Source organism: Setaria italica, chromosome II (assembly GCF_000263155.2).
Source record: "Setaria italica strain Yugu1 chromosome II, Setaria_italica_v2.0, whole genome shotgun sequence".
Classification (NCBI taxonomy): domain Eukaryota; kingdom Viridiplantae; phylum Streptophyta; class Magnoliopsida; order Poales; family Poaceae; genus Setaria; species Setaria italica.
Window position 1 is genome coordinate 16,877,145 of NC_028451.1, and position 72,089 is coordinate 16,949,233.

At 43.9% G+C, this 72,089-nt stretch overlaps 2 protein-coding genes, 1 long non-coding RNA gene and 1 pseudogene across 4 annotated transcripts; 2 read left to right on the top strand and 2 right to left on the bottom strand.

Annotated features, from left to right (window-relative positions):
- Window positions 1–2,104: 2,104 nt before the first annotated feature.
- Window positions 2,105–5,310, top strand: LOC101757497 (probable LRR receptor-like serine/threonine-protein kinase At4g37250). The gene is made up of 2 exons (XM_012843440.2): window positions 2,105–4,274; window positions 4,379–5,310. Exons 1-2 carry the CDS (start codon window positions 2,516–2,518, stop codon window positions 5,104–5,106), a joined length of 2,487 nt encoding a protein of 828 aa, XP_012698894.1. The 5' UTR covers window positions 2,105–2,515; the 3' UTR covers window positions 5,107–5,310.
- Window positions 5,311–37,324: 32,014 nt separating this feature from the next.
- LOC111256323 lies at window positions 37,325–39,367 on the bottom strand (annotated as a pseudogene).
- Window positions 39,368–40,733: 1,366 nt separating this feature from the next.
- LOC111256291 lies at window positions 40,734–45,297 on the bottom strand. Of its 2 annotated transcripts, XR_002676325.1 has the most exons (4): window positions 45,060–45,297; window positions 43,618–43,664; window positions 43,357–43,443; window positions 40,734–40,786 (listed from the first exon to the last, which is right to left on the bottom strand). It is a non-coding gene; the product is annotated as an uncharacterized LOC111256291 (long non-coding RNA). The 2 variants fall into 2 exon arrangements; XR_002676324.1 differs by lacking the exon at window positions 40,734–40,786 and having other exon boundaries at window positions 43,251–43,443.
- A 2,293-nt stretch (window positions 45,298–47,590) lies between these two features.
- On the top strand, window positions 47,591–49,558 carry LOC101757892 (60S ribosomal protein L13-1-like). The gene is made up of 5 exons (XM_022824282.1): window positions 47,591–47,644; window positions 47,802–47,930; window positions 48,546–48,653; window positions 49,070–49,228; window positions 49,329–49,558. Exons 1-5 carry the CDS (start codon window positions 47,591–47,593, stop codon window positions 49,551–49,553), a joined length of 675 nt encoding a protein of 224 aa, XP_022680017.1. The 3' UTR covers window positions 49,554–49,558.
- The last annotated feature ends 22,531 nt before the right edge of the window (window positions 49,559–72,089 follow it).

Consider the following 72,089-nt stretch of genomic DNA (forward strand, 5'->3'; position numbering starts at 1 on the left):
ATATGGATGTTAGTCCAAAACTGTGTAACGTGTGTTCAAGAAGATACATGTACATGGCTGTGTACATTTTTCGGGCACCAATTGCTATATGATGCCCAGGTGTATCTTTCATGTACTCATTTCAATATTTTTATCAGTAGTATTTTTAACAATACCAAAGACATCAGAAGTTGTACTCTTGCCAGTTCTGACCTAGTGCCGTGTTCGAATAATGTTGTGTCCGTGATGGTGTTAATTTAGAGCTGGCGGGGAAACCGCTTCAAGAGAAAAAGATGGGGGCAAAATCACTTTATTATATTTTGCTATTGGAAGCAGACCCTAAAATCACTTCTATTATTTGCTCTAAAGCACATTACGTTCATTTCAAGACAGGTGCAGTTCCCGCCATTAATTTACTGTAAGTATGAAGTAATAAAACTAGAAATGCATATTATGTCACCATTGGCCAACACAACAATAGCATTAGATCGAGTTTGGGCATAGATATTTATATGGCTTCTTCTAAACAAATGGCAGAAAACACAAACACATTCGTTTTGAAGATGAATGCTTATCTTGTCGATCATTCAGAAGAATTGAAAGGTAATTCAAATCCTCATTGAGCACATTACATCATTCGCCAATCTAAAGTATTTAAGGAATTAAAACATGCATATGACACTTGACAAATTTCCATTTTAACTCCTACTCCCATAGCACTACACTGAAAATGCAGCAAATATAAGTAAATGTTTTTGTGGTTTCTAGAATAATACTTTGGCTAGAAATTTTAAAAAATGTATTACATATTTCTGCTTTTAAATATGCATGCTAGAGTGTTGGTGATCTCGATGCTAGCAAGTGGGGCTTAGCATTTGAACTGGTATATAGGGCATGTCAGGCAGTTCCAGCTCCGAGATGTAGGTTAGATTTGCAGCTTGAAAACTAATTTAAAATGATATATCTATATCTATATATTGAAACCATAAGCAAAATGATTTATCTAAATGATGTCTACGTTTCTAGCTCCTGACCCAATATTGCTTGGAGCTTGAAGTACCCTTGGAGAATTCTTACATTTGGATCCCTACCCTTGTCGTGATTGCAATGCATATGGATCTGGGCTTGGCTCACTAAAGATAAAATTATTATATATTATGCAGCTTCCAAATAAAACTACTAGAATTTGGTGTCAGTTTGTGTAATTTTTAGTTCAATAATAGTCAATCAAAGATAATAAGTAAGTTTGACGGATGAGAATCCTTTGCGAGTGTTTTGGTAGTTTTGGTAGTTGGTACACATCGTCACAGCTAGACAAAACTTTTGTGAGTCATGCTCTCTCCGTCCAAAAAAGACTGATGTTTTGATATTCAAGATTTGTTAAAAAGAATTAAATCTTATGCATGTATAATTTGAATCTCGTGCATGTATGATTAAATGGAAACATATTTTCTCATTTTCTATATGCAAAACTAAAGTACATGCATCTTTTTCATTCATACCTAATCGGTCAGAAAAATTCCAGAAAATCATTCTTTTTGTGACGGAGGGAGTATAAGGTGTTTGGTTAAGATAGATAGACTAAAATTTAGTCCTGTCACAACGAATGTTTAGACACTAATAGGGAATATTAAATATAGGTTAATTATAAATTCAATTGTACAGATGGAGACTAATTCGCGAGACGAATCTATTAATTCTAATTAGTCCATGATTTGACAATGTGATGCTACAGTAAATATGTGCTAATCATGGATTAATTAGGCTTAATAGATTTGTATCGCGAATTAGCCTCCATCTGTGCAATTAGTTTTGTAATTAGTCTATATTTAATACTCTTAATTAATATTTAAATATTCGACGTGACATATGGATTAAAGTACTAAACTTTAGTCCTAGAGCCAACACCTGCTACTTCTGTGAATGTATATTCCCTTTACACTGCTTTTGCGAGTGTATATTCCCTTTACGCATACATGTTTCAACAATATATTTTACTGCTTTTTTTTTTCTATTCTCCTGGAAAGACAGACCCCCCGCCCTGTCAAAGGACCAAAGGTGGAGCAGAGCAGACAGCAGAGTGACCTTTCTACTACCTATGCGTCCACATCATGCATGTGGGGTCCAAAAGCTGACAAAACAAAGGCACCCAAGCGTGCTGTATTGTATCAACCTGCTCCCTTCTCCTTGGCCCTTGCGCTCCAAGCATGGCTACCGTATCCATGGAGAGATCCCCCTCTACTCCATCACCACGGGTAGTCGAGTATGATATATCTCTTTCACCCCATTCCCTTTAGGCCCTTTTGATGCCTCAAAGGCAGGTAGAGGTCTCTCCATTGCTCTCCTTCAGTCTCCTCTGCTCCATTGCTAGTCTCCAGTCTCCACTCCACTCCCTCATCTTCTCCAAGTCTTCTCCTTCCCCGCTTTGCCACCGTTTTGTTGAACCACCCTCTCAACCAATCCAAGCAAAACCAGCACCACCATAGCCATTGCCGTTGCCAAGCCCCCTCCTCTTCTTAACCTCCATGTATGCTGCATGCTACGGCATCAGCACGCCTCGCCACTCACCTCCACCGCCATGGCCGGCAATGGCGCACCTCGCCTCCTTCTACGGTTCCCTACTGCTGCCACCTCGTTGCCGCTGCTGCAACTAGGCGTGCTGCTAAAACTGCTATGCCTCGCCTCGGCGCTGAACCAGGACGGCATCCTGCTCCTCTCCTTCAAGCTCTCGCTCGCCGCCGACCCGCTCGGCTCCCTCTCCGGCTGGGGCAACGCCGACGCCACGCCCTGCGCGTGGAACGGCGTCGTCTGCGCGCCGGACTCGCGGGTCGTCAGCGTCGTCCTCCCCAACGCCCAGCTCGTCGGCCCAGTGGCCAAGGACCTCGGCCTCATCGAGCACCTTCGCCACCTCGATCTCTCCGGGAACGCGCTCAACGGCACCATCCCGCCCGAGCTGCTCCGCGCGCCGGAGCTCCGAGTGCTCTCGCTCGCCGGCAACGGCATCACAGGCGACCTGCCGGAGCAGGTCGGCCAGCTGCTCAGCCTCCGCGCGCTCAACCTCGCAGGCAACGCGCTCTCCGGCGCCGTCCCGCAGAACCTCACCCTGCTCCCGAACCTCACGGCCGTCTCGCTCGCCAACAACTTCTTCTCCGGTGCGCTCCCCGGCGGGGGTTTCCCGGCGCTTCAGATACTCGATGTCAGCGCCAACCTTCTCAACGGCACGCTCCCGTCGAACTTCGGCGGCGCCGCACTGCGGTACGTCAACCTGTCGTCCAACCGCATCGCCGGCGCCATACCGCCGGAGATGGCGTCGAACCTGCCGACCAATGTCACAATCGACCTGTCCTACAACAACCTCACCGGCGCCATCCCGGCGGTGCCGCCGTTCTTGGCGCAGAGGCCCACAGCGTTCGAGGGGAACGCCGAGCTCTGCGGGAAGCCGCTAGACAGCCTCTGCGCCTTCACGTCATCCTCCGCCGTGGAACCCCCGAACGGCACCGCGAAGTCGCCACCGGCCATCGCGGCGATACCCAGGGACCCGACCGAGGCGCTCCCTGGCGATGACACCGGCAGTGCCACCGCCGGAGGACCGGCGTCGGGCGAGCAGCGCGGCAGGATGCGGCTTGCTACCATCGTCGCCATCGCCGCTGGCGACGTGGGCGGCATCGCCGTCCTCTTCGTGGTGGTCCTGTACGTGTACCAGGTGAGGAAGAGGAGGCAGCGTCAGGAGGCGGCGAAGCAGAGGATGGGCGTCGTGTTCAAGAAGCCGGAGCCGGACGAGTCGCCCGACGCCGTCGGCCGGAGCCTGTCCTGCTGCCTGCGCAAGAACTCCGGCAACGAGAGCGACGACACGGAGGAGATCACGGACACGTCGGCCTCCTTCGCCGCCAAGGAAGGTGTCACACTCACAGATAAGAACAGCAAGGCGGCGGGAGGAGGTGAAGCGGCGAGCAAGAAGGGTGGCGACGGGGCGGTGCTGGTGACGGTGGACGGCGGCGCGGAGCTGGAGCTGGAGACGCTGCTGAAGGCCTCGGCGTACATCCTGGGCGCGTCCGGCGGCAGCATCGTGTACAAGGCCGTGCTGGCCGACGGCGCGGCGCTGGCGGTGCGGAGGATCGGCAGCGACGACGCCGGCGTTCGGCGGTTCAGCGAGCTGGACGCGCAGATGCGCGCCGTGGCCAGGCTGCGGCACGGCAACATCCTCCGGCTGCGCGGCTTCTACTGGGGCCCCGATGAGATGCTCATCATCCACGACTTCGCCGTCAACGGCAACCTCGCCAACCTCTCCGTCAAAAGTACATACGCAGATGATCTGATCTAATCTTCCTCCCAATGCCAGACGCCATTGAAGGTGTCGTGCGTGCATGTTGCTAACGAGCATTTTAATGGATGGCTGCAGGGAAGCCGGGGTCGTCGCCGATCAAGCTCGGGTGGAGCGCGCGGCTGCGCATCGCGCGCGGCGTCGCGAGGGGCCTCGCGTACCTGCACGACAAGAAGTGGGTGCACGGCAACGTGAAGCCAAGCAACATCCTGCTGGACGTGGACATGGAGCCGCTGCTCGCCGACCTCGGCGTCGACCGGCTGGTCCGCGGCGCGGGCGGCGGGCAAAGGCCGGCGCCGTCGTCGGCGGCGGCGCTGGCGGGTCGGTTAGGGAGCAAGCGCTCGGCGAAGAGCCTCCCGGACCTGTCGCCGCCACCCAACCACGCGGGGGGCGGGCCGCCGGCGAGCCCACTCGCCGGAGGCGCTAACGCCTGCGCCGACACGGCGGCGCACTACCGGGCGCCGGAGGCCGCGAGGAGCCCGAAGGCGAGCGCCAAGTGGGACGTGTACGCCTTCGGCGTGCTGCTCCTGGAGCTGGTTGCCGGGCGCGCGCTGACGGGCGTGGAGCTGTGCCAGTGCGCGGCGGACGGGAAGGCGCAAGCGCAGGCGCTCCGGCTGGCGGACCCGGCGCTCCGCGGCGAGGTGGAAGGCCGGGAGGAGGTGGTGGCGAGCTGCCTCCGGCTCGGCGCCGCCTGCTGCGCCATGGCGCCGGGCAAGAGGCCGTCCATTAGGGACGCGCTGCAGGCCATCGAGAGGATACCTGCCCTGGTCGCTTCTTCCTCCTGCTCCACGGCGGCGCATCAGTGAAGAGATCTTTGGTTGTGACGGTTGTGAATTGTGATCTGTGAAGGCGAGAGAATGGTCGTTGTTGATGCTTGTGTTCTTCCTCCTCTCCTCTGTACCATACCATCCATCATTCACGGTTTTGTAAGCCCCAGTTTCTGAAAGGAATTGGTTTGCATGCTGATTGCATCTCATTCAGACTACGAATCTACGATGGCATGCAGTTCATTCGGGGGTCCAGCAATGAATGACATGGAATGGGAGCTAGTTAGCATAAACCCAAGTCTCGGTCGCCGGAGGGGAAGACAATAAGCTTGTGATCTCAATCTTTGCTAGTAGAACAAGAAAGCATTTCTCTGCCATTTGCAATTATAAAATGAGTTCCCTTTGTATTTTCATTGCTTCAAAATTTCAGACAGTAGTGCCAAAATAATCATATAGCGGGTACAGGATAAGACTTGTTGTGACAATTCTTGCAGCATTTCATAACCCAGCTACAGGCTACAGCCCTAGTATGCTGCTAGTGAAGCAGCCGGGCAGGACGAAGGCCTGTACAGCAACAGTAACAGCGCCCGTGATTCCTCTGCTCGGAGCGCGAGAAGCGGAGGGGAAGAGTCCAAAAAGCGTCGGGGCTTCACCTGGACGAGCTGGATGGGCGCCAAACCACTCGCGAACAAAGCAACAAAACATGCATCTGCGGCCCACTCCTCGGTGCTGCAGATGCCATCATTTCCATATACTCCTTGCACGGCCTGTCTGCTGGCTATGTCTGCGTGTACGTATACGTGCCAAGGGTTATTCTAGTCGTTAGAACATGGAGGCTTAAATATTTACTTTTAGTGGTCCGAACTAGTGGTAAAAAAGTTAAATTACATGCTCCCCGCCGTGTCTCGATCTTGTGCTATATCACCGACATTGCTTAAACCTCTTTTGAGTCACTGTTGTTCTTAGTGCCATGCTATTTTGTACTCATATTGACTAGAACAGTTAACATATGATGAGTCTTGTCTAGGAAAAAAAATTACTCCCTCAATCTTAGAACATAGCTACTCGATCTTAGAATATAGCTACTTTTGAACTTTTTTATTTAGATGACGAATTAAGAAAGGAACTCAAAGACTAATTTGACCTTTATTAACCTTCCATCTATAGAAGGCACGTAACTCCAAAGATTTGTTGCATGCATGCGATGATGCGAATTGGAAACCAAAATATAAACTTTTGTCAGGAAATTAGAGCATCTAACAGCTTTGGTAAAATTGAATACTTAGGTCTGTTCCAAACGCAGGAATTCAAAATAAAGGAATGAGAAAAAAAAACACGGGAATATGAAATGAGTGCTTGAGGAAAACAGAGGAATGTAAAATGGAGGAATCTTTTCAAAACATGTGTTTGGAGCACATGAATGCAGGTTCACAGGAATTTGGTAGTTAGTAAGTAATCTCCTTCGTTCAGACTATGACAAGTGGCTGCACCACAAATTAATGGCTTTAGAACAATCTTACAGCTATCTAATTCTTTATCTGTTCACCGGTCAGTTCTTAAGTGCTCATCCCTTTGGAAAAAAGAAATAAACAAAATCCACGCAGGGATTCACACATTCTTCTGAGCATAAAAAGTTCAGGACATGCTGCCATAATGAGATTACCGAAGTGATTAGATTATGTCTTCACACGCATGAAAAATTTTCAAGAGCTTGGAGTGGATATTTTAATTCCTCCATTTTGCATAGGACACCGAGCGATTCCTGTGGAAAGGGAAACTCAATTCCTCCGTTCCAAACACTGGATGATGTCAGCAAAATGTAGGAATTGAATTCCTTTGAAAATACTGCAATCCAAACATACCCTTAAATTTTATTTTTTATATAGGAGAGATAAGATTTTTATATATCTCTTGTACTCTTATCCAACACATATCTAAATCTAGAAATCTAGATACCTAATTCTTACGGGGACTAACACTACCGGAAACCTTAAATTTACCGAGTGTTTTTTTTTTGCTGAGTGTTTTTTTTCAGACACTCGGTAAACAAGCTCTTTACCGAGTGCCGGGCTAAGAACACTCGGTAAAAAAAAACACTCAGCAAACAATGGACTTTGCCGAGTGTAAAAAAAAACACTCGGCAAAGAGTAGGTTTGCCGAGTGTAAAAAAACACTCGGCAAAGAGTGGGGTTTGCCGAGTGTTTTTTTTTGACACTCGGCAAAACAATAATTTTTTTTCCTCTTTCCACCTTGAAATTTTTTCTACTCCTCACATACAACATGTGGTACTCCATGTTAAAGTTTGGTAGATTTTTGAATTTGTTTGCTATATTTATTTAATTAATTGTATTTCAAGAAATTTTTTGGTATAAGTCAAATTTGAACCGCAAGTGATTCAAATTATAGAACAAAATGAGTAGAAAAATGATATTCATGTTATTTGGCCTAATTTGAGACCTGACCCGTGAAATGAAAAGAAATTTCGAACATCTTGTTCAGGAAACACGACCATGAACGTGTGGCAGTGGTATTTTTAAATTGTAAAAAATACAAGCAAAGTCTGAAAATTATGAGATTTGTCATGATGTGATGATATCATACGTGGAGGCTGTGGAAAAAAATTGAGAAGATTTTGCACATTTCATCACGTACAATGTTTACAAACCGAAGCATTTCAGAAGAAGAATAGTAACGTTGAGAAGGATTGGATAAGATTTGGAGTCAAAATGACGGTCGAGTTTTGGTTTGACTACAAAACTTTTTTACAGTCAATAGAGAATATATATTATTTCATATGAATTTTTGACAATTTTTTGAAACTGTTGGATCTGCGCTCCCTCTCCTTCCCCGGCTCCCTCCCCTCCGGCCAGATCCGCGCCGTCCTTCCTCGGCTCCCTCCCCTCCGGCCGGATCCGGCCTCTTCTTCCCAGCTCCCTCCCCTCCGTCCGGATCCGTGCCCCCTTCTTCCCCTCTGGCACGGATCCGGCGGCCCCCAGCTCTCTCCCCTCCGGATCTAGGGTGGGCTAGGGGCGACGCGGGCCAGGGGTGGCACGGGCCACAGAGCCATCCAGGAGCTCCGGGAGATGTCGGCGGCAGGCTTCCAGTAGCGGCGGGGGTTGGTGGCGCGGCGGCGGCGCTGTTGGTGGATGGCGGCAGGCTTTGTGGCGTGGCGGCAGGAGGGAAGGGTGGCGCCCTGGTGGTAGCGGGGTTCGTGGCCTGACGGCGGGCGGCAAGGGTGGCGGCAGCCGACGGCAGTGGTGGCGGCCGGCGGTGGCGCTAGCTTGTTTTTTTTTTCCAAAAAATCATTGACGAGTGTTTTTTGCCACTCGGCAAAGCCTTTGCCGAGTGCCCGACGTTCGACACTCAGCAAATCCACTGTTTGCCGAGGGAAACTTCGCCAAGTCTTGTTTGCCGAGTGTTACACTCGGCAAATTGTTTGCCGAGTGTATTTGGACCTTCGCCGAGTGCTTCGGGCACTCGGCAAACTTACTGTTTCCGGTAGTGTAATTGGCAAGCTCCCCCACCCTCTACTCCCTCCCGACGTCGCTCTTCTTCCTCCCACCGCCACCGGGGCCACATGCCGGGCTCTCCTCCTTGCGTCTTGCGCCGTTGCACTGTCCAGAAGAGAGCTCCGCACGGCGGTGGCCAAGTGCCCCACGCCTCACATCTCCCTCCATTGAGGGCGGCGGCAGAGGGTGAGGGGGTCGAGCCGGCTGCCCACCCCTCGCCTCTCCTCTTCACCATGGAGGGGAACGGTGGAGGATGAGTAGGTGTGGTGGTTCAGTGTGGGGCAGCAGCTGTTCAGCTCACCGCGTGGAGCTGCAGCTATACTTGGCAAGGGATCGCTGTGGGAGGGGCTCGCAACTGCACCGCACTGAAATACACCAACATACTGAAATCATGTCCTCATATTCAGTCATCACTTGTTCACGTCCTATTACTAACTAAAGTTTCAATCTCTTTTCCGAAACTGAATTGACATCAATAACACGCCTAAAATACAACCTTCACCTTCTCAAATTGACACGATAGTCAATAATGTCAAATTAGTACAATATTAAGAGTCTCAAAACGAAAAAGACATGTTAATTCACATCAATTTACAATCTCCATTCAACACCATGCCACAATATTTCTGCTCTTACTGTAATTCTATGACTTATCTATTTCCATCAGTACCATCCACACACAACAATCAAACAAATTGACCCATCATCAGAGTGGCAAGGAACCACAAAAAAGGCAAAGATCGATGGAGGTCAGCAGAACTCGAACTCACCACGCCAGGACCCGGGAGCGGCGCCGAGCGGCCGCCGGCCATGGACGCCCTTTTGCTCTCCGCTGTGTCAACCACCGGGCCGAACTCGACTATGTTGGGCTGCTTTTGTGATGAACTGGGCGTTCCTCTTCATGTTGTCCTCTTGTTGGATGACCGATGCATGCCGTCCGATGGCCAATCAATGGTGCCCCCGCATTCATGTTCCTCTTACATAAAACCAATCACGTTAGAGGATCTAGTAGTAGTAATCATCATCATCTCTCATATAAAGGCATTGGGTTATTTTGGGTAGCATACCATTCACAAACTATTCAATCGTCCTATGGGCATCACGAGCTTAGGGTGAGCACAGGATATTATCACTGTTTGAATTAAGCCGTTCATTTTAATTCGAAACAAAACATAAATCATGACATAAAAGATAGCATAAACAGAAGCATGATCTATTATATTTGCCGTGAACATAAAGTTCACGAGAAAGTACCCTGAGGAACCGAATGCGTAGTTACCCGACATCATTAGTCGAGCTTGTTCGATGTAGTCGATTAGAGGTTGATGCCGTGCAGATGATAGTAGTGCAGTTGCGGCTCCAGGAAGTAGATGTGCGCAACAAGCAGTCGTGCAAACGCGCTCCTCAAAAACTTGATCGTCCTTCTACTCCTCGGATGCAGAGTCTCTGGCAAGGGCGTAGCTTCAGAAGCCTACTCTTCAGACGAAGTCCATGCACACAGATCGCCGGAACGGGGATAGCAAAAATATAGGGATGCAATGGAGGAGCTATGGTGGTGTGTGTAGCGCGCGGAAGATAGAGGAGCACCTCTCTTATAGGCAGCAGAGACCCTTGAGCGTCCAGGTTAATTGCAGTAATTTGGCAGCCATCAAAACCGACAGTTACTGGTAACGTTCATCAGTTACAACTCATTTGTACCAGCCAATCAAGTACTAGTCACTAACAGCTAGCAATCAACTAGCGTCATCAGTTACTCATCATCAAACCGAGATTAAAAACTGCAAAATCCGTCCAAGCCCAACCCACATGTCACGTCGCGTCGTGGCTCGGCTCGGCTCGGCGAGCGAGCACGCACATGTGGTATCCTTTTATCCCTTCCTCATATTCTCAACAGGTGCAGCATGGCTCCACCTTATAAATTGGTTAGGGACCCTCTCAACTTCCAAGGTGGTTTTATTGCAAATGTAACTACCACCATGTGCATGGGCCTTAGGTACATGTTCAGTTCCACTGCTGTTTGATATATTGGCTTTTCGATAGAGACCTTGATAAGGTTGAACATCTACCTAGAGTATAAGCTATATTTGTCCACAACTGAATAATGAACTATGCCTTGAATTGACAGTTTTATGCTAACAAGTTTCACTTAGGTCCTTAGGGCCTGTTTTCTTCCACTTGCTAAACTTTAGCACCCGTCACATCGAATGTTTAGATACTAATTAGGAGTATTAAACGTAGACTATTTACAAACCCATTACATAGACGAATCTAAAAGACGAAATCTATTAAGCCCTAATTAGTCCATGATTTGACAATGTGTTGCTACAGTAAATATTTGCTAATGATGGGTTAATTAGGCTTAATTAGGCTTAATAGATTCGTCTCGCCCGTTTAGATTCTACTTATGTAATTGGTTTTGTAAATAGTCTACGTTTACTACTCCTAATTAGTATCTAAACATTCGATGTGACACGTGCTAAAAATAAGACACGAGAAGAAAACGCCCCCTTAATCGATACTAGGCTGCAAAATGCATCCCCTCTAGTTGAAGCATATAAGTCATACTTCAGGACCTTTCATGAGTCTCTAGAATACCCAATCTCATAGACTATGACTAGACGTCAAACTCATATAGGTGTGTTTCTCAAAAGATGTTTCTGCAGGTAAACATCTTTGCTTTAAAATAAGCCACCTAAATCACATTAAGGTATTAACCAACCTGCCATGTAGAAAAGGGGAGAATGCGTCTCCAACGTGATGGGTTTGTACAAAAGTACTCCCCTTCTCAGTTAGCCAATAGTTTGTTTCACCATCCTAATTCACGGGATCTTCGATCAAATAGGACAGGTTACCACTATGACATAACTCTCATGTGGGTCTCAATCCCATCTCCCTCGATGCCTCGTCAATAACATTTCGTGAAAGACCTTTAGTAAACGGGTCTGCCAACTTTTTAGCAGTCTAGACATAGTCCAAAGCTATTACTCTGGAGTTTCTCATTTTTGTGACAGATTTCAACCGCCTTTTCACATGCCTTGATGACTTCATGTTGTCTCGTGAACTTTTTACTTTTACAATTACGGTTTGATTATCACAGTTCATTAAGATAGCCGGTATTGGTTCCTCAACCACTGGCAAATCCATCAAGAGATCACGAAGCCATTCAGCCTCAACTGTGGCGGTATCTAGTGCTGTGAGTTTTGCTTCCATTGTTTACCTCGTTAACATGGTCTGCTTGCAAGACTTCCAAGAAACAGCGCCACCTCCAAGCGTGAACACATATCCACTTGTGGCTTTTATCTCATCAGCATCTAATATCCAGTTTGAGTCATTGTAGCCTTCCAGTACCTTAGGATACCTAGCATAGTGAATTCCATAACTCGCGGTGCCTATTAAATAGGGCATTACTCTCTCAAGTGCATGCCAATGATCATCTCCTGGACTTGAAACAAATTTGCTAAGTTTGCTCACAGCAAATGAGATGTCAGGCCTCGTAGCACTAGCTAAATACATTAGCAAGCCAATGATTTGAAAATATCTTAATTGATCCCTTGCGATCCTTCGGTTTTTCCACATTATCACACTAGAATCGTAAGGCATGGGAGCAAGCTTGCAGTCACTATAACAAAAGTGACTCAATATCTTTTCCACATAATGGGATTGCAGTAATGTAACCCCGCCATTGCCTTCTCTCAGTAGGTTAATGTTCAAAATCACATCGGCCACTCCCATGTCTTTCATCTCAAAATTATGAGACAAAAAAAGTCTTGACTTCCTTAATCACATTGAGGTTAGTTCCAATGATCAATAGGTCATCGACATATAAATACAAGATCACTCCTTCTCCCTTACCAAAGTGGTAGTACACACATTTGTCGGCTTCATTCACAATAAAGCTTGCAGACGTGAGAGTTCTGTCAAACTTCTCATGCCATTGCTTAGGTACTTGTTTGAGGCTATAAAAAGATTTTAACAACTTGCACACCTTTCCTTCCTAACCTTCTACTACATATCCATCAGGCTGATCCATGCAAATTTCCTCATCCAACTCTCCGTTAAGGAAAGCAGTCTTAACGTCCATCTGATGGACAAGAAGATCGTGTGAGGCAGGCAAGGATAGTAGTACTCGAATCGTGGTCAATCTGGCAACTGGTGAGTAAGTATCAAATAATTCTTCACCTTCTTTTTGGGTGTAACCCTTGGCCACAACTCTTGGCTTGTACTTTTCAATAGTACCATCAGGCCTAAGATTCTTCTTAAATACCTTGCATCCTATAGGTTTGCACCCGTATGGACGATCAACGACCTCCTAAGTCCCATTAGACATTATGGAATCCATCTCACGTTTAATTGTCATCTACAAGGTACACAATAAAGTCATCACTAAAAGACTTCTCGGTCCTTCATCTACTACTCTTTCGAGTCCCTTCATTGTCCAACTTCTCATGATTTTCCTCATGTGGTTGTTCAAAGTGTACTACTGTATCATTATGTTCAAGGGAATTAACAAATTTATGACTAGAACTGCTAGATGTTTCTTTCATAGGAAAAATGCTCTCAAAGAATGTGACATCTCTAGGCTCCATGATTGTACCAACATGCATGTCCTGTACTTCAGATTTTATTATCAAGAATCTATATCCGACATTGTGAAAAGCAAAGCCTAGAAAGACACAATCAACTATTTTCGGCCCGAGGTTGCGTTTCTTAGAAAACTTCGGCCCGAGGTTGCGTTTCTTAGAAAACTAGTACATTAACATTTTCCAAGCATCCCCAAGTACACAAGTATGAGAATGTTTTATTTTCACATTCCTCGGATGGTGTCTTCTCTTTGTTTTTCATAGGAACTCTGTTAAGAGTATGACAAGCAGTCAGCATGGCTTCACCCCACCATTCCTAACAAAGTCCGTCTGTTTCTAACATGGCGTTAACCATCTCAATTAGAGTGCGGTTCTTTCTATCAGAAACTCCATTTGACTCAGGGGAATAAGGTAGTGTTTTCTCATGAATGATGCTATGTTCCTTACAAAACAAATTGAATTCATTAGAGAAATACTCTCCACCTCGATCCGATCGAACATGTTTTATCTTCCTCTCAAGTTGATTTTCAACTTCGGCCTTATAGATCTTGAAAAAATTAAATGCCCCATCTTTCATTTTAAGCAAGTACACATAGCAGTATCTAATAGAATCATCTATCAAAGTCATGAAATATCTCTTTCCACGTTTAGTCAACACACCATTCATTTTGCACAAGTTTGAATGAACTAATTCTTTCTAACGATGCCAAGTTCCTCGCCTCGGTAGCCTTGTGAGGCTTGTGGAGTTGCTTAGATTGCACACACACACACACTTGACACTTAGAATTTTTGATCAAAGTGAATTTTGGAATTAAACTCAAATTAGCTAGCCACAACATACAACTGAAATTAACATGACAAAATCGTGAATGCCAAATATTTGATTTATCATCATTACACACATGATTTACAACTTTATTACAAGAGTCCGATAACGATAAGCGAAACAAACCATCACAGTCATATCCTTTACCAACAAAGGAACCAAACTTAGATATAGCACATTTGTTTGACTAAAATACCAACTTCAAACCATCCTTACACAGAAGGGATCCGCTAATAAGATTTTTATTTATTGAGGGGACATGCTACACGTTCTTCCGCGCGGTCTTTCTCGAAGTAAACTTCAGATTGATCGTACCAACACCATGAACAGCAGCACCTCAACCATTCCCCATCAACATGGATCCAATCCCTATGACTTGGTAAGAAGAAAACAAAGAAATATCAGCACACATATGTATATATATTAGCTCCGGTGTCAATCCACTAATTTGGTAAATAACAAACTGAAAGAACAGTAGCATGATTATCATACCATGTTGTTTCCTTCTCAACATCGCCAATAACAACATTAGCATAGTTCTTCTACCCATGTTGCTGCTTGTCCTTGTGGTCCTTGCAGTACTTGGCCCAATGGTCAGAACCACCGCAGACAAAGCACTTTCCCTTGTTCTTCTTCTTCTTCTTAAAGTTGGTGGCCTGAGCAGTCTTATGTTGAAACTCAGCATTCCCTTTGCTCTTACTCTTGTGGGATTGGAAGTTCCTTTTCTGCACCACATGGGCGCTAGAACCTCCCTCATTGCCATGAGCACGTGAATCCTTTGCTCTCGCCTTTTCCTCAACATCAAGAGTGTTGATAAGACTGCCTACAATAAACTTCTGTCTCTTGTGTTTCAGAGTAGTAGCAAAGTTCCTCCATGAAGCAGGTGGCTTGGCAATGATATAGCCGTGAGCTACAGCTCAAGTCTGCCAACCCATATCTTGTAATTCGTTCCATCAAAAACATTCAGTTTAAGTTGCAAAGCAAAGCTAATTACTGAAAAATCCCTATCAAGTTTTTGGGTTGTTGGAATTAGAGGCATTTTATGGTTCATTTTAATCCAAGAAAAAACATAAATCATGACATAAAAAATAGCATAAATAGGAGAACGATCTATTGTATTTGCCGTAAACACGGATACTATGGAACACAAGAAATGAACCAGAAAGTTCATGAGGAAGTACCCTGAGGCGGGGCCAGTTCTGGAGGAACTGAATGTGCCATTACCCGACATCGTTAGTCGAGCCTGTTCGATGTAGTTGATCAGAGGTTGATGCTGTGCAGATGATCGTAGTGCAGTTGCGCCTCCAGGAAGTAGATGTGCATAGTGAGCAGTCACGCAAACACGCTCCCCAAAACCTTGATCGCCCTTCTACTCCTCAGGTGCAGAGTCTCTTGCAAGGGAGAAGCTTCGGAGGCCTACTCTTCCGGCAAAGTCCAAGCACATAGATCGTTGGACAGGGATAGCAAAAAGCAGCGCAGCAGTGGAGGAGCTTTGGTGGTGTGTGTAGCGCGCGGAAGATAGAGAAGAAGCACCTCTATTATAAGCAGCAGAGACCCTTGAGCATCTAGGTTTGTTGTAGTAATTTGGCAGCCATCAAAACCAACAGTTACTGGTAACGTTCATCAGTTACAAGTCATTTGTGCCAGCCAGTGAGTTACTGGTCACTACCAGCTAGCAATCAACTAGCATCATTAGTTACAAGTCATCAAACCGAGATTAAAAACTACAAAACCCATCCAAGCCCAGCCCACAGATCATGTCCAGCTGGTCACGGCGCAGCTCGGCTCAGCACGGGCACGGGCATAGTATTTGTTCATCATCAGAGTATCTACTCTTAACAAATTCTATGAAATCATTGACCCCTTTGTCATGCTCGGGGGTAAATAGTCGACAACCGTGTATCCAACGTCTGTCCATCTGGGAAATTTTGGTGAATTCAACTTAAAATTACTAACCAGATTGAAAGACCTTAATGCGAAATGAAATTTTGGCAAATTCAACTCAAAATTACTGACCAGATTGACGCACAGCAGCAGGAAGCACCAGATTTGTGCTGTCATAGGATTGAGCCGCTGCGGGGAGGTGCAGATCTCCGCCAGAGTGCTCTGTCCTGGCCGCCTTCTCTCTGTTCTTCTTTTTTCCCCTATCGCGGGAGTGCAGCAGCGGGTAAACTATTTTTTGGCTGCAGCGTGGGCTTTTCTGCCACCAAGTACCACACTCACTTGAAACTTACCTTACATGTGGGATATGGTCATGGTAAAGACTTCCCATTTGATCAGTAACAGGTTCGACCTACGGGAGGAGCATGTTTTCCATTTTATATTACCGTCCTATTTATCAGCTTAAACTTACATGTGGGACCCTAGTTGTTTTATGATGTTTTCATGGAGCTTATATTATCACAAAACCACTATGTAACAGTGACGTTTTCTTTTTGGCTACAGTGGTAACTTTTATGATATTCTGTAACTTTGTCAAACTTTATAACATTTTCAGCCAGAAACGTCATATATCTATGACGAGAACAAATGTGTCATAAAATTTTCATCATAGATCAACACATTTCTTGTAGTGTGACTTAGACAAGCCAAAGAGATGGATATATGGGTGTGCACTGTACCTTTATGACTTTATCCAACGCCGTGTCACTCTAGCTGATCCGCCGCTCCTCATTTACTGCAAGGTCACTTGCATCGCTCACCCTTGGTAGGGTTTAGCTACTGCCGCCACCACCACCACTTGTTGTAGCTGCCTGCCGCTACGGTTGCGCTCCGCCGCCGCTTGCCTTGATTCCACAGGTATTCATCATCGAAAGGGGGACTCATTAAATTTTTTGAGATTATTGCGGTAGCTGATTTGAGAAAGATCTTGTAGATGGGCCGAGATGGTGGCAAGAGAAATGGAAAGGTGCTTGACCCGCCTCTAGCGAAGTGACAAAGGAAGTCGTAGGAGAATTCTGTAGGCACTTCTGGTGCTCAGACGCGGCAAAGGGGCAGGTCCATTACATGGGAGTCTTCCCCTGCCCGTTCCCGCCGTCCATAGGGTGGGCCAACCTCGGCGCCTTCCTGCCGCATACGGGGTTGGTCAACCTCAATGCCTTCCAGGTGATAGCAATCTATGCGGCATCGACCGCCCTGCCCTATTGAGTTTCCTGCGTCCGGCCCCAGGGAACAGAATGAGGTACCTCTTTACCCTCCACCAAAAGAGCCACTAAGGATGATTGACTTGAGCATGCATAGCTACCAAATGATTAAAAGGTATAGATTTGTGTCTGAGGATGTGTGGTTCGAAAAATCCCATGACAGACGGGTCGAACAAAAATTTAGGAATGTCATTCAACAAACTTTCTACTATAAGTACAAAAAGCTATCCACCAAACGATTTGAGCACAAGATTATAAACTGGAATCATATGAACATGGCTGCGGGAGGAGAGGATATTAAGGGATACTTTGATCAACTAGTCAGATTGGCTGATTTGGTCCCAAGGCATCATCAGTATGTTGAGGATTGGGTCCGAGTTTTCTAAGCTACAGTGTACATTCCTGAGAGTAGAGAGTACATTTAGATCATGTTTCAGGGAGCTCCACATAGAATTTGGCAACACCAAATTGTTGATAGTCTTTGGAGTCAATACATGTAATGTCTTCCTACACCACATTGTTTGTAGGGATTGTGAACCACCTCGCTGTAGTTTGCTTGGTGGATCGTTCCCTTCGAACGAGGATATGGCCGAACTTTTTGTGGAGCCGTTCCCTTCTAGCCGAGCATATCGCACGCCTGACATGCTTATCCTTGAGCCCAATGTGGTTCACTGGGCACTAAGGAAGATATTGTTACCATAGATCAGCAACGCAGAGTCCATCACTAGCCTTCAGCAGTGACTTCTTCTTGACGTCATGACTGGCTGGGAGTTCAACATCGTGGACTTTATTCTTTGTGAGATTCAAGATGTCCATGATGGGTTGACCACGGCCCGACAAATGCCATATGCTCACTGGATGTCAGTCATCCTAAGTCATCATACTAAAAAGATGAGAACGGTAGAGAGGTGCAAACCGGACCCAAAAATTCGCGACATGAGTGCAACAATGCCAAAACACAATTCAAGGTATACAAGCCAGTGAGACTAGGAGACAAACATCATGGCCTAAGGGCTAGGAATGAGCCATCTCCAAATGAGCATAGAAATGAGAAGTATTGCTCAGACAACGAAGGTAGTGAGGAGGAAAATATGTATGTACCTTGTCTCCAAGTCACTCATGACAAGGAAGTAGGTGTATCGCGATCTGCTACAGAAATAGTATCGATCACTCCAGCAATAGCCTCTCAACCGACGGAGCTTGCCTTAATTCTTCAGGGACTGGTTGATGGTGAGGCAAAACAAGCAGAAAGTAATCTTCGCTTGGCTGAGCTACAGAAACAGTTGGATGAGAGAATGGCTCATCAGGAGGAGAGATAATTCACGTGGCTAGAGCAGGTGGCACAGAGGGTAGCTCAGAACATCAACAATGTGATCACCACCTTCTTTGCTACACTCAGTCAGGTGTACCAGCAGGTCGGGTTACCAACACCACAAATTCAACTCCCACATGCTGGTCAGACTCCCTTGCTAATCATGCCTCTGACTGAACCAGGTAAATCCTCTGAAGTCTCTATGCCGCATCACAATTTAGCTAGAATTCCACAATTGTTGACATCAACAACGACCCTAATAGAAAAGGATTCTACTGTTGTTCCCGCAAAGAAGGGTGGCGACAGTGAGGAATCAAATGCATCAATACTCATGGTTCTATCTGATATTGCTGCCTCGCAACAGCAAAAGGAAGATTCCATGGTGGAAACAGCTACAGATCTGGATGATCGTGAAGTGTCTACTGTTGCTACTCCAGATGATCCTGGTCTCACTACTTCGCAAGCTAAGGATGATCCTGGTCTTACTACTTTGCAAGCTTAGAAAGATCCTATGGTGGCTCCTGCTCCTAGTCTCACTACGTCGGAAAGCTCTCCTGCAATTTCTCCTGGTCGAACTATGTTGGAAAGCTCTGCTGCACCGGCTCCTGTTCCAACTACATCGGCAGGCTCTGCTACACCTGCTACTGCTGCTCCTCCTCCTCCAAATAATCATGTATCTCTAGCTCCAGATGACTGTGGCAAAACCATCCAAATTAAACCGGCTTAAGTGTGCTAACCATCATCTTAATGGTTAATCCGGTCACACGCACTTAAAACGGTGTAATCCGACAGTCTGTCGGGTCAAGCCCGATTCAACCACTGAATACCTAATTGAAACAACATGCAACAAGTCTCACACGAGGGTGAGTGCAGATGATACAACATGGTATTTTAGTTTACAAACATAGAGTTCCCATCTTAATTTACAAACCGAGTTCGAAATTCATAACATATTACAAGCTAGAGTTCTTAAATAAAATACAACGGAAGCCTAAATGATAGAGTGCGAACAAAGATACATGACGATATGAGTAGCTCGCCAACATGTCATCCAACACGAGACCACCTCGAGGCAAGGTCAGAGACCACTCAACCGACCACCCTTCAGGTAAAGGATGGCCATCCCAAGATTGATCGGCAACCAACTCTATCATTTCTTCACTAAGACCTGAAAGTAAACAACAAAGCAAGAATGAGTATACTAATACTCAACAAGACTTACCCGACTATGGTATATACTTAGCCGACTCCTAGTATGCAAGGCTTTTGGCTGAGGGGTTTGTTTTGCCAGAAAGCAACTAAGAACGGATCCTTACTTTCAAGTTTTAGCATCCAAATTAAAATTGAGCTAACCATTCTAAGTGAGCAACATTTTCAAAACTTTTCAGCGTGGAAAAACAATTGATTAGGTAACAACATCAACATCATTCTCATTTCTTTTCGTTCCAGTTCTTACTACAATGTGACACGGTGATCAAGGTTCTCTTAACCGAGAGTGGCGGTGAATTGATTCGATTTATTAACCTTGCAAGGTGGACCTATACACACGGCATATGCATGCCCCGTCGAGCCGCATATGGCAAATGGTTCCCTTAAAGAGCGATGGCATTTGAGAACTCCTGCGACATTCGAGTGCTAGTCCCCACCGGTACCTCCTCGGGCCAGCCATGAGTTACTGACTAGCATACAAATAGGAAACATGACCAACTCAATCTACAATCGCGCAATAAGGTACTAGGTTTTACCAGTTTCAACTACCTCTTACTTCCAGCATGCGTATAGTACAGTTCAAACTCGATCAGCAGGGCCACAATGAATGGACCTTAATCAACATGGGTGGAGCACAACCAACAACACTAACTTCAACTTCATTTCTATATTCGCTTGGTCTCCAACTTTTCTTTCTTCAGTGATTCATTCTTGAAGAACTTGCTGTAAATATCGAAAGGTCCTATGTCTCACGAGCGACAGGCAATCACTCGACTTCTACCGTTCTTAATTAAGCATGGCACTTCTATCAACCTACACATACTAGTATTTGAACTTGGGAGTCCTAGGGATCATGCAACTAAGTTCCATTCAACTCCTAGGAACTTAATGCATAAAGTAAACACTTATTTAAGGTAATTGCATAGTTTTGAAATTAGGGGTCATGCTCTGGGGCTTGCCTTCCAAATTAGCCTTGGGCTGTTCTGAACTTTGGTTCAGGTCTTGTGGCGCTTCAACTACCGAGGCTTCGAGCTGCTCACTCTCGGACGCGACGATCAATTTATAAAGACCGTCAACTAGCGGGTTATCTACATGGCAATGCAAATGTATGAGTTGATGGAAAGGCGATGACACATGCATAACCCCAAGCGTAAAGAGTGCATCAACTCGATCATACATGGTTTAAAGATCAAGTAGAGCATAGAAATATAATGTTATCTACTAAAAAGAAACAAGTTTAGGAACTAACTATGGTGACAACATGCTAGAGGTTAAACAAAAGACATGTGCAAGTAACCATAAAGGTTTTGCCAGTAACCTTTTTAATGATGAATATACTATTGATAAAAAGCATAAAATAATTTGTTTGCCTACAATTTCAGCACCAAGTAATTTTAGTAAAATAAACTACCTGACAGTAAGAATAATTATTCAAGGAGCATTAGTTGTTATCTGAACATGAATCATACAGAAGCTCACTAATCAAACAAAAACCCTACCTTAATGTTTCCAGGATGAAGGGACTACCACAGAATTTATTAAAAATCAAACATGGTTAAACTACAGATGTGAAGAATGATTTATATTTTAAGATCTATCAGCATTTTGGTGCTACAAACTTCCCATATTGGTTTTAAATACTATACTATATTACAGTGAATTTATCAAGATTTAATAAGCAATAGAGCTATCTATTCCAAATTAAAGTGATTTAACCACATGCATTTTAATCAGCAACATAAACACATATTTCACAAGAACAAGTAGTTTTGCTAGCTATAACTGAGCATAAGGAAACCAACAAAATTTAGTTTGCATTTTTAAAATTTTTCTATGATTGTATATGAATTTCCAATGTTGCAGCCCTTTTCAAATAAAACTAAAGACTAAAAGGAAAAGAACTTTTGCATCTACACCCCCCGAAACAAACTTTAACAGCAGAATAGCCCTTCCTTTTTCACTACAGCCCCTGGATCTTGCACTTAAGCCCCTTGAAGTTTTCCACCTTAGCACTTAAACCCAGACACTTTACGCATGACCCCCTAAGCTTCTATTTGCTTTGCACACAACACCCCCCCTTTCTTCAACCTTGGGCACGCCCACAGCTGCCGCCGCCGGTGCACCGGCACCGGCGCGATGGCATGCTTTCCCACCTAGATGACTTTCCTATGCCTTGCCCTCACCCTAGCACACCTCCTCCCCTACTTCTTGCCCTGGAACCCTTGCCCTAGCCTACCCCATGGCTAGTGGCGGTGGCACTCCAGAAGCGAGCTCAAAATCGAGCACGACTCCAGGAAACCGTGGGCGCATCATGACCAGGAGCTCACCATGGATCGATTTTGGTTGTTGGTTGGAGGAGAGGAGGCTAGGAATGGGTGGTTCGACGATGACGTGGAACTTGTGCGGGTGGTGGTAATGGCGACAGTGGAACTTCAAGCCCCAGCGATTGGGTGCATGGCGGCAGGCAAAGAGTAGTCGAGGAGGGATCTAGAGAGGTGAGCTAGCTGTGGGCGTTGGTGATTTGGTTTTGTTGAAGGAAAGTGGGGTGGATTTGGCTGGCGGGTGGAATGGCTCACTCGGCTCATTTCTGTCTCGAGGAGGAAGAAGAAAGGAAGAAAAAGGAGGTAGAGAGGATGCCGACGACCGGGGAAAGGATAAGGTCGTGGGGCAATCGTTGTCCATACCCTGGGATCCGGCAAGCAAAGGCGAGGGCAGGCACGAGAAGTGGCGAGCGCAGATGAGGAGACGCTAGCATCGTCATCAGCGGCATGGGTGGCGGAGCCGGTAGCGACGGGACGGAGGTGGTATGGTGTGCGCAGGGTTTGACGGGTGCATGCGCGGTTGACTGCGAAGCCGTGGAGGGTGGAGGGCCCTGTGGCATGGGTGCCAGCGTGTGGTGGTGAGCTCCACCCTACCACACGCGGCCGAGGATAGAGGGAGGGAAAGAGGGAGAAGAGAGAGTGACAAGCGGGCCCATGCAATTTTTCTGAAAATCACTTGGCATGTAATATTCAAATAAAATAACAGGAGCCATAGTTACATAGCAAAATTTTGAGCTGCTTCACAAAGTTTTATTTGATCAATAAATGGCAATTTAAAGGAGTTTAAACTAATGCAATGACATGATGCTCATGTTTATGCAAATGATTAAGTCTAATTACAATTTAAACACCTGGGGTGTTACAATGACCCTCTTCTGTCAACCAATCCTGCTACATCGGCACCTTCTTTGAACCCTGATGAAAAAGAGGTAGAATGTTAAGCAATTCTTTCATTGCCATTGATTGTTTTATTCGATTTGAACAATAAATGTTTCATTGTCATGTACGAACCAACTATTTCGTTGAGCCTTGTAATAATTTTTGCCTAGGCTTTTGCTCATGTTTTAACTTGTCTGGTACCAATGGGTGCAGAATGACCAAGTGGATAGGCTGGCACGTCATCTTCAAGTTGCGGCTGAAGCAAGATCATCTAACTACTCTAGGGGCGTTGAAGACTCGGATTTCCAAGTGTTTGAGTCGACTAAGTGGATCAAGATTATGGATACATGCGGGAATACAAGCGTGGCAGGGTCTAGTCTTCCACCACCCAAAAAGGATACTTCTCCGACCTTGCCATCATGTAATGAGTGATGCTATCGATACAAGGAACCCAAAACTACCTTCGTAGTATTTTTGTTTGTAATCTTCAATGGAACCCAAAACTATGTCCGGAAGTACTTAATCCAAAGGAGTCATTTAATGAGATGGAGGGATGTTTGATCTCCAATGTGCGCATGATTGAGTAAATAGCAAATCCAATCAGGAAAAATGATGTTTGATTGCTAATATGCACATGAATAAGTAGTAAGCACACCCAATCGAAGGGAGATTTCTTTGGTTTCCAATGTTGACATGTGTGTAAACAAGCACATGCAACCAAAGGGAGGGATGTTTGATCTCCAATGTGTGCATGATTGAGTAGTTAGCAAATCCAATTGGTAAAAAAGTTGTTTGATTGTCAATGTGCACATGAATAAGTAGTAAGCACACCCAATTGAAGGGATATTTCTTTGGTTTCCAATATTGACATGTAATTAAGCACATGCAACCAAAGGGAGGGTTGTTTGATTTCCAATGTGCATGTGATTAAGTAGTAAACACATCCAATGGAAGGCATGGTACAAGGATTTCCAATGTTGCCGGGATGGTATAAGGATTTCCAATCGTAGTAAGCACACCGAATAGACTGGAGGTTTCTTTGGTTCCCCAATGTAAACCTCAATATATATAGTAGTTCTCCATCCTAAATACGCCATCCATTCTTGTTTATAAGATGTAATATGATATGACACTGTCTCCCTTATTACACTTATGCGCATACGCCTTATAAAAGGAGGAAGTAGTACCTAACAACATACTTCAATAGAAGTGGAGCAGTACATAAATGGAGGGAGTGGTACCAAATAACGGAATATAGTAAAGATTTCGAATGATAATTTGTTGAATCTAGGTCTAGATTCTCCTAATCCTACCAATAAAGTTTTGGTACAAGTTACGCTGATTTTACAAAGAATAAGAAACGTCCATGAATAGACTTGTTAACGCAAAAAATCATGAGACAACCTTCAAGCACTAACACATGGAAGTCGGGAGAATCTGCTTCGCTCCTGTTCAGGTTGTAGCCCTATCGATCCGCGGCGTGCCAGTCAATCTGACCTGTTGATTGACAAGGACAAGTAAAATGTCAAATACCATTGCAAATCAGATGGTGTTCCTAATCGCTCCACAGGACGTATCGGTAGAACTGCTGACACGAGCAAAAGACAATCGGCTAGATCAGCTGATGTGGACGTAGGCGTAAAGGAAGCGTAAAATACAACCTAAACAGTTCTACATGAGCAACACTCAAAATAGATCTAATCGGCTATGTGACAGTAGATTGATACAAGAAAATAAAGTAAAAGCCAATCGGAACGTGTTCCAAGCTGGATAACTATGATAAAAGCCAAAAACAACAAGATTTAACGAGTAAAGCTTGCAGATCTAGCAAATATCAATAACTTGTGAATAAATCTAGATGAAACGACAGTGATGCACCCGAAGTTAAAGCCTAGAAAGTATTCAGTAAATGCGGAACTTACAGTCTAGCCGGAGATCGAAGCGATGCAGCCCAACTAGCTTGGAAGAACTCGTGAAGAAAAGAAAACAATGGCGAAGTCGCCGACTTGAAAGTAAATTGTGAAAATAGTAGATTTGTATTGATTATGATGTGTATATCCTTCTAGACCTCACAAGGCCCCTATTTATACCCTAAACATCAAGACTTCTAGTCCTAGTTGATTACGACAAAACATGAGATCTATCTCTAAACAAACAAAATAAAACAAAAATGACTCGTACAAGAGTTGAAAATGAACTTGGCCTCTATCAGCCAAAACCTGTTCTTCATCGGCCGAACCTTCGACATTTCCAATCGGCTGGAATCTTTCTGTTCGCATCGGCTGACTCCATCGGCTATACCTCTATCATCCTCCATCGGCTGCACCTTTGTGATTCCATCAGCTAGGCCTCTGTCTTCCTCTATCGGCAAAGCTTTCGTCATCATCGGCCAATCTCTTATAACTTCATCGGTTGTGCCCTCTGCAACCCCATCGGCCGATTCCACTAGTCATTGTCTCTCCACTATGCATCGACATCTCTAATTCCTTTTGACACCATCTTTGACGTATGTCAAAAAATGGTGTCAACAAGACTACTAGACATTCCACTATTCGGGTTTTTGTCTGACATATTCTACTAAGCGGAACGTCCTTTGGTCACCATTACCTGGCGCAGACCAGCCCCAAAATCTTTCTGGCACGCCATTCAAATATTTGGACACTCGGGCCAAGCCGTGTGACAGATGTGAAATGTCAATTTTCCCCCCCCCCCATCCTAACAACACCCCGTTTCATCCACCACCATAGTAAAAGGGTATATTGGTAATATGATAAGGCCATCCACCCAATTGGCCAAATACCCTATCCCTTCCCTCCCTCCGTCCAAATCTTCTGCATCCAAAAACTTTCCACCATCAGTTCCCCTTCACCTCCTCGCCCCCATCCCAAATCTTCACCTCCTCCTAGCCCCAATCCCAAATCTTCACCTCCTCCTGGCCACCATCCCAAAATCTTCACCTACTCACCGCCATCCACAATATTCTCCTCATAGCTGCCGCTCATTTTCCATCTCCCTCCGTAGGATCAGCGGCGATGCAATGGCACTAGACAGGAAGGTCGTACAAAGGAAACATCAACAACTAGGTATAATGTTTTCCTTCCCAGTTAAGCGTTCCCGGTGTTGTGATTAAAGTGTTTTCTTGTTTGGTTTTGTTACTGTTTTTACTTTATTGTTTGTTTGCAGATCTGGCAGTTCCCATATATGCACTAGTTTGTTTGTTTTACTAGTTTGTCCTTTGGGCTAGTACAAGGGGGACAGTACCTTTATGATTTTACATTAATTTATTTCTTTTATAGTAGTTTGCCCTTTCGGCTCGTATAAGGTTGGGTAGGAACATCCTTTCCTAGATCTTATTTTTGCTAGGAACATTCTATATTGGATCTTGTTTTGGTGCGCTCTACCTTTAGATTTTGCAGCAATTTGTTTCTTGTACAGTAGTTTGTTTCATTTACGGTGGTTGGACAATTTTACAAAAGTTTGTTTCTTTTCCTAACGTGAACAACCGGAGCACACTCCTTGTTGCAAGCATCTTTAAAGAGGCTAAAAAAGGACAAAGAAAGGATACCAATAAAACAAGAAGTGAAATAATAAGTGAATATCCAGATCCAGAGTATGACCCATCTCAAGAACGGCCTAAATTTGACCAAGAGACATGCCAACACAGGGTATCTATTGTTGCCTACAAAATTTCTTGTATCAGTTATGCAGGATTGCTTCTCATTATTTTTGTTTATGCAGTTTGTCCAAATAGTCAGTGATAGCATACCTATCAGCGGGGGAAGAGGGTTGTCCAAGAGAATTCGGGCACCTGATGCCTCTGATAGTATGCCTCCTAGAGTGACTAGGGCAAAGGCATTGGCTTTAGCTCAGGCAAGAGTTTCGAATGGGATGACTCCTAATTCACAAGAATTCCAACCGAAGGCCAAGCAACAGCCACCCACACTAACAACATCGTCAACATGATGACTGGTGAAGGCAAGTCATTTGATCTCTTTTTTCCAAAGCCAAAAAATTGGAACGTCACAATTAGCAACCAAATCATTATTAACACACACCACCTGTATGACCGTGACAAAATTGTTAGGTGATGCAAGCCCTTCCACAAGAGTACAAGTGCCATGGGATTTAAGAAAGTTGGGCAGAGATCCGGACAGGATAAGCAGGGGGTTACACACCAAGCTTCCAATCCATGTTAGAGAAGGGCTCAAACGGCTAGAGGTACCAATGGAAGCTGCAAAGTTTGCATCAGAGGGTGGGATCATATTGCGTGGGCATATACCGTTCCTTACTCGCTGGAAGGACTACAAGGCCCAGAATGAAAAATATTTCAAGGACTACACTAGCAAACTAGCGGTGTGTATATATCAACTCATGTACTACCATAGTTCTTTGTAGCCTTTCTTTTCATCCATTTTTCTGACTACTCTTGTGTTGTGCTTAATATAGGGACAATTTAACAATGACACCACCAGTCAATGTGTCATAGAGTCATGCACTGACATGTTCAAGTCGCAACAGAGACAGGGGAGGTACTGGCTCAAGAAAAAGTACTTCAATGGTCTTGCAGCAAATGAAGTCCCAACCAAAACTCCTGTGACCACTATGAATGACGACTAGTGGAACAAACTAGTTATGATGTGGTCCAGCCGACTTGCCACTAGCACATTTGCATGTACTGATTTGTTCCACTTATTCATGTATCTTATACGAGTCTTCATTATTGTAAAGGAGAGGTGTACTACAAACACCAGTAATCGTGGACTTGTCAGGTATCCTCAGCGCACAGGATCTAGAAGTTACGTTGCAGAGGCTCATGTTGTGGTAAGCAACTGAACAAGTTATGTTTTTGCTCTGTATGTTATTTGATGAAATTACTCATGCTCCTTGTTCCAAGCTAACAATTTATGCCTATTTTCTCATCATATTAGAAGGAGAAGCAAGTTGAAGGAGATACAACTCCAATTGATCTTTTCAAAAACTTCCATTGCAGCAAAAATGGCTACACCGCTCCAGTACAGGCAGCCATTGTAAGTACTTGTTTACTTTGCATTCTTCTTTGCAACAACAACACTAGACACATTTGCGAGTACTTTTGTGAGACCTTTCATTTTCTTTATTTTATTAGGCTCGGATGGAACAAATAGTCATCCAACCTGGACATGACCAACCAAAGATTACTGTTGAAGCAGTGGCTGAAGTTGTCCAATCTAGAAAATTTTAGGAAGTTGCTGGCATTCACCCACGCTTGAAGAAAAGGACTAGGGTTGGTATTGCACTGCAGGTAGAAGAAATCCAAGCTAATCTTAAGAGTGAGAAACAAGGGGGGCACAACTTCAGCAAAAGATTGTTGAACAGGAGTCTAAGATGGGTGCACTGAGATTGAGGGCTAAAACGCAAGAAACAACATTGAAGTCTCAGACAGAAGAGCTCTAAGCTTTAAAGAACACCACAAAATAGTTGCATACTCTGATGTCTAGCCGGATTCACTTCAGCACCGGTCAGAGCTAGGCAAATCCTTCCCTCAACTAAAGTGTGTGGCTGGTGAACTTGTTTGTTGCTGATGAACTTTTGTTGTGTGTTGCATTGTTGATGCTTAACTTGTTGTATGTTGCATTATTATTGCTGATGAACTATTCATTGATTGTGATGTGAATAATATGGAAGTTGGAAATGAGTTGTTTTTATGTCTGTGTTTGTGATGGTGATCAACAACCAAAATTGAATATATGGTACTGCAAAATGCAATAATGGCTAGGGCCTAGAAAAAAATCCCAATATGGTACTACGAAATGTAATAATGGTTCTTCGTTAGATGGGCTAGGGACTAGAAAAAATGGTCCAATATGGCGTCCAACAAACATTTTTCAGCCCAAAGAATAGCGCAGAAAGCTAAAATGGGCTAAAAATGGCCCAACAAAATTGGGCTCATAAAGGCTCTTGTATGGATCGGTCTTCAATTTATGACGAACCCCAAGTGGGTAGTGAAATAGAACGTGAAACCATGCTGAGCTCCCAAGTAGTGGGAGGGGAAGTGTTCTCTGACTACATGCCTATTGAAGAATGTGCCGACAACTCATAGGCACATAACACCCCTGCCACGTCGGAGCCACGTTGGAATCTTGTCTAACATGGTGCAACCTCCAAAACAGTTTTATGACAACATGTGGGATGAATTTTCATTCGTCATTATCTTAGTAACGCACCAAAATAAGGAACGTCACTAGTCGCGGTTTATGATGCTCGACTAATGACTAAGGGTTTTCGTCACTCCCGCGTCATAAATCATGGTTTATGACGCAAAATACACGTTTATGACACTTTTTGGTTCGTCACTAGTCCGAAGATTTCTTGTAGTGTCAAGTGATATTCTTTGCTTGTTACTATTATTGATCGGCATTGACTAGATGATTTGGTTGTATTTGGTCTTGGTGAGCTTTCAAGGAGGTGTCTTATGGAAGCTCTAATAAAGTTATGCTTGGTTTGGAATCTACCAATCCTGAGTTGGAGAATGGAGTGTCACTAGAAAGTATTTGCTGCTTATGTGGATCAAAAGTGTGGGAAACCAAGCAAATGTGCGCTTGGTTTGGAAACCAAGCACATCTGCGCTTGGTTTGGAAACTGAGATTGTCATCCTCTTAGACATCTTGATCGTCCTTTTTCACATGTGATCTGGAGATATTTTAGGATTTCCAATCTCAAGCTATGATACTAATTCTTAGAGTGTGCAACAATATGCCCTAGACTTGAGCATTTTCGGGCTACGCTGGTGTTGTTGGTAGTTAGCGCGCCAATCGTGAACCGCAAGCGCACGGATCAGTCGTAGCTTTTCCCTTAGAGTATTCATCCAAGGTTTTATCAATCCGTGGATAGATAGTGAACTAGCTAGGGTTTTCTATCTAGTCTAGTAGATCAATCCTAGCATGAAGCATTGATTGCAATAAGAGATGAATTAACATGGTGTAAAGATGAATCGAATGAATATAGGTTGATCACATCCACAGATACACATGAGTGAGCACAACCAAAGGTACAAAGGACTTGTCGCCTTCTAGTTGCAGTTCTAGCAAATAAGTAACGTACATCATGCATTTCATCTAAAGCATCTTTAAACTACTGCCTCTAGTCTACCTCCCAAGTACTCATTACCTACTAGGCATCATATCCTGTCATGATCCTACCACCTAGCGCAGGAAGTTCCAAGGGCATGACCACAAGAGACCGTGTATAGCTATCATGGAAGAATGACATGCTACATCTAATCACCTCGATTACATGAAACACATTGAATAGTCTAATCTAGATCTAGACTCACGATGAAAATAGCCATAATAGTAGAAAGCATAAAAAGAGGTATCGAATCACCAATAGATTGGAAAACATGATGAACATTACTCAAACAATGTATGTATTACATCATCACCACCTGAAATCATACCTACAATGATGAATGCTTGGCTCCTGAACTCTCTGCCATGGCACAACCGTGCAGGGACGCCATGGAGGCCAGGGTTTGGCCTAAGCCTCTCTCCTAGACAACTCTGAAGACTTGCAGCGTCCCTCAACTCCATATGGTGTGCTTTGTCCCTCTGTTTCGTCGAGTTTTAGTGACTGGATTCCACATGCCAATGGAAAATGGGGGTATTTATAGCTTGGAGCTGCTATGGGATGAAAGGCACGTCGAACGAGGCAAGGAAAGCCTCAGGTCATTCGTCTTAGGAGGGTCTAAGTCGATCGGCTTGGGTACTTGCTTACCTCAGATGCCCAAAGCTTCCGTACGAAAGTTGTAGACCTTTTCAAGGCATGCAGTTGTGACATAAATTTACCTAATCGAAGTTTGTATGAGGGAGATAGGGCCTGTACAAGATTGACTGCTTCTGCAGGACTTTTGACCTTCCAAACTTGAGCTTCCTTTGGCTTGATGAGATTAATTTGCCAAGTCATCACATTTTTGGGGCCCGCTGGTGCTCATCTTCATTGAGTAGCCTCATTGTATTGTCCAAAGTCTAGGTCCAAATCAATCTCGTGCAAAAAGTGCCTATTTATGTCATATTTTCTGTCATTTTGCAATACAGTCCAAAATACAACACATATGCAAATATGGAGCTATATCAGGTGCCAAGTGGCGGGTTAGTATAAGAATTAGTCCAATAATACCACTAAAATAGAAAAGGTGTCAATAATGAGCACCAACAATCCCCACATACTTAAACCTTCCTTGTCCTCGAGTAAGTATATGATACTTGATTAATCAGGAAATTAGCGTTGCCCTTCGATGTCATCCCTGCACTGAGTCATACATAAAAAGACACATTGCTCTCTCAAATATTTAGCATTTAGGTTCAAGTTGTCAACAACTACTTTTTCATTGTGGAAGATAGACTAGCAATAAAGAACAAGCCACAATTAAATAAATGCAAAGCTCTTAAACTTAAATGAACTTCAGACCTTTACCTTATTCATCATGAAGATTTTTTTCAAAAAGATGCAAATCCAGCATAAGTAAGATTCGCTTGCAAAAATTCATGGAAACACTCATCTCATCAAGTCACTTAAGACTATACTAGATTATTTTAAACTTATTCTACTAATATATGTAGTGGAAGGCTTATGTGGAGCTTGGTAGGTAAAAACAATCTAGCAAACATTCTATTATCAAACCAAGAGAGAGATCTATTGGAATTACTAAGACTTGTCAAAAAGATCATGGAAAATAAATGTTGGAGAGAGAGGGTGATGAAACACACAAATTTAAATAGGTGGACATGTGCAAGTGGCAAAAGGGTGATGCCGAGACACCGATGAAGTTCTTGTTATCGGATTGCACATGGTTGGAAGAATGAATATGATATCAATTGCCAATGATAATCATGAAATTTCAAGTATTAAGGAGAAATTTTTTTCTTTCTTTTCCTATTTTCTTTCTCTCTCTTTTTTTATTTTCTTCTTTTTCCTTCTTTCCATTTTTTCTATTTTTTTTTGTCCTTGGATCTTGTCACGGCATAATGAAATTACACTTACTTTAACAGTAGTTAGGGATATGATTGATGCACTAACTCCCTCATGCTCGAACAATTGTCGTCCCGAGCATGAAAAGAATATCAAAATAACTGCTAGAGTAAGTATTAAATCTTTTGGAACTCTTCACAAAAAATCTTGAATCAACTCAGAGATGCTTCTTGCCAAAAATTAGAGTGAATAGGGGCAGCAACCTCCTATGCCTATCGGCCTGCGGGTGGTAGGGCAATCGGCCTATCCCCCCTGGTCCTTCATTTCTTCTGAATTTTCTTGCACAAGCTCATAATTGCCTTCTCCGATGATTTGTATTGGTTTGGCATAGAGAAATTCACTGTATCTTTGTCAAAAGAATTTCATACTCATATAATGGGTTGTGGTCAATGAGGGGTCATAAAAAGATGATTTTGGGTTAGGGTAGATGCCCAGCAAAGTTTGTGAAATTTCCAGTGTAGAATCTCACAATGCATGGATAGAAATGGCTGCATTAAAAAGGATACCATAAAGGAATGGCCAGCTTCTAAGTCTCAAACCACAAAAATCAATCTTAATTCAAGTCATGAAAATATAAGCTTGCAATCTAAAGATTTCATCATGAAACATCATGCATGTATATTGGCTCTGGTAGGATAGAACTTTGAAAGAGATCCACAAATGTAGATCGCATATAAATTAATTTTACAAGTTATTAGGTCATCAATAAACTTAAACAAAAAGAAACATAGAGTTTGTGGATCTATAATTTAATCATTTAATTTCCATAAATAAAAGAGCCTGTATTTATATTAGTTTTTAAGTTAATCAAATAGAGAGCAATTACTGAAGCCATACACAACATTGTGTCCGTAACTTTCATCATTTTTCCATAAGCAAGAGCATACAAAAATAATTACCATTATGAAGAGCATAAGATCATGGTGATTTATTGAAACAAAAACAAAGCTAGGTTGTCTTCCAAGTAGCCATGTTATTATTACCTGGAGAGATATACAAATGATGCATCGTCTATAGTTGAAGGCTTATACACACATGCATTTAGAAAGAGATGGGAAAGAGATGGAAAAGAGAAGGTGCAGGAAAAATTTACCGTCCTTTCGATACTATAATGAAGTGTAGTGAAGCCTCCCCATGCTTAAGCATTGTGCTTAGCATGTGGAAGAAGAACAATGAGCATCTCATGACGACCATGATCATTGTACTTCACGCGATATTTTCATTTTTGTCTAGCAAGTTCTCCCCATGCTTAGCATTGTGCTAGGCATGGAAGAAGGAGATGAAACATCCTTTATTCTTGAAATTATGGTGCTCTGCGTCCAAACCTTGTCTTTATGTTTCTTCGCTCCTGTCATCTCAGTTGTCCTTCATTTTCTCCTCTTCTTTTTTTTCATAAAAGCGCCTATAGCGTTGGTGATATCTTGTGGCAGCAGCGGCATGGGTGAGCAGGCCGAGCTCCCTTGTGCGTATGGCGGCGCAAAATCCGAGCGGTGGTGAAATGAATGACTAATCTGGCAACCGTGGAGCTCACACAGCTGTGTCGTTGATTCTTTCCTCTTTCACCTCCCTTGTCCCTTCCTATTCCCCTTCCTCCTAGCGCGGGCGAGATAGTAGGGATTAGGGAAGCAGCTTGGCTTCGAATGGTGGCTCCCATGGACGACAAGCTCAGGAGAGCGGGGCTACGGTGGAGAAGCGACATGGCACATAGGGAGGCCTGGGGAAGCACCGCTCCAAGCTCCATCGTCCATGCGATTTCTTCCGTGTGGGCCCTACATACAACGAGTTTGTATCCTATATTTATATTGTTGTATTTGTGACTTTGAATCTTTGATTTGGGATCTGTCTGTCGTGATGTGAATTTTGTGTACCCCGTATTTTCATGATTTAGAATTACTTACATCTATGTGTTATTATGTTGGATTAGTTAGGTGATTGAGTTATAAATTTTTGTTTGTACAAGCCAGTGTAGTAGAGATGAAGGGGGCAGGTTGGTCATTTTTCATGGTTGATCCACCCTGGCACGGAGATGTGGCTCGGCCATGTCAGCAAAAGTAGTAAAAATGTAGTTAATTTTAAATATCCATGAGGCTACCGCCGTGACATTCTAATAGTGATTTTCGAAGGAGCGCCACTAGTAAGGATGGTATATGATTAAATATCTCCATAATTGATGGGAGTTAAATCCATTTCATAGTTGCCGGAGTACTAGAAGCAGATCTGCTATGAGTTATCATTGAGGCCACCGCAGAAAACACTCTATTCAAACATAGTGACGGTGCAAATACATTCCTCGCTTTTAAGCCAACTCAAGCCAAAGAAATTTATTCAAACGACAACTGCTAACCGCTCTTGTCCCAAACTTTGGTGTTGCTTTTTTTTAATAAACTTTGGTTATGTTTCTTTATGCTATTGTATCATCATCGAACTTTATGCTATTGTATCATCGCCGGTTTATGGATGAGTGCTATCGCCGGTTTATGGATGAATGCTATTGGCATAGTTCGGTGATGATACAATAGCATAAAGAAAAAAGAAAGGGAGAAAATCAAATAAAAACAAAATAAAAATGATGAATAAAAACGCTCCATTTTCTAGACCGTCGTGTAAAAGCTCATTTATCATTTCAGTTACCATGCTCTATCATTTCCAACCATAAACAATCTGTTAACAAGGTGCCTCGGGATCAATTTTTGCCATTTGCACGTGTCCCCTGAAATGTGTGTGTTTTCCCTTCCTGAAATTTTTATTTGTCATGGTTTTTTTACAAGTCTCATAATTCTTAGAGGTATCTATCTCAATTTGACATAATTTTGGATATAACTTTTGCTAGGGTTATTTTAACCTACCAAGCTCCACATATGCTTTCCCCTTTATATATTAGATTAGGTAGAAATATTCTAGAATGGTATTTAATTAGCAGAGTGTTTTCCATGACCTTTTGTTTCATTGTTTTCTTTCCCAAAAATCTATAAAAATCGAGGTAAGGGTTGAAAGAATATTTTGAATTAAGAGCATGCTTGGAAAATAAAAATTCGTTTGCTGTAGAGTCAACGGAGAGAACCCTGCAACAGATGCACTTTTTCCTATACACACAATTGTCTGCCTAACGGTGGAGGCTGCTACGGTGAGTATCGTCGAGAAGCCTTCCTCAGCATTGCTACGAATGGAAAAGCAGCAAGGACAGTTGCAAACAGAGGGGAGAATCTCTTGGTTAGAAAAAAAAATGTTTGCTGCCGTTCCAGCAGTGAGATGGTTGGAATTACCGGGCAAGCGGCCATTACCATTTCAGCCATTCCTTGTTCACAGCCTCACACGATAATGAAATATCTACTTCGTGCCAATGAAAAACACACAGCAGAACATACGGATTCAGGAGATGAAATCTTACTCACACAGATATACCTTTAATGATTAAATCTGTAACCACTTGGATGCACGAAATTTATTGGTATAATCAATCATTGTCAGAACAATCACAACATTGGAAAAAATAATAATGTCAATTTAACTTCCAGTTGGAAAGGGAACTTTTTGAGTAGAGATTGAGTAAAAATAAATGCTGAGTGTTGTTAGGATAGCAAGAAATAAGATAGCAGCACTGCAAATAAAGAAATAATGAAGAAGAAACAGGGACAAACTTTCATGTGAAGATCTCACAACCACTCGCAATGCAAGAGAAAATGAAAATTATGTAGCACTTCTATTTCTAGGAATGGACGTCCCTTTGGACCAGAAATTCAGGGTGTTCAAAACAGTTATCTCATGATGTCGATTTGTGAAGTAGGCTACTGAAGGACATTTCTAGCCAGAGAGGCTGCAAATTAGCATCAGCGGCAGAGCACAAATGCACTTGTCCAGGATAAATATCACAAAAGCTAATGCTATACAGGTGACGGTAGCCAATAGCCTGACCTCAATCTAGAAGTCCTTGGTATTGTTCTGTTTCTGCGGTTTGTTCTTCAGCTTCTCTTGGGACACATTTTTGTACTGTAGCAGTTAGCTCTTAATGCTTGTATCAGTGACATCCATCTTAGTTGCAGGGTTGGTCTTGTCAGATGCTGAAACCTGACTAATGACGAAGCTGTTCCTATCAAAATAGTCTGGCCCACCACAGCTTAGGCTATCCGCACTCGTCGACCTCTATTCCCATCTCTTAAAAGAAATATTCTATCCTAGTCATCGAGATTCTTTACTCTATACACATTTCTCCTGCACTCGTGTTATCTCTATTCCATACTCTATACTCACTATTCCATATTTTATTTCCCTCCTCCTCTCTTTCTCTCTCTCACCAACTCTCTCTCACTCCCGCTACAGTGTTTAGCGTGCTCGTTGTGCAGGCGCTGGATGTAGCGGTGGCCTGTGCGGCCGCTAGGCTGCCGCGCGCGTTGCAGGCGCCTGGACAGTTTGCAGGCGCGCTTAGCGCTACGCGGTGCGGATAGCCTTAATCTTTAGACATCATGTAACCTTTCGTCACTCCTTAAATAGATACTAACCGCTATCATCATATGGCTCCTATTAGCTGGGTTGATATTAACCCGCCGCAAGGTTGAATCCTGATCTTTCGATGAGAGGCGTGGGATAACTCGATTTGGGGATGGAGACGATGTTCACGGCCCGACTACAACCATCCAAGGATGCCGCGCCTTAGCAACCGATACACCATCTCCAATGGCTACCGCGATCTTGTGGAGCGCGTCACCCGGCCACTAGGGCACTCGTCCTGCAAGCAATCGAAGAACAAGTAAGAACAAGTAGAACAAGCAACTCAATTGCAAATATGGAGATGAAAACTAATCTGAACTCATAAAGTTGGGTTCTGAATCAAGTAGAACAGATGGTCTAGTCGACACACGCGTCTACAAGAAAGTAGCAATGGCTAAACTTTCAACAAAACAAAACCCAATCTGTTTGTGGCAGCTCTAATCCTTATTAATACCTAGGAGGACGACCAGGGGTGTGTTGGGTTCGTGCTCCAACCCTAGGACATGTCCCTAATAGACCCAACTTGATACACGACCCATTGGACCAAAATAAGGCGACACATTACCTCTGGACAGAAAACCTCTCGGTAGTATTTCGGTGATTTCGGCCGACTCAAAATAGATATGGATATGAGTCTAGATCCATATGAAAATAGACTTCATAAGGATCCAAGGAGTACTTGAACGCCTAAAACGGAGTCCGGATGAGGTCATGGCGGCCGTTGCAAGTTGGCACAGAGCTGCAGTCCGAATCCAGCCCCAAAACGTGTTGGATTGGAACTCTTTCTTTTGTTGGGCTAAAAGTGATGTGGTAGCCTGGTGGAGGACGTTGGGAATACTTGGACTTGGCCCCCAATCTACTTCTTTGGTCCTCCATGCCTTCCATGTGTGTTTAACACTATTTTTGATCCACGTATGTATTTCTGAAATTGACAATGAACACACATCATGGTGCAACATCAATTTATCAAATGTATCAAATACAATCATGGTAAAGAATTGTTTCACCTGTGAATCAAAAGTTACTAATTTGGTTGTATCCGAGCAGGTTATGTCCTCATCATGGGTGGCTTCATCTTAGGACAGTTATGCATATAGTGCCTTTTGTCGTGACATCTGAAGCAGGTATCAGATAGCTCCAATTCTCTAGGCGACTTCTTCTTGGGACAGGAACAAGATTTGTGGCCTTTGTCATGAGATTTGAAGCAGGTGACATCAGATAGCTCCAATTCTCCAGGTGACTTCTTCTTGGGACAGCTATTTGATTTGTGGCCTTTTTCATGACAATTGAAGCAGGTGAAATCAGATTGATCCAATTCTCCAGGTGACTTCTTCTTGGGACATCTATTTGATTTGTGGCCTTTGTCATGGCATTTGAAGCATGTTACATCGGATAGTACCAATTCTCCAGGCACGTTCTTATTGGGACAGCTATTCGCATAGACATTGATGTGGATGGCATCATGTAGCTCTAATTCTTTAGGAGGTATCTTTCTAGGACATTTATTTGCATAGTGACCTTCTTCATGGCAATTGAAGCAGGTGCGTTTTGATACTAGTGTTACTGCCTTATTCCTCATTGCAGCATGGTTGGCCTTATCAGAGTTTGGTGCCTAACTTCTGATGGGGCTCTTCCTATCACAATGGTCATCCACACCATGACTTAATCTTGAGACTTCAGGTACCATTTCACTGCCTTAGATTGGCATTCATGGCTATCATCATATGGCTCCAATTCTCCATGTGGTTTCTTATTGGGGCAGCTATATGTGTAGTGGTCTTTGGCATGGCATTTCAAGCAGGTGACATCAGATAGCTCCAATTCTCCAGGTGGCTTCTTGGGACAGCTATATGATTTGTGGCCTTTATCATGGCATATGAAGCAGGTGATATCACAAAGCTTCAATTCTCTAGATAGCTTTTCCTTGCCATTGGTAACATCATGTGGCTCTAATTCTCCAGAAGGCTTCTTTATGGGAATCCTATCTGCACAGTGGCATTCTTCAAGGCAGTTGAGGCAAGTGGATTTTGATACTACTGCTAATGCCTTGTCCGTCATTGTGGCATGGCTGGTCTTGTCAGTGTCTGGTACCTCACTTCTGATGGCGTTCTTCCTCTCAGAATGGCCATGCCCACCACTGCTTAAGTTTGAGACCTTGGTACCTCTTCATCATGTGAAGATTCTCCAGATGGTTTAACTAGTGCCAATGTTCTCTTGCTTGTTTCTGCCTTTGCCTTTTTTAGTGTGGCATAGAAACTTTCTCAATGATACTTAGTTACTGCAGTGAGCATTGGACTCAAGCGGCATTGTGCAGGCACATGATTTTTGCCTTCACAAATGAAACATGTAATGCCTCCCATAGGACATTTTCCAAGTACATGGTTTGTATCACAGCTGGAGCAACTGATGTCCTTATTATGACCACACTTTTGACCACAAAAACTGAGCTTCTTCTTGGTGCAGTGTCCTTTTTCACCACAACGGCACAAGCACGATTTTCTGACACATTCTGCCTGCAACACCACAAATGACAGTGGCCAACCCTGTTACAAAGAGTACATACCACTTTCTTCTCTTGATTCTTCATGGAGCAATCACAAGTGTAATGCCCTTCTTCACCACACACCATGCAGGTGATCTTCCCAGTTAGTTTGTCCTTGGCATACTGGCAGGCATAGTCAGAAGAAGGTAGCTCAGTGGTAAGTGTATTTTCTCTTTCATGCTTACCATCGGGGCTTACTTGAATGACTTGTGTGGTTGTCTTCCTCTTTATTCCTTTGTGAATTGAATTGCCACCTCTCATTGACTCTTGTGAATTTGAGAAAGTGAGTGACTCAATATTCATCAAATTAACACTATGAGACTGTGGATTGGCTGCATGGGCAACAACTCCAGGAGCACTATTGTGGCAGAACCGTCCAACTTAAACTAGTTTAAATGCGCTTCATCGCTGCCGATGCAGCAATTATCCGAACGCACTTAAAACAGTATAAGTCCGGTCGTCCGTCGAGTGTCCCTAGGACTCCTCGAATGATCCACGTCACGTCTCATAGCCATACACCAGGATTGTTTCCGCGATGGGAAAGCATCAACAAATATTACATTTTTACATACATACACGAGGTACGAGTTATTACAAGACATAGTTTGAAATAAACTTAACAGTGCAGGTTAGATAGAGGTCTAGGATTTAAACATAAATAGTTCAGGTGGGAGATGAGCATTCAAGATTTCTTCTAAGGGTATTGTGAGACTCATAACAATAGCCTAGTTTTTCGGGGCTTCCTCCTCGGTGGATTCCTGCGGAGCTTCTAAAAATATCCACAAGGGATAACCCTGAGTACGGGGTACTCAGCAAGGCTTACCCGACTAACCAAAATAATAACTTTTCCTGGAACTATATGATAGCTTTTTCGGTGTACTTGGCTGACATATTTTTGCCAAAAGAGCTTACTAAAAGTGAGACCTTAGCTTTATCTTTTATTTTGATTAAGTTATTACCTAACCATTCTAAATGATGATAAAAAGATTATTTGCAAACGACAAGGTATTAAGTCATACACCAAAATATTAGTGGAAATATATAGCATTCAAGAATTCATACTACGATGCTCAACAGTGATCAAGTGGATTCATAACCGAGAATTGCGGCGATCCGAATCAAATTACATCTTGCAGGAGAGTACCCTGATCACCAGTTATATACAACTGTCCAGGTTGTACGTAACGACCTTTCGATTAGCAACTTCAATGATTGGGAATAAGACTACCCGGACCCAGGGACGCACCCCCACATGGGACCCCACATCTAGCCTGATCACCATGTGAGTTTCAGGCTACGCCCCTGCCAATCTCCAGCACGTCAAGTGCGGGTACGAATTATTCCCGATCAGAGGGTTTACTAACCTACTAGGCTTTACTGGTCCCATACCCAGTAAGTGATCAGATGTCTTTCACTTGATCAAAGGTTAAGACAACGAATCGGACCTTAACCAAATTAATCTAGCAGACAGAACTACATCCTTAGCTTATGTCCGCTTCTTAACTTTTCAAGTCATCTTTCCATAAATAACATGTATGGCCCAACATTTTACCTTAAGGTTCGGTAAACCAAATACTTAGGCAACTAAGCATTTCTAGACTTGGGTTACTTACTAACTGTTGAACAAGTGGCAAAGATGTCCTTAAAACAAGGTATGATAATGCAGAAGAATGGGTTTCAAGCAACACCTAGACTTAGTGTAGTCATATAGCAAATAACTGATAATTGGACGCATGAAATAACGACTCCAAAATAAATAGGTATAATGCACCGGGGCTTGCCTTGTTCTATAAAAAAGTTAGTACTGTCTGAAGGATTGGCCTCGTAGGGAACCAACTCAATGATCTCTTCGAACTCCGGAGATCCTTCTGAAAATTCCGAGAAATCTCCTTCCGGTGCTTCGGTGTCTATGACAAAGCATATGCAGGGGTTAGCGATGCAATTTTTTGAATACAAGACTATACAACTTTCCTTCATGATAAAGTTGCAAGCCAACAAGGGACTATACAGCTTATCATGATAAAGTTGCAAGCCAACACACAAAAACCCGAAAAGATTAACCCAACAATTTTATTTCCTTTACTAACCTTACCTAAGGCGTTTTTCTTTTATTTTTAGAAAACATTATAATTATTGTCTAATCTTGAAACCTAATTTCCTATGAGTTAACAATAATTTGTGATTATGAAATGTTATTCCATATTTTATGCATTTAATAAAGATTAAGTATTTATTTAAATACCTTAAAGAAAAGGCATTAAACAAATACCTAAATTTTTATTATTTTCCTAGGGTATAAAAATTTTAATGCATAAAGGAAAATAAAATAAGCCTAACAAAATTGGTTTCACTAATTTTGGACACTCTTAGAAATTTCTGTGATTTAAATGGTGATAAACGGATTTAATCTATTTATTCTACAAAGGAAATCTAAATTTTTTCCTGAAAAACCCCCGGCCTACTTTTCTCACGCGCCCTTACTCTACACCCTCTCTCTTACGCTGGGCCCGCGGCTCGGACCCACCTTTTTCCTATTTACTCTACCCGCCGGCCTCTTTCTCTCCTATTGGGCTCCCTGGGCCGATTTTCTTTTTCTTTTTCTTTTCTCCAACCGGCACCGGCCCAATGGCCCACCCTTCCTTTTCTTTCTCTTCCGCGAAGCCGGCCTGCTGGACCACCTGGGCCTTCGACCTTTTTCCCTCCAACGGCCGTCCACACCGGCACTTGGGCCAACTGGACCCTCGGTCCACTATCGCCCGGCCTGCCTCCTCCCTCTCCTATCCTCCCTGACGCGCGGGCCCGCAGCACTAGAGCCTTCTTCCTCCTCCCGCCAAAACCCGAGCGCAACAGGGGGCGGTGCGGCTCGCCGGCCGGCACCCTACCGGCGATGGGGCTACGCCAGGGAAGCATCCCCAAGCCCTAGCGCACCTGTGCGCGGTGGTAGCTCCCCGGGAGGTGGCCGGAGCCATTCCCTCCACGGTGGCGGGTGGCGGCGCTTACGGCCGGTCGCGACTAGGCACAACGACGGCGCAACCTACCTTGACGACTACCCCTACGGCTTCCTAGTACCCCAGGGACTCACCTAAGACTACCCATAAGGAAAGAGAACAACGGCAGGAAGGTGCTCACCGTGAGCAGGAGGTGCGGCGGTGGCGGACGGAAACGACGGCGAGTACGGGTACTCCGGCAAGAATGCTGGGCAACAAGTTGACCGGGGTGTAGCTGGGGTACCTGTGGAGGAGTGGGCGAGAGGAATCGACGGGAGATGAGGTGTGGCAGTGGAATTTTGGTCGGCAGTGGTAGCTTGACAGAGAGGGCGGCGGCGGTAAAAGAACAGGCGGCACGGTAGAAACGGCAGCGGGAGCGGTAGATATACAAAGGTTTCACCGGGCGCATGAACACACCGTGGCCTACTCGTAGGCTTGCGTGGTAAGGAGGTGGCGTAGCTGCTGTGCTGGCGGTCAACCGAGAACGCCGGCGGCGACACGTCGTGCTCGGCTCTGTCACCCCCCCTCCTTTGTTTCCGACGCCCGAAAGTTCAGGTCCAAATCACGGTTGATTTTGAATCCGACGGCTCCACGGTCCTTTAAGGAATGTTGTAGATAAACTTGAACTCTCCAAGTTTTATTTTTGCTCTGACCTGAGATAAACATCCTAACATAGTCGAATTTTGAATTCTTTCTCCCATCTAACTGAATTACTCTGAAACTTGAAGTTCAGTTCGTCAGTCATTTGATATGGCCATGTACCCATCTGGTAATTCACTTTCAGTGCACCAATTCCATTCTTTTCAGTCCAACTTCCATCCATTTGTGTTCTACAACTTTCAAAGATTCCATTTTGCCCATAAACACCTATACCCTTTACACTATATTTTTCTGAAATTTGTTCCAAACTCAGCCATTTTCTCACTGTTTCAGACTTAGGAAATTTGCTGATTCAGTGACTTGGCCGAAAATGGCAGAGTGCCAACTTTAGGCCTCAAATTAAATTTGTTCCCTTGGTGGTTCTTGATCAACAACACCCTGGTATTCTTGTCCAAAGTCCATACTTCAGTATTGTATAGTTTTCTTGATCCCTTTATTTGAAAAATTTGGCAGAAATCAAATTCCAAAATGGGCTCTTATGCTGTTTTTCTGAAATCCTATTGTGGGACGGTGAATAGTGCCCTTCTATTTTGATTTCTTCCTTTGGTTTTCTTGAAATATTTAGGACCAGATTTTTGTCCCCAGTCTTGATCTTCAAGTTATAAACACTCTTATCCTTCCATTCCATATTTTTGCCAAATTTTTCTGAATTTTGAATTCAAAATTCAAATTTCGGTCAAATTTGACTCGAATTTGATTTTTAGCCAATTTCTTCTCCTTTTCTTTATGATTTGCCTCTATTTCTTCGGAATTACTTTTGATGGTTAAAATAACAGGTGTTACAACTATTATCATTATAATTACTGTTTGGAGTCTGAGACATTGCATACAGGAGTTTTGCTTCTGTGGCCAAAACTGATGCATTATTGTAGACGAAAGGCAGTAGCTTGTTGATTGCAGCATAGAGTGTTCTCCACCTGACAAATTGACCAAAAGGGTTAGTAAATGACAAGCCAAAACATCACAGTAAGACGGAAATAGGTCTACAGCTCAACTTAAGCAAAGCCTCAAATAACACATCTTGTTCAATAAATCAGATATCCCTTGGATTCACCTTATATGGGAAAAGTACTATAACAATGGAAAATTACCTGGACATACCAAAAAGGGCTCCTTCTGGTGGCGAGACATCCTTAAGCTGCTTGACAAATTTGAAGGATTAGCGTTGGTTAAAGTTAAAGATGGTAGCACTTGTTTTCTTTGGCAAGACATGTGGCATGATCAGGTTTCATCTCAGGCATATCCACATCTCTTCTCCTTTGCTAAAAAGAAAGATATCTCCTTGCAGAAGGCATATCAAACACATGATTTACAACAGCTATTTCACCTTCCCCTACCAATGCAAGCTCTTAGTTAGTTACTTCTTTTAGCAACTGAACTAGAAGCGATTAACCTCTTGGATGAAAAGGACATTTGGACTTCTATCTGGGGCAATGGTTTCTTCTCGTCTTCCAAGGCATATCGCCATTTAACTGGACATAGGCTGGTTCACTAGGTATATAATTGGCTTTGGAAATCAAAATGCCAAAACAAACACAAAGTCTTCTTCTACCTTGTGTCAAAAGACAGACTTAGTACAAGAAATGTTCTTAAAAGGAAGCACATGTTTCTCCCATCTTATTCCTGTGTCCTTTGCACATGACAAGGAGGAAACTCTATTTCATCTTTTACTAGAATGTTCTTTTGTGCAAGTGTGCTAAATCAATCTAGGTCTGTTCATGGATTTGCAGCAACAACCTTATGAAATCCTCTCTAGCATCAAGAACCAGTTGCAAGTTCCTTTCTTCATGGAAATCATTGTTATCATGAGCTGGTGTATTTGGATGGCAAGAAATGATTGGATTTTCAAGGCAATTCATCCTTCTTACCAAGGAAAAAAAATGTGTTTTAAGCACATCTATACTCTGGTTTTACACCGAGTAAAAGACACTTGGAAACAACCTATATCTGAATGGCTAGAGCAGACCTTGTAATCTTCTTAATTTTTTTTGTTTCCTTCTTTGTTTCCTAATTTGGATTTCTTGCACTTGTACCTTTGTCGATTTTATAAATATATAACCAGTAGGGGAACTCTGCCTCCTGTTTCCTAAAAAAAACACATCTTGCAAGTACAGCATATGAGGACAGGCACACAATGGACTAAATAATGAAAATCCTTATTATGACTACAGAATAGGCACAAGAAAAATACGTCAATTTTTTGAAGGATACTAACCCAAGGGGTTCATCCTGTCTAGGACAAATCTGACCTAATATTCTGTTCTTAAACACATTTCGATACAAATTACAAAGCATGCTATTCTGTTCTTAATCCTGGAAGTGCCCATCCTGCGTCGTTTTCCCACGCTATGCGCAAAGATAAAGAAAATCCACAAATTCCCCATATTCAAGTTCAAGGCCAAAAGGGGAGTCGGGAGGGAACCAGATTCTAAAATCGCGTGAACACAGAGGGAAGTAGCCATGGAACGAAGATGCGGGGAGGTTAAATCTCTAGAGGTAGCGAGCGGAGGGGAGAGGGGGAAGGGATTCTTACCTCGCCGAGTTGTCGGAGAGCAACAAGGATCGATTCCGCCCTTCAAGGGAGCCAGGGAGCCACGGCTTCCGTGGGAACCTGCACCGTTCTCGTCCAGTTGTCCGGAGCCGGTGAAGATAGGATTCTTGATTCAGCGGCGCTGGCGGAGGAGGGCGACGAACGGGAGGAGTCTGACTGTCGGATTCAGGCCTGTTTGGAGACGAGTTTAGTCGTGTCAAATCGATATTTGATATAATTAAATTATTAAATATAGATTAATTATAAAATTGATTGACACCGCTTATATAACTAGTTTATAATTAGTTCGTGTTGACTAAAAATTTTGCATCTCGTCTGCGGGCTTATTGACTTTCGTCTGCACTCTGCAGTCACGTCATCAGGGCCATCCGTATCCATCCAACGATGACGAGCTCCGACACCCTCCATCCTCCCAAGCGCTGGGCCTCGGCCCACCACGAGCTCGGCCTGCTACATCAGAAAGAGCCGCAACCACTTGGTTTCAGTGGTATGTAACACCACAAAATCTATTTAATTCTCTTTAACTGTATTTCAACAGAAAAAGTGTTCAATTTTATCTAACTATTTGATTCTCTTTTATTGAAAGGAATAAGAAACTGCAAAAGTGGCATTCGATGATGGTGCAGCAGTACAAAATGTTTCCCCGAGTACTCGTTGGCCAAAGGAAGGAATGCCTGAATTATACATGACCATCAATTCCCTTCTCTCAACTTCTGACAACTTCTGACGGTAATATTTCAAAGTGATGATCAATATAGTCATATGCACAAAGAGTTCAATTACTTTTCTTTTATTTTGCAGGGAGCCAACACTGATGATTTTAATGCTGAATTCTAACCATGGAGCTTGTGCTTGAGTGAAGCTTTTGGTTCTTTTTTCTTTCTCGAATACACGGGAGAGCTGCACATCATTATATTAAATCATTATATTAAATCATTATATTAAAGTAGAAAAATAGTTTACAACAACGCTCATCGGAGGAGCTGTTTTGTTTTCTCGGCACGGTTTACATGGTTGTTGTGATTACATGAACTAGACGACCTGGATTAGGAACTAACTATGGGCCTAAAGGAAGAGTGCTATTACGTGCGTAGATTCCCCAGTAAGATCAAGCCTTGATGGCGATCTCATTGCGCCGCCCTTGCTTCCTCTTCATGGACGGGAAGAGCTCGTTGATGGCGTCTAGGTGCTTGTTGCCCAGCTTCTGGCCGTAGAGCTTGTTGTATGCCTATCTGGAGTCATCTGTAGCTGCACCTTTGTTGTCCGTTGCAATGCCAAAGCGCTGCATCATGATTGCCTCACCGCGCTTGGAGGTAGGCACCTGGGAGAGGCTCTGGTTCACCAGTCTTTCACTCCGCTTAGGTAGTGTTGGTGTGGAGATCGCGGTGACGGCGACGCGTGGTGGTTTCTCCGGCTTGGGGAGCAGAGGCGCGCGCAGGGGGATTGTCATCTTCGCGATGAAGTTCGCCAGACGTTGCGCTTCACCTGGGCTTGGAGCTGTTTCGGGGTTCCGCAGGGGACGGTGCAGCGGCGGGATGGGTCGGGTTGCCGTCGTCGCTGCCGGAGCACGTGTTGTCCCAGCGAACCTGTCCAACTGCTCGTCAACAGTTGCCGATGTCTGCCGCTTGTCAACCTGGGCTTGGGCCTCGAGAAGCTCCGGCCCATCTTCTCTTGCCTCTTCTTCCCTTGGTGTTGCAAGGCCCAACACCCCAGTGTTGGTGGTGTGGCAGGGGCAGGGACAGGCGCTGGGTTGTTCGCCATCGCTGCATCCTTCACGCTGGCCGACAGGATCAACCTGGGATCCTCCGCATGCTCCAACGGCAGGATCAGCTTTGGGCAGCAGCAACCTTTTGGTTCTGTGTTTCAAATGTATAGTTCAGTATGTCATATGCACTTGAGCATTTGAGCTTTGCAATATTTTTGAGTTTCAGTATGACAGAACAATACAATATTTTGAGCTCTGCAAATTTATGTCCATTCCAGTGATAGCACAATTTAGAATACAATTTGCCATCTATACAATTTCTATAGTTTTTGATGTGTCCTATACAATCACAACTTGCCCAACTAGCTAGCACCTGCGCAGTTTACAGAATACCAGGCAAAGCATGATTTACAGAACACATGCTTCTTCCAGGTTGAGCTTCCTGGCTGCGCTACATAACATATGCTTCTTCCAGCTTGAGCTTCCTGGCTGCGCTCAGGGAGGTCTGGTGGCTCTGTGGCCGTGCCCTGCAGCTACAGCTCGATGCGTTGGGAGGCTCCACCTCGTCTCACCACCGAGCGGCACGAGACCAAGGCTCGACGGCAATGGAATGGGCGGCAGTCGCGCAGGCAAGATGGGAACGCTCACTAGGCGCTCAGCCACGGGGCAGCCGCGTCCTGGTACTCCTGGAGGTCGGCGTTCGGGCGCCGTGGTGATGAGGGCTTGCATCAAGCGAGGAAGACGGTGACGGCGGCGGAGAGAGGCTCGACGCCTCGACAGCTCGAGTCGCTCCATGCTATGGGTTGAGATGGGCCACTCAGAGCCTGCTGCTGTGTGGCCTGGGAGAGAGGAGTTCGTCTGGGTCGTTGTAGGATCGATTCCGGACGGCGTAGCTGTGTTGCAATTTGCTTGAGGTTCTGCTGCGGTGCTAGTGAGGATGGAGCTGTGGTGGATCGTTATTTTCTGTTCCCGTTTGGTGTTCGGTTTTCTGATGGCGTGGTTGTTGCGTTGGTGTGCAGGTTAGCAGGAGAGGAATGGTGCGAAATGGTGAAGCACAACAACGTGATCCCCTCAAGAAGCACTGGCAGAACTATGTCAAGACATGGTTCAACCAGCCCGCCCGCAAGCAGAGGCGCCGCATCGGTGAGGTCATTGTCTCCTCCCCTAACTTAATGCTTGGATACAATGCCTCCTTGTTTGCTGCCGCGACAACTTTCAAGTGTAACCGGGGTCTCGGTGGTTCCTGTGTTATGTACAACTAATGGGTGATCAACTAGGATTTAGTTGCAATTCAGAAGCTGTGGTCTACTGATAATTTATCCTGCACTCTGCAATAGTCTTATTATCATTGATAATGCATCGCTGCAAGTTTTTGTTGAAATTTGGTTCAAGTGCAGTATAGTGTCAACAAGTGTTGAAGTGTATTGTTTGGTGTCCTTGTTGATGCACTTGAATATTTGACTGTATAGCTAGCCATTCTACAAATTGGATGTCATATGATGTTAATATGGTTTGATCTGCATATAAACAATACACATTTGAGCGTTAGTAAGAGTTACCAATGTTGTTGCTTTATTACTTTTCTGCTATTAATGCGTCAAAATAGAAATTTCCTTGCTTTACTCAATATTTTCACTTGTTGTGTGTCTTTGTACCACTGGTCATGAAGATTCATTCCAACAGTTATGTTATGCATCATTTTTCCTTAGTGTTTCTCCTACTTGCTGACTTACTTGTTCGATCCTGCTATGCTCTGTATGCAGCTCGTCAAAAGAACTGCTGGCCCTCTTCGCCCCATCGTGCAATGCCAGACTCTCAAGTACAACATGAAGTCAAGGGCTGGGAGAGGCTTTACCCTTGAGGAGCTGAAGGTGTCAAGGTGATATATTGCTTCATTGCTGTCCTCCCCCTGAATTAACATTGAGTCATGTTGCTTCCTCAATATCCTAGTTTGCTTTCATTTTAGTTCAAATTTTATATGACCTGCTGTAATTGCCCCTGGTACAACATATACGGTAGATGTTGTGTATACTGTTGGTGTTTGTGCCTGCTGCTCTGTTGAGTCTGATATCTTTTCCTTTGCATCATCTTATACTAATGTTTGCAAAGTTTCAAGCCAGTAGCTTGTATTTTTTTTGCTTCATTTTCCATTTGTAATGGTGTTTGGAATTTGTTGTGTGATTTGCTAAGTCTTTCATTTATTATCGTCATGATCCATGTTGAGCCAGTCTTTTCATCCATGTATTATGCTATAGCCTTCATCTTGTCTATCTATTATTGATTTCAGGCTGCGGGCATCCCGAAGAAGCTTGCTCCAACCATTGGCATTTCTGTGGATCACCGTCACAAGAACAAATCACTTGAGGGACTGCAGGCTAATGTCCAGAGGCTTAAGACGTACAAGGCCAAGCTGGTTATCTTCCCAAGGCGTGCTCGCAAGGTCAAGGTATGGACACTTTTCTTTTCCTGAATGTTTCATCTCTTCAAGACATTGTCCCAGTTTCTTACAGCCTCTAATCATTGGTCACCTACTACCTTCATTGCAGGCTGGTGACTCAACTCCGGAGGAACTTGCCACTGCCACCCAGGTCCAGGGTGGCTACATGCCTATTACTCGTGGTGAGAAGCTCTCAGTTGAGGTTGTGAAGGTTACCGATGAGATGAAGTCATTCGCATCCTATTGCAAGCTCCGCCTTGAGCGGATGAACAAGAAGCACCTTGGTGCCCGCCAGAAGAGGGCTGCTGAGGAAGAGAAGGAAGAGAAGAAGTGAAGTGACCAGATATAGTACCCTGTTTTGTTTTGGTGCTGAAAATAGAGACCAACTGAACGGTTTGTTGTCCTCGTATTGCTTGCTACCTGGTACTCGTTTTTCTCTATTATGTTCATCAGATTCTTGCCCTCTTGGCTTCTGAATGGTTTAGGATTTAATGTGGTTGCTCGCCTAATCGCCTACCAGATTTTTGTGGTTGAAAGTTTTGGATTGCCCTCGAACCATCTTTTTGTCGATTCAGAGCCTTGCGCCTCTTGGTGCCCATTTGGTAGGAATCTTTTTTTTTTGTTTGTTTGATCGAATTTGTGTTCTTGAAAATGTAATTCCTTCTGATGAGGAGACGGTTAGTTTGCGCGTATTGAGCGTTGCCAAATGGAATTTATTTGCTGCCAACTGATCCAGCAAAAGTCAGAAGCGCATGTTTTGGTCAAAAAGGTTTAGGTGATCTGTGATATCAGTTATAGTTCATGAAGCTGTAGTTCCCTTCCCTTATTCTCTATCCTCTGATGAACATAGTATTAATAAGGTAGGCAAATTAAGTAGTGTAGGATGCATACAGTATACATGCTCCGGAACAGACAGATATGAGTATGATGTATGGGACATCTGTATTGAAGCGACCGAAGTCTTTGGTTATCCAAGTTACCTTAATGCTCGAGGCGGACTACCAGAAGTCTGAAGAACGACCCAGTTCAGAACTTCAGATGATGGAATGATGGTGATGCTTTGTGTACTCTGTTTTACCATGACTCAAAACTCAAAATGCAGCAGACCAGCAGTTGCACAAATTTCATTCCTCGGGCGTTCACATTGAGAACAGTGTTCTGGTTCTAGTTAGCACAGTCCATTTCTAATGAACTACCCTATATTACCACTGCAGCAAGGTTAATTATGTGCATGCGTAGTTGAGAGCCTGTTCCAAAAGCCATGTTGTCATGTACACGGAGCAACAGTCCGACACAGAGTTGGCATGGATGCATGGCAAACACCATATCGCCACACATCCGGTGAAATGAGACAGAGTTGAATAGTGCCAGGAAACAAAGAGTCTGCTTGGTTGGGTGTGGATGTTTGCCCAACTAAATCAAGGCATACCTTAAAAAATATTGGCTATCACTTGGTTCATTAAAAAAAATTGACATACCAATATTTTGTAGCCAAAATCATGGCAAGTTACTGAAAGGTACTTGAAGTCCATAGGTAGAAAAATATTGTTTGCCATATTTTGGTACTAAACCAAGTGGATACAAAATTTTCTTACCCTAACTTTGGTAGCCCTAATATAACAAGAATTGATTTTGGCTTGGCAAAAGTTGGAATCAAACTAAGCAGGCTCAAAGTCCATCCATATAAAGCTACATACGCTATTTTTAAACAATAGTCGGATCCGTAGAGATCAGATTACGGCACCAGCCACTGAATTCTGAGGGTCATGCATGACAGAAAGAAGAAGCAAAGAACATGCGAGCAGGTTACTGGACCAACTGAACAGGAAGTAGAAAAATACAATGGAGCAATACACTGATGCGGAGGAGAGTACGTACGCACAAGTTGAAAAAACAATTTTTTAAGTTAAGGCCTTAAGGGATATAGCTATCTTTCCGCCTGAACTTCTCCACACGCACGAGCAATTGGAGGCGCCGCGGAGCCCAACAGGGTTCAGCCTAACCCCGCTTAGCGCCGCCGCCTCCCTAATTTCACACACACGCTCCTCCAACATCTCTTGGCTTATCCCAAACATTTTAGTTGGATTTGAGTGTTGAGAGGGAAACATTTTCTCTTTAAATCCTATTCACTCCTCTCATCCACACAAACACTCGCAACCCCTACACCTACAGCTCCCTCTTCTCCCACCATGGCAGGAAAGGGCTTGATCCTAGTGTCGGCCTTCAGCTCCACCTTCAATTTGCAAGGGAGCCCACTCCAGCCATTGGCCTCATCCCCATCAATGACCTCATCATGGAAGGGGCCCGGACGATCGCATCAAGCCCCTGGCCATCCTACCGCCAATGGGGAGCAATGAGGCGTGAGGGGCGCCATTGAGGGGTTGGCTGACCTCATGGTTCGGCCAAACCAAGGGTGTAGCCCCTCATCCCCCCTTCCTGTGCGTACTCTCCTTCGCCTGGAAGGCTAGAAAGCTCCAGAAGCAATGGGCCATGTCATCGAGTCCGTACAAGAGGCCGACAATGGGTGATCTCGGCTCGAAACGGTCGTTGAACACCCGGTTGTTCCATGGGAATGACATCCTGAGGCCATCATTGAAGTTAGGTGAGTGCTAGACTGGAATGGTGTACACGAAGAAGCGTTACGTCAGCAGCCACCGCTACAACCAGGACACTCACCGGAGAGCCCTCCACCACAGCCATGGTTTTAGGTAGTGGGCATACACACATCCAATGGAGGGTACCGGAAGGGGCTTACACCATCCCTCACGAAGAAGGACAAGGCGTAGGAGGAGTCCGTCAACTCCTCCACAAGCGGTGGCAAGGTGAGGTGGCACCAATTGCCGCCTCCAATCAAGAGACTGGGGGATAGTACAATAGTAGTCGGGAGAAATCCCCTAAGGGTTCCATAGTTGCGCAGCTAACTAGAGCAATCATAGAAATGCGCTTAGAAAATAAATAGTTAGCTGAGAAAGTGGTGGAAGGTCAGCTCAAATGAAAGGAGCTTTAAGATAGCTACAACACCCTCCGCCGAGACCTCTGTGCTAAGATGAAGCACTTGTTTAAGGCTGTAGGGAAGGATGAGCTCTATAATGCTTCTCCTTAAAGACCTTCCCGAGTATCTTTTTCTCCTTAAGGGCCCAACCCCTGCTAGACCCCCTCGGTTCCCTCTTTCTCCAGAGCAATGGTTTGTGCATCCTATACTCCTATCTCCCTAATTCATGAGTCAAAATAGTTTTCCTTTTTTAATAACCAAAAATATGTTGACTCAAATTAAAATGAACCTAAAGGCTCCACATGCTTCCTATGGTGGGCTTACTTATGTTTTATCCCTATGAGCATACACTTGTTGCTTGTGAACCAAAATCTTTAGGATGTCATGTTGTCTAAGTAGTTGATGCTTGTTTTATGGTTTGATGAAAGGATCCATGCTCTTTTTGCATAAGGTACTTGGAAACTTTCCTTTGCAATATTTTTTAAAAGACCTTGCAAGCTCGGAAGCTCTTCTTTGATAGACTCCTTCCTACCAAAGCCATATGTGTCCACCTTGAAAACCATATGCGTATGCTTCTTATTTTTGCATTGAACTTTGTCAAATTGATAATGAGCCATTGTGAGATTCATTTCATGTTTTCATGATCAAGATCACGTACATGCTACATCAACATGCAAAGCTTCTACAATAGAAGTGAAGCAATATACCATCCATCCATGCACCAAATAAATAATCCGCTATATATTTGATGACTCTCTCTCAAAAATAAAAAAAATATTTGGACACACGAAGGTCCAAGAAGAAAAAATATTTGCACACATGAAGGTCCAAGAGAAGAAAAGAAAAGATATACATGCTCATAAAATAATTAAAAAAGGGGGGAGAGAGATCATACAAGGAGTCATTATCACCATCCACTTATCCACAATCATGCACATCTTCATCAGATTGTATGACTTGATTTCTCCTTGGATCTGGTTTTTAACTTTGCAATATCTATGATACAAGTATGCCTCTTTACTCCCTACCTTGAGCTCCACAAAGACCTTAGTAGAAGTAGCATGCAATAAGGCAGATCAATGCCTTGGTGAGGAATCAAATACACTGAGCGATCTGAGAGAATCAATTGAGGAGCTAAGAAAGGTTATGTTTTGAAAACCTATCAAAACCCAAGTACTTGACAGAAAGAGTGGTAGTGACTTGAATCAAGGCCGTTCCATGCCTCAACTACCCAATACCACATGATAGATACTTCAAGATTCACAAGTACATGTATAACTTGGAATGACTCATATGTCAGCTTTACTAGTGGAAGCTACGTTTCACCTTAGTCTTTAGCCTTCACTCGAGGATGAGCAAAGGGCTAAGTGTGGGGGATGTTGTTGATAGTCCTTAAGTACCAAATTTGACCATCAATTCCTGCATAAAAGACATAAAAGATGAGCACGTAACATAGTGGTAGGGCTTATTAACTAACTAATTCCACAAGTTTTAGTGAATATTTGTTTGCAGGTACACACCCATGAATAAAGAGAAGAAACACATCCTAAAGTAGCAAGGAAATAGACTCTCAACTAATAAGGTGAAAGCACATGGATCCAACAGCCCACGCAGGGGGTGATCGACTCACATCCACGGGAATCACCCCATACCCACTTGAGGACCCACTAGACAGCGTCTCAGCCAAAGGGGAGGCTAAGAGGTGATTGCCAGGGGTCGAATCCCCAGAACCTCCTCTCGCCACCGCCTTCCATGTGTCGCCTCCTGGTGCCTCCCTTATAGCTGTTGTGATCGGTTCCCTCATAGTTACCGCCTTGGAACCACCCTTTGGAGCCTATAAAAGGAGGGGATTGGCCTCTCCCTATACACACCACAAGAAGAAATGAAGAGCTCCATTCCAAAGGTGAAGGGGTGCTTTGGCTAGTGCTTAGAACAGGGAGAGAGTGAGGGGTAGTTCGGCAAAATGTCGGAACCTCCACCACTCTTCCACCAGCTTGTACCTCTGCAGATGCTTATTCGAGATTGCTTATGTGGTAAGTTCTTATTTAAGTCAGTTCTACTTTCTAGTTTGCTTGCGGGTTCAATATCTCTATCTAAGATAGAGTGCCTTAGTCTTATTTAACAATTTAGGATTAAGCTAGTAATCATTTGCGTAGATGTGGTGTTTAGGCTAAGGTTGCTGTTGTTTTCCTTGTGCCCCACAAAATGAAGAGGTAGGTGGCAGATGGTAACAACCCTAAATTTATGAGAGGGTAAAGGATAACCAGGATGTGGTAGGGGTCATGCTCTAACCCTAAATTTCTTCTTAGGAACTTTTATATAGGACGCACTCCTATTGAGTCCAACTTGATAAATGGCCCATTGAGCATAAATAAGGTGACGCAGCACCATGGACAGAAAAGGTCTTTGTAATAAATTGATGATTGCGGCCGCCTCAGAATATATATTGATATGAGTCTAGATCCATATGAAACTAGACTTGATAAGATTTCCATGAAGTACTTGAATGCCCCAATCCGAGTCCGTATGCGACCGTGGTGACCGTCACAAGTTGGTGGTATTCTGCAGTCCGAATCTAGCATGCGCGAATCCTTTTCCCTTTCGGTCTTCTCCCTAGTTCCTAATCAAAATAAGAGTGCACATATCTCCATGATCTAAATATGATGGACATGAACGCAAAAATGAACTCACCTAATGATTAAGTTGACGAGGACGGGCGCAAGTAATAGGATTAGTAATTGGTACTTGTGAAGGTGTGGATGTATCGTTGGTATTGATATCCTCATCATCCTCCACTTCTTGCATTTGAGTCGTCCTCGACTCAATCTCATCTTCTTCTCCCAAATATGGCTTCAAATCTGTAATATTAAATGTGTGACTAACCCTAAAGTCTGTAGGCAGATCTAGCTTATATGCATTATCATTAATTTTCTCTAGCACTTTAAGGTCCATCAGCCCTAGGCATCAATTTAGATTTTCGCAAATCAGGAAACCAATCCTTTCTCAAATGCAACCAAACTAAATCCCCAGGTTCAAATTTTAGTTCCTTTCTACCTTTGTCACTAGCAAACTTATACTTAGCATTCATGCGCTCTATATTTTTTTAGTTGTTTCATGCAGTTTTAACATCAATTCAGCACGTTTAGTAGCATCAAAATTTAGTTTTTTAGAAGATGGCAAATGCATTAAATCAATAGAAGCATGAGGCAAAAAACTATAAACAATATGAAATGGACACATCTTTGTAGTAGAATGCAGCGAGTGATTATAAGCAAATTCAATATGAGACAAACATTCTTCCCACGTCTTAATGTTCTTCTTTAAAGCAACACTTAACATAGTAGACAAAGTTCTATTCACAACTTCAATTTGACCATCAGTTTGGCGATGGCATGTAGTACAAAACAAAAGCTTAGTCCCCAATTTTACCCATAAAGTCTTCCAAAAATGACTAAGAAATTTAGCATCACAATCAGAAACAATTATGTTTGGCACACCATGCAAATGAACAATTTCTCGAAAGAACAAATCAGCAATATGAGTAGCATCGTCAGTTTTATGACATGGTATGAAATGTGCCATCTTAGAAAATCTATCGACAACCACAAACACACTATCACATCCCTTCCTAGTTCTTGGCAATCCCAACACAAAATCCATAGAAATATCTTCCTAAGGAGCGCTAGGAACAGGTAGTGGCAAATACAAACCGTGTGGATTTAACCATGACTTAGACTTTTGACTGTCGTGCAATGAGCAACAAATCTCTCCACATATCTTTCCATCTTTGGCCAAAAGAAATGACCAGCAAGTATGTCCTCCATTTTCTTCGCTCCAAAATGCCCCATCAAGCCTCCTCCATGCGCTTCCTGCAACAACAACAAACGAACGAAGCTAGCTGGAATGCATAGCTTGTTAGCTCTAACCACAAACTCATCACTAACGATGAATTTGTTCCATCCTTTCCTATCTTTACAATGCAGCAACATATCTTTAAAATCAGCATCATGAACATAGTGGTCTTTAGTTGTTTCTAATCCAAAGATTTTGTAATCAAGTTGATTCAGCAAAGTATATCTCCTAGAAAAGCATCAACAATGATATTCTCTTTCCCAAACATAATGAAAAAATTCAATAAATTCAACCCACTTGGCATGTCTACGATTCAATTTTCCTTGACTACGAATATGCTTCAAATATTGATGATAAGAATGAATAACAAATTCTTTGAGCCACAAGTAGTGTTGTCATGTTTCTAATGTTCGAACAAGAGCATATAATTTCTTATCATAAGTGGAATAATTCAGAACAGGCTTGCTCAATTTTTCACTAAAATATGCAACAGGTTTGCCTTCTTGTAACAAAACACCACCCAATCCAATTCCACTACATCACATTCAAGCTCAAAAGTCTTATTAAAATTAGGAAGTTGGAGGAGAGGTGCATGTGTTAACTTATCTTTCAGCATGTTTAAGGCGTCCTCTTGTACATTGCTCCAGTTAAAAGGCACTCCCTTCTTTGTAAGCTCATTCAACGGTGCAGCGATGGTGCTAAAATCCTTTACAAAGCGGCGATAGAAACCAGCAAGTCCTAGAAAATTCCACACTTGTGTGATAGTCTTTAGCACAGGCCATCCCTGTATACCTTCTACCTTAGCTTTATCAACCTCAATTCCCTGTGGAGTCACAACATAGCCAAGAAAAGACACTTGATCGATGCAAAAGGTGCACTTCTCAAGGTTACCAAATAAATGTGCATCTCGTAAAGCATTAAAAACAGCACGTAAATGATCAAGATGCTCATTCATGGATTTGTTGTAAATCAGTATATCATCAAAGTAAGCAACAACAAATTTCCCAATGAAAGCATGCAAAACCTCGTTTGTTAATCTCATCAAAGTACTAGGTGCATTAGTTAACCCAAAAGGCATGACTAACCACTCATATAAACTGAACTTAGTTTTGAAAGCAGTTTTCCATTCATTTCCCAGTTTCATACGAATTCAATGGTACCCACTACGCAAATCAACTTTGGAAAACACAACAGCACCACTAGATTCATCTAAGCGTGGAATAGGGTGTCGATATCGAGTGGTGATATTATTAATAGCTCTACAATCAACACACAGATGCCATGTTCCATCTTTCTTAGGCATTAAAATATCAGGTGGTATCAATTTGACTAGGTAGAATTTTTTGTGACTGCTACCATGAGGTTTCTTAGCACTGCATTGCAAAATTGTGAGTAGGATCCATCCATGCAACTTGATATTTCCATGTGCTACACTCGCTGTCAGGTTGGTGCGGGTACATGTGCTACAGTTGTGGATGACTTTTCTACCATCAATGCTACAAGTGAACATCTTGTGAAAGTTTTGGAACTGCCAGGGATGCATCATCCAAGGCCATATACTTTATGGTGGAATAACCACGGTATTAAGATTAAACACCAAGTGAAGGTAAAGTTTTTTTTTGAAAACTGTACAGCGGGGGAGGCACCCACTGTGATAAAACAAATTAAAAAGGGAGAAGAAACTGTACAGGGAGAAAATGAAATGGGTACAAAAGTACCCTGAAAGGGAAAAAACATCCAAAGAGAGCTATACAGTCTAAGCTAAATTAAATCAACCTAGTCAAGGAAAGATTGTCTATTGCTTTCTTTGATTTTGGGAGGTCTGGCCTCATCCACAACGTGTGAGACCTAGGAATTTATGGATGGACATTTTCATTCAAAAATCAGTGCATTTCTTTGCTTCCAGATGTGCCAAGTAGCTATGATAAAGATCTCCATGAAGAAAGGATTTTGAGACATGTCTTTTGCAGTCTTGAACATCCTGTAGAATGGGAGGTTAAGGTGCCATTGTAGACCAATTTTGCTCCAACACGCTGAATTGAAGCTGTAGGTGAAGAATAAGTGATATGCAGTTTCCTCCATATTGTTGCTGCACATGAGGCAATTATAGTTGCCACCATTGACCATGAAGTTTTTCCATCTTAGAAGGTTTCTTGTATTCAGTCTATCCATCAAGAGAAGCCATGAAAAGACTCGAAGTTTGTTGCTACACCTGAACTTCCAGATCCATATGAATGGAGTGTAGGGATACGAGGTAGGCTACACTAGCGCAAATCAAAATTTCTACCGCGTAAAACCAGGAAGAACTGCCGTATAAGGATCATGGGATTACCACTCGACGCACTACTGGTGCGGAAGATGTAGATTTGCGTCGATGCAGCGAAGACGATCAACGTAGTCGTACGTAGTCGATCAACGTAGTCGTACGTAGTCGATCACGTCAACGTCCAGCAGCTCCTCAGCAGCTCGTCCTCGTGCAGCAAGATCGCCCTCGTGCCGCGGCTCGTCGTCGGCTCGTCGTGGCTCGTCGGCGGCTCGTCGTGGCTCGTCGGCGGCTCGTCCAAGTGCTACAGGCGCAACACCTCCAAGGTATCCACACGTGCAGGGAGGAAGCGTCGCAAGCCGGACTGCTAGATCCGCGAGTTGCAACAGGCGAGGGCGTGGGAGGCGCGGTAGATGTGTTTCGCCAAAAGGTGTAAACCCTAGGGCGTCCCCACCCCTCTATTTATAGAGGTTCCTAACGGGCCTCTGAGTCTGAGGCCCATTAGTACTTCTAAACCTAATCCAACTCGGATCACATCCGAATTGGGCTTCCAGCCCCTTAAGTGTGTGACCCTATGGGTTCGGATACGTATAGACATGGCCCGAGTACTCCTACTCGGCCCAATAGTCGGTAGCGGCCTCTAGCAAGACGTGCCAACTCCTATACGCACACAAAGATCATATCAGACGAACCATCACAACATAATATACATGCTATTCACTTTGCCTCATGATATTTGGTCTAGCTTCAAGCCGACCGCTCTTTCTCGATCCTGTGATTCGGAATCCCTTTGTAGGTTAACTCTTAACCGTACGTACCATGGCCATGCATTTTCGGATCCGATCACTCGAGGGGCCCAGAGATATCACTCTCAATCAGAGAGGGGCAAATCCCATCTTGATTGACCATGTCTCATAGCATGCTTCTTGACAAACCCGAAAGCTACCTTTATAACTACCCTGTTACGGCGTAGCGTTTGATAGCCCCTAAGTAGGTCGATCCACATCTTGAATACATGCGACAATCTCAGGTCTAAGGACAAAGCGTATATGTTGTTTAAAGAGAGAACTACTTCTCGTGTTGGGTCAGTCCAAGCACATGTCTCCACATGTGTCCACATTATTAGTTCAACATCTCCATGTCCATGACTTGTGAAACATAGTCATCAACTAATACATGTGCTAGTCTAATATCCATGTGTGTCCTCACATGAACTCCGACTAGGGACAACTTTAGAATAACCATACAAGTAAAGAGTTTCACATACAATTCACATAATTGCAAATCAATTCAAGTAGCCTTTAATGGATATTCAATGAACACAATATACAAATCATGGATACAAATGGAATATCATCATCTCTATGATTGCCTCTAGGGCATACCTCCAACATGGAGAGGGTGACCTTATGTTCCTGAATGGGAAATTATAGAAGTGCTTGGAGGAGTAGGTGCTTGATCCCCATAAATAGTGCTAGAAGTCACGGGTTTCTCCCTACACTTGAATCCCTTGGATGATACCTTGCAACTGTTGGTATTCTTGAAAGGTTTCTTCAGATAGCGGTATGTGAAACTGTTCTTCTATAGAATTATTTTGCAAGAAATCTACTACTATTATGTGCGTGTTCTTTGCAAAGCTGAACAGTCTTGGGAAGGAATTCTTCAACAATATGTCATTCCAAACATCCAACTAGAAGAGAACATATTGTGGCGGAACTGCCCTAATTAACTTAGCTAAAGCACAATTAAGTTGCCTGACACGCGATCATGCGCTTTAATCAAGTTAACTTGGCAGTCCGTCTGATTTCCTCCGATAAACCACTACACAGGACCGAGAAAGCATAACTCACATGAAGGTGAGTGGTTGCAGAGAATACAATAGATCGATCAAATTAAACAAGTGCATTTATTTATTACAACACCAGGTTTGAAATTTAAACATAAGTTGCAAAGTTCTTAAGCGGCGGAAGTAAACAACGGAAGCTAGCGCCGAAGTCGGACGTCACGATGAGGCCGATCATGACATCAAAGTGTCTCGTCCTCGCCGTCCGAGGAGGGTTCCCACTCGACCATCCACCTAGGAGGAAGCTGGGAAGGCCAAGTGCCACTTGGGGCAAACTCAGAGACGTCAACATCACCTGAAAAGATATGCCACAAGCAAGGCTGAGCGACTACGCTCAACAAGACTTAACCGACGGGTGGTACTAATCCACCAACACTAGACATGCCAGCTCTCTGGCTCTGGGGTTTATTTTGCCAAAAGCGACTAGTGTAGGTCCTTACTTTCAATGTTTTCCACCAGTTCTACTTTCAATTACCAATCTAAGTTAGCAACTATACTAAACAAGCATAGTTTTTCAAGCAATTAGCACAGATAACCATATTAGATCCTCATCATCTTTCATTCTTACTCAGTGTAGCATAGTGTTGACACCGGATTTTGACCAATCCTATAAATTCGGAGTACAAGATAATTGGAGTCACATACAACAATAAGAAGCTAGCATGCGTGCATATGGGCACGGAGTCCAAATCGGCTTCATTGGATTAATCGGCAAGGAGAGGCAAGGATGATATAAAGGAAAGGCCAGCACGTATGGATAAAAATGATTAGAATATACAACATGGATTCTGGTGCACTTTGCATGCCATGCGTGGGAGGCTTCCAGAATAATTATGCATGCGGCCGATCTGTGCATGTACGGGAGGTTGTTTTATAGAATAAAATATTTTAGAGATAGAGTTGGGTTAGTTAGAGATAGAGTTTTTTATTAGAAAAGATTGTGTACGTGACTTGCCTTGTGCGTGGCTAGATGCCAACGTCCGCCCTATAAATATAAAGGGACGTGGCCATTGTAAAGGATCATCACACGATCAATATACAACACATCTATCTTTTATTTACCTTTTCGGCTTCACGCCATTGCATTAGGAGTAGGAGTAATGTAGCTTCTCGACGAGTTCCTTCTAGCAAGCTGGGCTGCATCGACCTCGATCTCCGGCGAGCTGCAAGTTCCGTCACCAGGTGTTCTAGGCTTTAACCACCGGGCGCATCGCTGTGGTTTCGTCTAGTTTCATCTACCAGTTATCGAGTATCTTGGATCTTTGACTTACGGCGCATCGCTTCTGTCTCGATCTACGGTATTCACCAGTTATCCCGCCTTGATTAAGCTTGCATCGGCTGATATTTATCTGTTCTATCGTCTTGCCATTTACGACATATTAATTATTATTAATTCTGTCGGAATAGATGATAGATCTATTTTTAATAGCCTATTGCATCTTGATCTTGGCCATCCTTCGAGTGTTGTTGGGAGTAAGTTCCGTTGTGATTGGATCATCGGCTAGCGGGGTTCAGATTAATGTCCTGCTAAATATTTCTAGACTGCAACTACCGGGCGTATCGCTGTGGTTTCACCTAGAGATATTGGTGGTGACGTTAGTTTAGATCTCATCGGCTTGTGGCTCTAGCTATGGCGGGGCAACAACTCAACAGCATCCTGTTTTCTATCGGCCGTCTGGCCGATATTTATTGTAAATTATATTAAATCGGCTGGATGGCCGATGAATCACTCACATTCATCAAGGTACTGGAATCGGCTTCACATCCGATATATTTGTCATGATTTATTTTGTTGCACCATTATCGCTATTGTGCCAAGATTATATCGGCCTGATCGGCCGGTTGCCTCGGACTTCACAATAACTATCATCTCCTTGTCAGTTGAATGGTCAAACTGACTGGCACGCCCGCGCACACCACGCGCGCCGATTTGGATTCTGCACTGGAGTTAAGCATATCTCCCAGGTCCTCATGTGCTGATGCAGGATCCACCACCGCCAGGATTTTACGTCAACACATTTTGGCACGCCCGGTGGGACACGGTTATAAGGCTCACATTTTTATTCAATAAAAAAGCATCTTTAGCAGCTGTATCAAGTTCATCGGCATTGGCGTGTTGGAGTTAATTCAAATCAATATAATATTCCAACCAGAAGAGCCGATGGTACAGAGAGATGATCTTAATTTTAATCAGCTGCACATTGTATAGATAAATTTGATGCTAGATTAATTACGGAGGAAACCGATACAACATCGACACCATCATTCCTTACTGATGTTATATATCGGCCAGTTTAGAGGAAACAAGTATCGGCTGGGCACATAGTAGCTGATGGAGTTTTGTTTTTTTTTATCAGCCAAAGGAAACAAAGCATCGGCCGATGGAATATAATCGGCAAGCATAGTGGCCGATGGAATTATTTTTTTAGCCAATGGAACTTTTTTTTTTCAGCCGATAGAAGTATTTTTCAGCTGATGCAACATTTTTTTTAGCCGATTGGAAAAGCTCCAGCGGGTGGGCAAGAGAGAAATAAAAAAGTGCATCGGCAGTTGTATCGGCTGATTGGAAGAATTAAAAGGGATCGGCCGATTGGAAATTGCATCGGCTGATGGAAAATGGGATCGGCCGATTGGAGTTGTATCAGCTGATTAAGAAAAAAAAACAACGGCCGATCGTAGAGAAAGACATCGGCCGATTAGCATCAGTCAGTTGGAATTAGAAAAAAAAAATAGAGAGAGGCATCGGCCGATTAGCGTCAGCCTGTTGGAATTAAAAGAAAAAAAAAACAGAGAGAGGCATCGGCCGATTAGCGTCAGCCAGTTGAAATTGAAAGAAAAAAAAAAGCGTGGCATCGGCCAATGGAAAATTAGTTCAGCCGATTGGGAAAAGAACAGATAAAAAAAAAAGGAGGAGGCAGTCGGCCGATGGGCAAAGGAACGAGTGAAAGCAGTGGGCCGATGGAAAAAAAAAAAGGGGGAGAGCAGCCGATAGGAGAAGCTCCGGCCGATGGACAGAGAGAGAAGCCAGCCGATGGAAGTCTCGCAGATGGGCAACAAATAAATTAAAAAAAAAAGAGAAGAAGACCGGCCGATAGAAACTTCAGCCGATGGGCAAAGGGATATATGAAAGAAGAAATAAAAAAGTTACGTCGGCGATTGAAAATTGCATCAGCCGATAATACTATTTCATATATTTCAGCCGGAGTTTTTGTCTCAGCCGATGGCGTTGCTTGCTATATTTTGGCCGATGGAGTAAGAGGATCAGTAACAATATTTTTTTTAAGAGAAAGCAAGTATCGGCGAGCATAGTAGCCGATGGATTTGTATTTCAGCCAATGGGGTTTTTGTTTCAGCCGATAGTACTACTGGCTGATGGCAAGTCCGATGAAATAAAAATTGCATCGACTGATTGAAAAAAAAAAATAGTATCAGCCGATTGACTGCTTGGCAAATAAAGAAAATTGCATCGGCTGATTGCTTCAAAAAAAAATAGTATCGGCTGCTTATCGAATTTATTTGGATATTAATTTCGAAGCATGAAATATTCATACTTCGAAACTGGGGGGCCTGTGTTGACAACAAAAGCTTGCTGGTTACTGCACCAAGTTTTGGTGTCAACAGACCGATCTGTTGTTTCTACTGCCGGCAATGCCGATGGTGTCCTTTATATTTGAAGAGGAGTCGACGTGGCTTTGGATATTGCAATCAGACGTCATTAGCTCTGAAGAAAAGTATCAGACTTCTATAATTAGTTTCGGAACATTAAGCATTCATACTCCGAAACTGGGGGGCCTGTGTTGACACCGGATTTTGACCAATCCTATAAATTCGGAGTACAAGATAATTGGAGTCACATACAACAATAAGAAGCTAGCATGCGTGCATATGGGCACGGAGTCCAAATCGGCTTCATTGGATTAATCGGCAAGGAGAGGCAAGGATGATATAAAGGAAAGGCCAGCACGTATGGATAAAAATGATTAGAATATACAACATGGATTCTGGTGCACTTTGCATGCCATGCGTGGGAGGCTTCCAGAATAATTATGCATGCGGCCGATCTGTGCATGTACGGGAGGTTGTTTTATAGAATAAAATATTTTAGAGATAGAGTTGGGTTAGTTAGAGATAGAGTTTTTTATTAGAAAAGATTGTGTACGTGACTTGCCTTGTGCGTGGCTAGATGCCAACGTCCGCCCTATAAATATAAAGGGACGTGGCCATTGTAAAGGATCATCACACGATCAATATACAACACATCTATCTTTTATTTACCTTTTCGGCTTCACGCCATTGCATTAGGAGTAGGAGTAATGTAGCTTCTCGACGAGTTCCTTCTAGCAAGCTGGGCTGCATCGACCTCGATCTCCGGCGAGCTGCAAGTTCCGTCACCAGGTGTTCTAGGCTTTAACCACCGGGCGCATCGCTGTGATTTCGTCTAGTTTCATCTACCAGTTATCGAGTATCTTGGATCTTTGACTTACGGCGCATCGCTTCTGTCTCGATCTACGGTATTCACCAGTTATCCCGCCTTGATTAAGCTTGCATCGGCTGATATTTATCTGTTCTATCGTCTTGCCATTTACGACATATTAATTATTATTAATTCTGTCGGAATAGATGATAGATCTATTTTTAATAGCCTATTGCATCTTGATCTTGGCCATCCTTCGAGTGTTGTTGGGAGTAAGTTCCGTTGTGATTGGATCATCGGCTAGCGGGGTTCAGATTAATGTCCTGCTAAATATTTCTAGACTGCAACTACCGGGCGTATCGCTGTGGTTTCACCTAGAGATATTGGTGGTGACGTTAGTTTAGATCTCATCGGCTTGTGGCTCTAGCTATGGCGGGGCAACAACTCAACACCATCCTGTTTTCTATCGGCCGTCTGGCCGATATTTATTGTAAATTATATTAAATCGGCTGGATGGCCGATGAATCACTCACATTCATCAAGGTACTGGAATCGGCTTCACATCCGATATATTTGTCATGATTTATTTTGTTGCACCATTATCGCTATTGTGCCAAGATTATATCGGCCTGATCGGCCGGTTGCCTCGGACTTCACAATAACTATCATCTCCTTGTCAGTTGAATGGTCAAACTGACTGGCACGCCCGCGCACACCACGCGCGCCGATTTGGATTCTGCACTGGAGTTAAGCATATCTCCCAGGTCCTCATGTGCTGATGCAGGATCCACCACCGCCAGGATTTTGCGTCAACACATAGCGATCAAGCAGTCCCAAACTGTGAGAGGTAGACGAATCGATTCGAATTTCTTAACCATGCATGGTAAACCTAATCTCATGACATCCGCGCACCATGAAGGGTTGCTTCCTTTGTCGACCATCCCCATCAATCCCCAAACCCGTGTCGGGCCCACTTCCCTTGGTACAAGGCTCCATAGACCCAGCCTCTGCCGTCCTATGACCGCGCTTGTCACCACATGCGGCCGCAGGGGAAACTCTGTTCCAGAGACAGTGGATCGAACCGCTCACGTCCTGGGTCAATCAAGTACCTGGCTTCCCCATCCCATACTAGGTATGAGATTAGTACTGTTCAAACACTTGATCACGAACACCATCACTTTTTGACCTTAATCCAATTTCAAGTAGACAGACGGGGCAATCCACCGACCACCAAAATAGTTCACAGAGCCCTGCCCCGACCATCGTCCTTATAGTTGTAACAAAAAGGAAAGTAGACAACTCATATAACTCGCGAGTGACAGTCAATCACTTGACTTTTACCGAGTCCTATTAAGCATTACAACTACTCGGTCTATCATACTAGTGTTCACATCAAAAGGGTACCTATCTCATGCATCTATGGTTTCAAACAATTCTTGTAACGTAAATGCACACACATAACAACGGAAGGCATGCGCAAGTTTAGAAAAAACTAGGTTATGCTCCGAGGCTTGGCTTCAAGCGGGACGGTAGCGAACTGGTCCTCGGCTTGCACGGGCTCGACTCCTGCAGGCGGCTGCTCAGCTATGACTTCGTCTTCCGGCGCCGGGTGCAGCTCGTACGTGCCGTCGGCGAGGTTCAGCTCTACACGAAATCCAATGCAGGATAAGACATTTAGACGGTGATTTCAACAGTATTAGCAAGGATTTAAACCCAAAACTATAGCAAAACTATAGGAAAAGGTGTGACATCCACTTTATTGGATTCTACTCAGAACGAGGATTCCAACCAAAGTGATTTCATATTTATCTGATTTTTCCTCGATTTAAGATGAAATTTCCAAGCTTCTGTTGATTTGGAACGAGTTAAAAGAGTCGGATCGGGGAAAACTTACAATCTGACCATTAGACTTAAGGAATATCTATACCGGGATCCTCAGATTTAACACAGAGAAGTCTTTGAAATTTTACACAGATACCCTCGGACAATAGAAAAAGATGCAACCGAGCCCTCAGGCGACGCGGACAGCACTCGAGCGAGGCGGACAGCACTCGGGCGAGGCGGACAGCACTCGGGTGAGGCGGACAAGGTCAGGAGAGCTGGAAAGGGGGTCGGCAGCTCACCTCTGGTTCTACTGATGAGGTCTTGGGGTCGGGAAGAAACAAGCTGAGGCGGAACGAGGAACTATGGCGGCTTGGGTCAGCATCGCGGGAACTGTTGAGCGCGAATCAGAGGAGTGTGCGGCGATGAGTGCGGTGGAGAAGAACAGAGCAGATAGTGCGGCAATGGCAGTGGTGGCAAAGGGAACTCTAGTAAGAGGCTTCAGTACCCTTTTTATAGCTGCGCGGAAGGGTTCGGAGGAAGGAAATGAGCTCGAGCAAACGAGCGGATAAGAGTGAGGGAGGAAGAAGTGCTCTGTCGCGACGGTGATTGGTCGACGCCTCCATTGGCGAGCTCGGACGCAATCTTGCCCTGGTTGGGCAGCAAGGATTTGGAGCTGGGGGCCAAGCGGGTTTGCTGAGCGCGTGGATCTGCTGGGTCCATGCACGCGTGGGGTCACGGCCATCAATGGCGGCGGCGCCATTGGCAGACACGAGGGAGGGAAGGGCACTACAGGCGAGGACGCTGCAGGCAAGGTGACAGGGTGAGGGTGTGACGTGAGCATGCACGGGACCAGCGGCTCTACCGGGGCACGCTACTGGCGAGGCGGGGAAAGGAGTTGTCACTGCCTGTGCGGTGGTTGGCGAAGGCGGCAGTGTCGCGGGACGCGCGCGCAGGCAGCGTGGCCGAGATGTGACAGGAGGGCCGGAAGGCATCGGGGCGCACGGCCGGGGATCTGGGTGGGGCAAATGCGCGTGTGAGGCGAGGCGGTACCGGCGTGGCAGCAGCCGGTCTTCGGTCGCAGAGTGGCCGGGGCGACGGCAGAGCTGCGAGCAGTGCGCCTAGCGCGGCCGGTGAGGCCTCGAGCGAGACGAGATGGAACAGAGCGGAGGACCGCGGGTCGTCCTCGCGCGTGACTGGGGAAGAGGCGCGCTAATCCATCTTGTCGCAGCCGGCGACTGGGCGAGGCGGTGCTTGCCAGCGAGGTCACGCCACGTGGCGGCGACGCCCTGGAGCGCGGCACATGCGCGCTCTGGCAATTTCTGACCAACGGATCCGTGAGATTCTTTGCCGGGCCCATCTTCAAACCTTTGGATTTTCCGATTTTCAAACCGCACCACGTTGACTCCCTTTAAACAAGTTGAAGGACCCAGACTAGGGTCCAACTTTTGTAATTCGACCGAGTTCAAAAACACAGTGTATTTGGAGATTCAACACCTCAAGGTTTGGAGGAACACCTGTTTTCAGGACTCAGAGAAGAACGGCGATTTGGCTGTGTTTTCAGGGTTCGAGGCTGATTTCCAGACTTAGCCGGAATTGCTGAAGGGGGCTGAGTTGACCAAACTAGGGACTTGACCTGGAAGTTGCCAAAGCTCTTCTTTAAGCACAAAGGACTTGCTCTTACGATTAAAACACCATTTAAACACCCAGGTTGTTACACATATTTACCATCACCAACTGTACATGTTGCTACCCCTCTGAACTGATCACAGAGTTTTAGAGCATCTTTCCACCTGAAGGACCCAACTTCACCTGCTGTGTGTGGGACTTCTCCATTTGTGTAGTAGGTTTCCCATATCAACTTTACCCAGGGCACGTCTTTTTTTATGGAATTTATCAAGGTGCTTCATTAGTAGTGCATCATTTTGCTTTCTCAAGTTGATGACTCCCAATCCTCCCTTGGACTTTGGCTTACATCATCTCGGCCATGCTACCAAGGACTTCTTCTTATCATTCACGTTTGCTCCTCTCCAAAGGCAATCCCTTTAAGCTTTGTCCATATTATCAACAGCCCTAGGGAAATTTTTAAGGTGGACATAGTGTAGGTGAGTAGAGCAGTGAATACTAACTTGGTTAGTTCAATTTTGCCAACTAATCCAAGAAAAGTAGCAGTGGTAGAGTCAACTTTCCATTTGATTCATTAGGGGAGCAAGATATGTAAATTTTGGTCTGGTGGTGCCTAAAGGCAGTCCAAAATATGTAAAGGGTAGGCTGCTAAGATTGCATCCAAATACTCTAGCCAAGCTGGTAGCCTTTTCCATGCTGAGATTTAAGGGGACTAGAAATGATTTGTGGTAGTTCACTCTTAATCCAGTGGATGAAAAACCTTCCAAAATTCCTTTGAGAGAAAACAATTCCATTTCTGAGGCCTTCTTGATTAGGATAGTGTCATCTACATATTGTAGAACTGGGACATCATTTGTGGCTGCCTAGGAGATTGGGAGGCTGAATATGTTCTGGTTGTGAGCTTTGTTAATAATATATTATAGCAAGTCAGCTACAATAACAAAAAAGGAGTGGTGAAAGGGATCCCCTTGTTTGACCCCCCTCTTGCAGTGAAATTCTTTTTCTGAGACACCATTAAGAAGAATTGAGGATGTCCTAGAATCTAAGATCCTTCTAACCCAATCACACCACGTGTCACTGGAACCAAGGTGCTTCATCATGTTCAGGATGGTGTTATATTCAATAGTGTCAAATGCTTTCTCAAAGTCTAACTTCAGGATAATGATCTCTCTCTTTGATTGTTGGCATTGGTGTATGTATTCAAATGCCCATGCAAGGCAATCTTGAATTGTTCTATTCTTTATAAATCCATATTCATTTCGGTGAACAATAGGAATAATTCTCCTTTGGGTGGATTCAAGAAAATTTAGGGACTTTTATGCAAAATAACATGATGGATAGAACAAACACTAGTGCTAGTTCATCACTTTAGTTCTGTTCTAGTGCTAGTGCTAGTTCATCACTTTAGTTTTGTTCTAAGTCAATCTTCTCTAACTTTGACTAAGTCTATAGAAAAATATAATAACATCAAAAATATCAAATAAATGCACTATCATGACATATTCCATGATGGATTCAACAAAACTATTTTCATGATGGACATACTCGCTTCTCATTTCACTCCTCATTTCACTTTTGGTGAATGACTCTTCACCACTTCAACTGATGAATTTTCCACTTGTTAGCTTGATCACAGCTTATTCGTGTGTCTTCATCTTAGCCTCTAACTTCTTGGGTCTCATCCTCCTTACTTGAGTAATGTCAAACCACCTATACAGCTGAGTCTGTCCACAGTCACGGCACTCCCATCATCAAAGATTCAGTACAACTCTGCCATCACCAATCGGACCAGGCTTATTATCAAATCAGTAAGAAGCACAATAGTAACAATCCTCTTTATTGTTACATAGATCTAGCAGTGCAACAGCCTTCAGAAAGCAGCAATCAGCCTTCACTTCGTGTGCCTCCCACTTCACCTACTCCAGGATGCACCCTTTGCTGGTCTGTGAGGCACAGGAGGCCGACAACCCTTGCTGCTGGCGGTAGTCTGACCGCAGCCCCTTGCACACACACAGGTGCGCGTCTCCCACCCTTAAGAGCCTGTTTGATCCGGCGTCCTAAACTTTAGGACATGTCACATCGGATGTTTAGATACTAATTAAAAGTATTAAATATAATCTAGTTATAAAACTAATTGCACAGATGGAGTTTATTTCGCGAGATGAATCTATTAAGCCTAATTAGTCCATTATTTGACAATGTGGTGCTACAGTAACCATTTGCTAATGATGGATAATTAGGCTTAATAGATTCGTCTCGCAAATTAGTATAGGGGTTCTACAGTTAGTTTTATAATTAGCTCATATTTAGTCCTCCTAATTAGTATCCGAACATCCGATGTGACCCTCCTAAAGTTTAGTACTTGTATCTAAACACCTCCTAAGGATGGGTTATTGAGGGTAGTTTGCGACTTTGCGGTGCACGTGATGACAGGGAGGCAGAGGACGGTGGTGAATTTGGAAGCAGCGGGGGCATGAACCTAGCTCTGTATCCAAATTTGAATTTGGGAATGAGGAGAGGGTTGGTGTGTTTTCACCTCCCCCTCTCTTTTATTACTACATTAGCAGATATGGCCGCGTCGAATCCCTTTGTACTTATCCTTTTCCAATTCCTTTTAATAAATTAATTCATGTTTTTCATTGGTCCTGCGTACATACATAATAGCATACATACATGCCAAAAAAATTGTTCAGGAAACTGCGACGGGGCCTCGCCATGTACATATATCAAACAAGATTTTGTGGAGCAGAATGACCAGGAAAAAACATGATAACACACTTTTTAGAAAACATTAAAAAATCATTCAGCCAAACCGCAACGGGAGCTTCACCACATATACATATGAAACAATATTCATGGAGCCGAGTTCGTTCAAAAAAACATATTCATGGAGCCGACTGACAAGTTAATTAAATGGGTATTTTTACATTACTATGGGCTGACTAACACAAACACGCTTCACTAGTTTGCAAATGAGCTAAGGTTGCTGTTTGTTGCACTGCTTGATGGCCCTGACAAAATGAGATTCACAAACACGCCAGGGTGTTCGACCAGGTTAACAAGCAACCAATGATCATCCTAAGACAAGCTGCTGGTGACCTCCATCTCTGGTCGTACCGAGCAAGATCAAGTGCACCCGCGCAGCGCTGCGGGACTGGAGTGAGAAGATCTTGATTATTGTAGGGTGACTTTTCTGTTTTATTCCTTCATCACCTCTCTTCAAAAATCTCTGTATGCCCCACACACGTCGCATGCATAATATAATTGTTCAGGTTGGCGTTTTGCCCACCGTAGGTTCCTAAAAAGAGAGAGCAGAACACAAAATGGAGCGCCTTTCCACCAGAACGGTGAATAGAAAGTAGAAACCCAGAGACAATTTCCTGCACCACAAGAAAGCCGCCAGAATAAACCCTGGCCTGGCACAGCCAAGAGTGTGAAGAGATCGAGCATTAGAGGATGCAACATGATTCCGTCATAGCATCCAGGTTGACATCATTGTCATTCCATCTTTAGGTACCTGCGCAACCTCTTGCCAACCATCCTATCGTGCATTCAACTACTGGTTTCATCATGTCCGTCAAGGCCATAAGAAGGATCATAGTAATCAGCATAGTTGTCAAGGTCCAAGACTCCCCAACGTTCAGTGAAGTATTCAAACATAAGACAGGTATGTAGAACATTCATAATAGGACAGCAAGGCTCAAACTTCTCAGGATCAGGTTCCCAATAATAATTGCGGCTGTAGCCGTAGACGTGACGATACTTCTTAGGTTTAAACTCCGCCCTATAATGATCAATCTTGGCACCATCCACTAGTAGAGAACTTGACTTTTGATGCGCTCCCTTTTAATCCCGATTTAAAGTAGGTCCGGTATAAAAGGGGGTGTTCAGAGCTTTACTCCTGGTTGGTATTTACAACCGGAACTAAAAGTCACCTTTTGTCCCGGTTCAAAAATCAGCCACCCGTGGGGGACCCTTTAGTCCCGGGTGAAAAAATCAGCTACCCGTGAGGGACCCTTTTGTCTCGGATGGTAAAAATAACCCAGGCTAAAGGTCACC

Bases quoted from the DNA above. Each gene is read 5' to 3' on its own strand.
- LOC101757892 (XM_022824282.1), top strand. From the start codon at position 47,591: ATGGGCCACTCAGAGCCTGCTGCTGTGTGGCCTGGGAGAGAGGAGTTC. The intron at 47,645-47,801 runs GTCGTTGTAGGA...GTTGGTGTGCAG, and splicing joins GGAGAGAGGAGTTCGTCTGG to GTTAGCAGGAGAGGAATGGT. The intron at 48,654-49,069 runs GTGTCAAGGTGA...TATTGATTTCAG, and splicing joins TTACCCTTGAGGAGCTGAAG to GCTGCGGGCATCCCGAAGAA.
- LOC101757497 (XM_012843440.2), top strand. From the start codon at position 2,516: ATGCTACGGCATCAGCACGCCTCGCCACTCACCTCCACCGCCATGGCC. The intron at 4,275-4,378 runs GTACATACGCAG...GGATGGCTGCAG, and splicing joins CGCCAACCTCTCCGTCAAAA to GGAAGCCGGGGTCGTCGCCG.